At 41.6% G+C, this 72,089-nt stretch overlaps 1 protein-coding gene across 1 annotated transcript; it reads left to right on the plus strand.

The window, feature by feature from the left end:
• The first annotated feature begins 2,189 nt into the window (after positions 1-2,189).
• prox1a (prospero homeobox 1a) lies at positions 2,190-39,543 on the plus strand. The gene is made up of 7 exons (XM_020642183.3): positions 2,190-2,600; positions 5,965-6,380; positions 6,524-7,156; positions 7,477-8,679; positions 14,054-14,161; positions 22,578-22,772; positions 36,983-39,543. Exons 2-7 carry the CDS (start codon positions 6,030-6,032, stop codon positions 37,166-37,168), a joined length of 2,676 nt encoding a protein of 891 aa, XP_020497839.1. The 5' UTR covers positions 2,190-2,600; positions 5,965-6,029; the 3' UTR covers positions 37,169-39,543.
• Positions 39,544-72,089: the final 32,546 nt, after the last annotated feature.

Below are 72,089 nucleotides of genomic sequence, written 5' to 3' on the forward strand. Positions count from 1 at the left end.
CTTTTTTTTGGCCTTAAAGGCAGGAAACTTGGATTTTTTTTTTTTTTAGCCCATTTACAGTTTTTCCCATAAACCCCATTCCGTTTGAGTTGTATTTTCTCCTCCACAGGTATGCACACTGTCCTGCACGCATATAAGTTACCAACCTACAAAATGGCAACACCCAGGGCGCCACAGCACAAATAGGTCACAGCATTTAAATCGCGTTTTAAGTGGGGAAATAAAGTTTGCCTTCAGTGGCAATGTCTATGCCAAATAATTGGCAAGGGATCGTTAGAAAAACGGGGCCCGTTTGCTTCTCCGTGAGACGTCTTTTGCACGGAACACACATCTGCCTCCTCAGGGAGAAATATTATATTTCTCTGTTAATATTTATCTCTAATAGATGTGTGGTAGCATGCCACGGCTGCAGAGTGCTTAAAATAATTGTGTAACTTCGTGCAAATGCCGATAATTCTCGTGCGTAATTAAGGTAAGAGGAGGGATGCTGGATAAGTGGCGCTGAGATACTGCAGCTCTCAAACTGAGTGTCCGCTGATATTGAATACGGATTAAAACAGGAGAAATTCCGTATCAGCTTTGAATGACCTCGTTTGAAAGATGAGGAACGCGAAGAAATAAGAAACTGACTTTGAGCTTTAGAAGCGCTTTTATTTATCGTTTTAAAATCGCGTTTTTCATCAAATGGCCCGCACAGACATGCACACATTCCTCTGCATCAACCCTGCAGGTTTGGCATATTCTCTTCTATCCATCAAGTCCACAACCAATTCGCTTCAAACTGATAAACAATATATAAAAAGGTAGAAAATGATATAGTTCCACTTTATCTCGGTATTTCCCCTTTTACTTTCGTGAGATTTCCTCCTGCCTCCAACACTTCTCTCAGTAACACTTTCATATTATTACCCTCCCAAAAAAAAAAAGTGTTTTATAGAAATGAACAGTATTACATATTTTTTTATCGATCAATCTACTACCTTCAATTTAATTTTGATCATCTGTTGAGCGCGTGAGGCACACAGGATGCGCCATTGAGCGGACAAGTGTGTGTAATAAGTCTGCCTTTTATTGTACCTGCGCACTCATTATGGAGAGAGCGCTGAATCAGAGTCATTAGTGAGTCCTGATACTAAAGGAACGTGCGCCTTCATTCTGCATTACAATGCAACAAACTAACAACACCTATCCTTTACAATTTGGTTAGATTTTTTATTTTTTTATATATCTGTGATATAAATAATTTCATTTAAACCGTGACAAGAAATCTGTGTTTTTAAGCAATACATCGAAATTCGGTGCAGGATTTAGGACTGACTCATCAAACAGCCATCTCCACTAAAAGGCCTCAGTGTGTAGTTTTTAAAATACGCTTTCACATGGAAATTTTGTCTGTCTTATTCCTGCAAAAGGGGTTTGATTTTCATCTTTAAAATGAAACATGAGAGACACCGACATGTCCCCGGTGTGTCCGTGTCCGTGAGTTCCTCGCAGCTCGTTGGGCTGCCTCACTCTGAAGTCCAGAGAAGAGGTGGCTTCTCACCAGGACCGTCATATATTGACATTATTCTTCAGCGCTTTGGGTGACTTTCATTGACATGGTCTGCACAGTTGCGCACGAGTGTTTCCAATTACGCACACGCAATGAGAACAACATAAGCCACAAAAGACGAAGATTTTTATAGTTTCAAAAAAAGAGGAACGAAAGGAAACAGATAAAGTTTAAACCTGCTTTTATTATAACACTAAATAGTCATAAAGCTGTTACAGTAACACAGGTTAAAAACATGCAAACAGTTAAATAATTCCTATTTCAACCATTGAAGTTGTTTTGATTTCATCATAAATTAAGAAGGTACGAAATTAACTATTTTATCCTTTACATTGAACATGTTTTTGAATGACAAATGGTGTTTCATAAATAAATCCTAATAAACACTTAAATTAGACTGTTAAATTTAAACTATAATTTTGGTCCACAAAGTTGTTGTTTTTTTTGCAGCTTCTCCGCTTATGAGAAAGAGCAGATTTTCAGTTTACCCTCCGCTTCATCCTCTGCTCCTCTCTCCTCCCTCTCCCACTCCGCTCTGCCCGTGCGCTGATTTCGGGGAGCTCCTTATAAATAAAATCCAGCGTCCCCGGCTCCTCTTCCTTATTGGTCAGGTGGAGCCGTTACCTCACTCCGGGGCGCGTCACGCAGCGTCTTCACGTATCCTTCACGCGTGTCTCTTCTTGTTTCTTATTGAGAGTCTTGCCGTCGGTCGGAGGGAGAAAAGCGGGATTGTCAGCGAGCCGAAGAGAGTGCAGGGAACGGACCGGGGTGCGCTTGATACTCAACACTTCCCATCCCGGGAGGAGAGCGGCGCACAAGAGCAGTCTCTCTCTCTCACTCGCTTTCTCTCTCGCTCTCACGCACACTTTCTCTATGTGTCTCTCTCCCGCACCCATACACACTCACGGACGCCCGCGCGCACGCACGCTCTTCATACGTCTCCACTTCGCCGGAGTAAATTACGGCATTGATCTTAACGGCGAGTGCGGATCTGTCTCTTGTGTTCGTGCTTTCTTCGACGGAGCGACTTGGAGAAACGGACAGAGAAGTGAGTAGATCACCTCTTATTTATAAACTTGATTATTATTATTATGACTCGTGGGCTTTTACAGGCTGTATGAGTGTGTTTGAGTGTGTGTGATCGTGCTCGCTCTAACTTTACTTCCACTGTTAGTTCATGGAGCGGGTTTATCCTCGTCGCATATCGCGGATCCGGATGCTTAAGTTGGATTTTGGAGTGCTTTTCGAGACCTTTTTCTGCTATTACTAACTTTCTGCGGTGTGATCTCGGGCTGCTTCAGTGTTTTACCGACAAAAAGATGTGGGGACTAATCCACCCAAAAGTCTGTTTGAAATGAAAACGAGGTTTGGTTGTTATCTGCTGTGCTTTACTTGCTTTTTGCTTTTTGCCAGAGTCCAACTCGCGTTGATTTACGCACCTGTCATTACTTTTGGGTTTTGTGTTAGCTTTTTAAAACGGCTGACAAGTCATTCAGTAGTGGCGAATTTAGAAATCTTAACTTTATTTTGCCATCTGTTAAAAAAAACAACAACCATGATTTAGATGAAAATGTCCTCCTGTTTCAACATGAGGTTCATCTTCAAACATAATTTACGATCTGTAGTCAAGTGCATTCAGCCTTGTTCCCAAAGAAGCTAATGACACTTCACACATCAATCTACCTTTAACATTTGTCTCTGTCCATGACCAAAACTCTCCACTGCTTAAAGACAACTCCATACGAGAAATAAAGGATGGAACTGTATGCAGTGTGTGTTACCCCATTGACTTTAGTGTCCTAAACATGGGACTAATTCTCGTTTAGACTCTGACAAACATCGTCTGCCGTTCGAAACTCCGTGCGTAAAAGTCTCCGGTCAGCAGTGTTCTCCGCTCAGAGCGCACAAGAGGAGGAAAGATCCAGCTCTCACTGAAGCAGTCAATAATAAAGTCGTTTTTAAAGTTCCTCTTATAGATGGACGAGGTAAAGGGTGGGCTAACTTAGCCCTCTTCATATAAGTAAAAGTTATAGATGCTTATTTTTAATATGAGACTGAATTAAAAGTGACTTCAAGATATACTCAACATCATTTTTCAGACTAACATAATTAAATGAGCGTCAGCAAACAAACACTAGTGAATAGAAAGGTGTCATTTACGGCTACTCATCTGTGACTTCCTATTTCACTTCTCAATTGTAGTGAAATTGTGTTATTTGTGATGTCCACATTCACATTAAAACACTACTTTCTGTTTGAATACAGTGACCACAAACGCTCACATACACGCACTCTCACATCTTCTTTCAATGCACACCTTTCTCAAACATCTTTAAACACACGAGTGGTGAAGGTTTTTGAACTCTGAACTTGTTGATTTAAATCTCTTGTATCCTCTGTGATTTTTTAGTTTGTGGTGTGTTCCCCTCCCGTCCGAAGATAAGGTGATGAAGGTGTTTCATCGTAGGTTGTCGTTTTATTTTATTAACTACGATGGAAAGCTGTTGTTTTTATTCCACCGCTGTACTCTCAATTTGACCTCACACACACACACACGTTTCAAAACAAGCCCGTTTTGGAGTTCTTTGGACTCCCTAATCTAAACTGTTTGTCCTTCACTTTTTGAGTCTGTGTGTGTGTGTGGGAGAGAGAGAGGGAGAAAGAGAGAGAGGAACCAATAATGCAAACACAGAGTAATGTGTGTATGCATGTACCGTATGTGTGAGAGTGTGTATCTGGGTCAGTGCCGGGCTCTGTGCTGAGGGCCGGGTGTTTTTTTCTTCGTCTACAGCGTTTCGACTGACCCCTCTCCTCTGCTTAGAAAGTATTTCATTAGGTAATGGCCGAGCAGGAACACAACAGTCTGCTTTGTGGGCTTAAAGAAAAGTATCTAGTTTGTGCCGCTGATTCAATCAGTTAGTGCATTTGTACATTTTCTGTATCTCTTGAGAATCTGACTGTCCTATTAGTTGTTTTTTTTTTAATGAATTGTAATGCTGAACTCTTGTGATCAAAGGCAGAGCTCAAACAAACTGTTGTAGGAAGCAGCTTTAATTTGTGAAATATTTCCATAGTCTTGACCCTGAAATCCCTTGCAAAGCAGATGCAAACATGTAACATGGAAAACGCTGCCTGTACACACGTGTAATAGGGCACAAGTGCAAACAAATATTCCACTGTTCATCCATCTAGAACTGGCCTACTGTATACTCTTTTTGGGGTTTTATTTGTGTCTTTTGGATTTGAAAACTAAGTGATTGAGAAAAATAACAGAAAATGATTGCAATGACTTGTGCAGTAAATTCATCACTGGCCTGAGCTTTGTGTTTCTTAAAGAAATACGTGATGAATGTTTTGTTTTCTTGCAGTTTCAGTATTTATGTGCAGTAGGTATCAGTGAATGCTGTTTGGTTATTTGGATGGGTATGATGCTGACACTTTGACAGCCCACTCTGCTCATATCATTTTCTGTTTCCAGAGAATCAAGAGAGTAAAGTTGAACCTTTTTACGGTGCTTTCACCACCACCACAGGTGTCCCTCTCTTCACTCAGACTGGATAAAATATATTAATATCTTAAAATAAGAAAAACCAAGCCTTGAATATGCAGCAATCTGAAAGGAAACAGCTTCAATCCCAGTGGCCGCATTTATAGAAATTTCATAAATAGAGAAGAAAGAAAGAAGTTCTAATACCTTGATATGTGGTTCTTTTATAAATGTAAGATAAGTACTTATTTCATTCAAATTATGAAAAGTAGTACAAAAGCATGCAAAAAATAATAATACACCCATATGAAAGATATTTCAGCTTTTTATCCTTTAGAGTTGATGAAATCCCTCTGACAAGAAGAGAGAACCTGTCTATTCTTCACAACTCGGCACAAGATGCAGAAATCAAGGTTACTGCTCAGGGGACAAAGAGGAAATGGGAAATTATTTTAGTTATAACACGTAACTGTTACTTCTCTGTGGGAATAGCTCCTTGAACTATTTCAAGAGAGTGTTTTTTTTTACTCACTAGTTTCCTTAGCTTTTTGTCAAGAGATCTACAAAAAGTTATTATTTGAGTTTGGTTCAGAGAGGTTTATGAATGTGGCTACACTTATTTCACTGTGTAAGAGTCTGATGTATTACAAGCCACTGAACACTGATGATCAGGTAAACTAACAGTTTTTAATTATTTTGATATCACTCTATGACTTTTAATACGGTACAGAGCAACTTTATCAAAAATATGGAAAATAAAGCCGACCTTTTCAATGGTTTGGTTTCTCTTGAACAGAAAAAAGGGGAAATCATGCTTTGCAAAATTCTGCTCTAATTTTGGGAAAGAAAACTGTCAAAATGCCATTTCTAGGTAATGTTTAATAAAATTATGTTGTGCTTTTTCTGTGTTTTTTTTTTTGTCTAGGTAACTCCTCTTATACTGAATGTCTGTGAGGACCCTTTGTCATGTTCGCTTAGCTCCCCTGCGTGATGCCTGATCATGACAGCACCTCACTCTTAACCAGACAAACCAAGCGCAGACGTGTGGACATCGGGGTGAAAAGGACTGTGGGTAGCACGATATTCGGCCGCTCCAGGGAGACCCTGCTCGACAGCATGAACCAATCGCACTGCATCGACCAGGACGGAGACTGCTCTTTGGTCGCTCACGGCCATGGGAGCACCAACGTTGACGGGGAGAAGTCAAATGTTCTCAGGAAGTTGCTGAAGAGGGCAAACTCGTACGAAGACGCCATGATGCCTTTCCCTGGGGCCACCATTATCTCTCAGCTACTGAAGAATAACATCGGAAAGAATGGAGGGAGTGACTCGGGCTTTCAGGTAAACACACATGTACACATGCAGTTACTCATTAAGTCACTTTTTAGTTGCCATTCCATTGAACCTTTGTTTTCCTCAGCCCATTAACCAATCAACCAATCAATAACTGATATTTAATTCAGTATTCTTGTCCTCAATCACAGGGGAGTGGAGCTTTGTCCAGTGGAGGTTCAGAGATCCAGGCGGAGGATGCTTGCAGCAACTCCTCTCATGACCGGGACAGCCCCTCTGACTGCCTCTCTCCTGGGCCTCCTCACGCCCCGCCGTCGTCGTCCTCCTCCTTTGGGCGTCCGCCGCCTGCTTCTAGTCTCAACACCCACGCTCCCTCTCAGCAGCCCCTCGCTCTCTCCTCCTTCGACCTGGACAGGCTATCAGACGAGCACCTTCGCGCAAAGCGGGCTCGTGTTGAGAACATCATCCGCGGTATGAGCCACTCCCCGCTGGTCAGGCCCAACGCCGGCGACCACAACCAAGAAAGCAACCGGGAGAATGAGAACAGCAGCAACAACAGCAGCAGCAGCAATGACCACCGAGGAGATGTCAACAGCCACAACACCAGCAGCCACAACCACAGCCGGAGCGACAGGCCTTCTTCCCTGCTGAGCTCTCCAGGTTTGCGAGGCGGCGTGGTCAGCGTTGGCGAAGTCTACAGGGAGAATAAGAGAAAGCAGCGGCTGCCGCAGCAGCAACACAGCTTCACCCAGCTGGTGTGTTCCAGGCAGGAGCAAAGGCAGGAGGAGAGACGGCAGCTCAAACTGCAACTGGAGGACATGCAGGTTGGTAGTGAATAGCATAAATAGCTACTTGAAAAACACTGAGTTTCAAGGACTATGACGCAAAGTCAAACCTATTGAAGAAATATATACCTGCTGTCCTACTCCCTGCCTAGACCGAGACTAAATCTGTTGTAGAAATTCATTCATCTTGTCTCTGTGGTATTAATTCAAAACAGGACAAGAGTTGAGATACAACTCAACAATATTTGACAAGTAGGGTACATTTGATCTTAGAAAAACTGCTAAAATGTATATCCTCTTTCGTGAATTTATGGTAAAAGCTAACCTTGACTATTTAAACGTTCTCCTCTGTTGATCAGAAACAGCTGCGCCAACTCCAGGAGAAGTTCTACCAGATCTACGACTCAGAGACCGAGGAAGAGGAAGACAACGGCGAGCCCGACCGAGGAAGAGAAAGAGAGGAGGATGGCAATTTGTCAGAGGACAGTATACGCTCTGACGGCCTGGAAGAGAGGCACCGAGACAGAGGGCGGCATAGCCATGACGACCTATCAGAGCTCGACCCGGGCCTGTTCCTGGATCGGGCCAGAGCCCTCCTCCGAGAGCAGGCCCTGATAGATGGAGAGTTGGAGGAAGATGTGGATGGCAGGGAGCAGGAGGAGAGGAATGGAGCAAAGGTGGTGAAGAGGAGAGGAGCAGGAGGACGGCAGCTAGCAGAGACGCTGAAACAGGAGCTTAACTGTGCCGTGTCGCAGGTGGTCGATACGGTCGTCAAGGGCTTCTCCTCGCCAAAGCAAGCCGTCAGCAACCACCGTGGCTGCCACAGTAGCACACCAGCTGCGCCCTCCTCGTCCTCCAACTCATCCTCATCATGTCCTCCACCCTTTGGTCCCCTCCCCTCTCTTACTCCAGACTCACGCTTTGGTGGCGGCGCCCTGACCCTAAGTCTGAACGGCGACGGCAGTCCTACCCCAAACTACCATTCCTCTAACCAGAGGCTGCACTGCTTCGGCGATGTGATCGTCCCGAGCCCCCTGGATTCATTTGGTGGTTTAAGTGGCAGACTGAGCGGTATTCCAACGCCCAACGACCAAACTGAGGCACTGCCGCTGGTGGTGCGAAAGAGTAGCGGAGGTGGAGGAGAGAACACCAACCCCTCTCTTCCTCCTCCTCCTCACCACCCCTCCCTCCACCCTTCTCCTCTCACAGCCTCGCTCGGGTTCAGCCCGCCATCATTTCGCCACCCGTTCCCTCTTCCTCTTATGGGTTACCCATTTCAGAGCCCCCTGGGGCCGCACGGCGGACACGGGTATCCACCAGGGCCCAAGGACCATCATCGGTCCTCCCCTGATTCCATGGACATGACCCGGGAATCCATCAGCCTCAGAACCAAAATGGCGTCCCTTGGAGGAGGCCATCTCAGTCACCACCACCATCACCACCACCACAGGCAGAGCTCGCCGAACCAACATGGGCCAGAGGGTCTGTCCCTGTCCCTCATCAAGTCTGAGTGTGGGGACCTGCAAGACATGTCCGACATATCGCCCTACTCAGGCAACACCGTATCCTTACACCTGTGAAGTTTTGTGTGTGTGTGAGTGTGACTTCTCTTGAATTTAAAAGTACCTAAAACCTCCAGATTGGAGGTCATCATCACCATTTTAAGAATATATTTACGCCATGTTTAGGTATAAGTCTCACTACATTAACAAGATATGCATGAGACATACTAATTAAAAACTGGTCCAAGGATTCAGTCTATAAAAATAACATGATTTCGGGTACTTGACGCGATAGAAATGCACTTTCTTAGTGTGCTTGAGTGCGGATATCAAATGTAATGTCTCAAACTGCCGTGCACAAAAGGAAATCACAGCTGCTCTGAAGTGGAACGCAAAATAACATTGTTTGTGCAAAAATCTAATCAAAGAGATCAAATATATAAAATATCTGAATACCTAGTTTTAAATTGTCACCGATCTTCTGCTACTACACAAAGCATTAAAATGAATGTTCACTGCATGAACAGAAAACATTTGTTTAGTTAATGTTATCATGTTTTAAGCCGGTATAAAAACTTAAATGTAGAGTATAATTAGGACAGTTTGTCACTTTTGGGATACTTTTTTATTTAAATCCAACATCTCAAATGTCCTTCCTTTTCTTTAATTGAGTCGATTCAATTCATAAATATTATGTTGATTATTAAGTAAGTAGTGTCTCAAATACTAAAATTAAAAGAAATGTAAAATTCATAAAAAGGAACAGCCATATTTTTACAATCCTGTTTGACATGAATTATATTTCCTTGCTCCACAAGAGTCACATTTCAAATGCGGTCAAACGCACTGAGACCGCTTAGAGACAGCAGCAGCGGGCAGTCGCCAAAGAAAGTCTTTAATATCAATTAATCTGCATTAATTGCTTCCTCTTTTTTCCTCGCTGAGTGGGGAAGATGAAAAGGGGCGCGATGGGTCTTGCAAGATGGGGAAGATTAAACAGGTCGCACGCTGCTCTCTCAAGCTCTTTTAAGTCTGTGCAGCAGGTTGCGGTGTTTAAAGGTGCTGAGAAAGGCTCGTGAGTCTCCTCTTCCATCACACACACACACACACTCTCTCACTGTCTGAGACACTCTTGTGCCCTTAGGTTCTCTTTCATCACAAAGACTTTGTACATAAACGCTCAAAGCAAATCATATTTCACTGTGTCTGTGTGCGTTTGTGTGTGTGGGTGTGGGTGTGGGTGTGGGCTAAGACCTTGTACATAGGAGCTCAAAGCTAATCATATTTCAAAGAGCGAGGGAGAGGCACAGGTGAATGCTTGGCTTTATTGATGGAAGCGTTCTAAATGTGAGCGTTTAGAGGGTTTGTGCGCACGTGTGGGTACACATCACATAAGACCTAAAATACACACTTGCATTATCTTTTCGAGGTTTGAGCTACTTTTCTCCCCTCCCTCTCCTTGTGGAGCTCTCCTGCTCACTTTCCTTTGCTGGCCTTCGCTTGCTGTTGCTCGGCAGCTGTGTGTGTCCTCCGTTCCCGATGCACAAACACACACGTGTACACAAGACACGCGCTCCTTTTTTTCAAGGCGTGTTCACATGGACAGGTGTTTGCAGGTAGCGGTTTATCTTTTTTCCCCCCCTAACCTTTCATATGAAGAGGGATTCTCCCCGGGCCAATACGGAAGCACACACTTTGACTCACATGTTCATACAAACAGGCACACACACACACACACACACACACACACACACACACAGGCACAAACACACACACACACGCTTGAAGAACAAAGTGAAAAGAAAAACAAGACTTTGAACCTGACAAATAGGAACTCCTTGCAGCTGTGATGTGGGATGTGATCACAGTGTCGTCTTCAAAGCCAATTTAGATGTTGCTTTAATTAAAAAAAAAAAAAGAAGACATATTTGACACGTCTCTTGATCCAGCTGAGCCGTTTCATTCCAAAATGCTTTTCAATTCATTTGAAGAAGAAACAAAGTCTTTGAAACGGGACATTAGTATTTCAAAGATGTTGACCACCCTTCAAACCTCCCTTCTTTTATTTCACAGGTTGAAACAATACAAAATTGTTTTCATTTCATTTTAATAACTGCAATGCTTAAAAATTAAGTCAATTCACTTCAATGAAGAAAATACCTTTCTTATTATGAATTCAGTCCATTTATTCGCTTATTTTATTGCGCGATAACTTTTGAAGAAATTGTTCAAATACAGCTTGTACTGAAATATTAACCATTACAGTGGGTTGACAAAAATAAGTTATTCAGGGAGATAAAAGCTTCCCCAATGTGAACATTTGCTGCTTTTCTCCCATTTATCTCAATTGAAATGGGAGATTCTTGGCCAAATTTGGTTCATGAAAATTGTGGATTATATTTTTATTTGACAATTCTCGGATAACTTCTTGACTAAATGATTACTCGATTAATTTACCCACTGCTTTGATATGATTCCAGTGTATTTGTAAGCGGTTTGCATAAGGAATGAAACCTTATTATGAGGTCACGATAATCATTGAACAGTAAGTTTGACTGCGAGCTGAAGACACACTTATGGGGAACATTTGCTAAAATAATCAGTTTGATCCATCCAGATGTTAGGATAAGATCTTGGCTCAAATGTGGTTATATAAGGACGCTTTGAAGAACGTTAAAATAACAAGAGATAAGTCTAATGTGCCCCTAGTCTTCAGACGATGAAACACACTGACTGTTTTAACGTCGAGCCGTCTTCAGTGAGTGTCATATCAAATGTAATAATTTAAAAAGAGAGCACCATTATGTTTTTGTTGTATTGTCTGAAATAATTTCTTCATTTATATACAATAATTAATCCAACATGTGCACTTCAAATATGTAGCTTTAACCACGTTTCCTGTGAGGTCTCCTCCTTCGACTGTTCTTCGGTTTGATTGTGTTTGTTTTCTTGTTCTGTCTCGTTTGATTTACATAGTAGGAGCTAAATGGTGATGGTGCCGGTTGATTTAAGGCTTCAAGAAAGCCTGGCAGTTAGGTTAAAGTGTTTTGCATCGATCACACACACAAAAAACAGTCACACCCCCCCCCCCCCCCCCCTCTCTCAGGTCTGTGTATCTTTAATCCTTTGTACAGAGCTGAGCAGATGTCCCCCATTCATTTATGAATCTATCCCCCCTCCCCATCCACTCACAAACACACACACACACACACACACACACACCTGGCAGCAAGGTCAAGTTACAGCTGATACAGTGAGCCCTGCACAAAACACACACGCATACACACACAAACACAGATGAACATCAGGTTGATCACACACACCAATAGGAACATCAGCGGTAGCTTTGTTTATTCACTGACTCCCTTTAGCTACTATTATACACACACACACACACACACACACACACACACACACACACACAGGCATTTTTCTTTTTTTCATTATGTTGGCTTCACACTGTTTACTCTGAGTCATGTTTGTGAGGTTGAGTGTGTCAGTGTGCTCCTGTGTGTGTGTGTGTGTGTGTGTGTGTGTGTGTGTGTGTGTGTTCAGAGCAGGTAAGACACTCTGTTCTGTTTCTGCAGACGGTTTTCTCCTGACGTACACACACACACACACACACACACACACACACACTGACAGGTTGGTATGAATGTTAACTAGGTGATGGTGTTGTTATTGGGTGAGTTGACGTATCTGCAGCTGAATGAATGATGGATGACAATGAGAACACAAAGTGAACATTGTTGATATCATGGCATCACGCTCATTATCAACATGTAGTCAGACTACTTTTGTGTTAATGTTGGTTAGTCTTTATTAAAGTTTATTTTTGTCTTTAAATTATAGTCTAGGAGTCACTATTGTCAAAAGTGTTACATTTTCATTAAAATGAGGGCTGGTGTGTTCGTCCATTAGATAGTGTTTTATCTCTGTCCACCACACCTGACTAATAATATTTAGCTTTTTAAAGTTGATAATGAAAGCAGCTTTGTATCTTTTAGCTGCTGCTGTCTTGAGTAGCTTGCGGTGTTTTTGTTGTTAAAGACTTTCCAGCGTGCAGTGATTTTGCTTGAAAACGCAAACACATCAAGACGAGTGAAGAAACTTATCGGGGGATAAATTCCTCACTTTTTTTTTTAAGTACAAAAACACATCGCAATGTTGACTTCTTGTTCTGTGTCTGAAGACAATTCTGAGTTGTGGACTGTAGTGGCAGGGTGACGCAAAAGTGGCTCTGTACTGTAATTAATCAGTTTTTTATTTTAAAGTAGGGTTGTTTAACCTTCGATGTGAGACAAGTCAAAATGAATAGTTTTGATACTTCATGCCTCGGCAAAAACATGTACCTGCTGGGCAATCCAAACTTCCTTTGTTTTGATTGTTCAACTTGAAACAAACAACGTAAAGAAAAATGTACTATGGCAGGAAAAAGTCCTTCTGTTTTTCTGTGGTGAAGCTATTCCCTCTCTCTGATGCTCTCCTCTCCCTCTCTAGCCATATCGGGCCCCTGGGGTTTCTGTACGAGTGTGTGTACGTGTGTGTGTTTGTCTGTGTGCTAATTGACCTTGCAGGGGGTTCCATTGATTGCCTCATCTTCTCTGATAGATTATAGGGCTGTTAATGTGGTGGGGAAATGGCAGCGTGGTGGGGCACAGCTGTTGTCACACACACTCTCTCTGCGTCCCTGCGACCGGGGCCTCCTCCGCAATTATTATTTTCCTTGTTGAGACGGTGGGATGCACACTCAGGCTGCAGAGATGCACGAGTAGATGTGGGATTTGATCCAAAGCCAGCAGGCGCTCCGGTTCGCTTTTGCTTTGGGTGTAAAGTGGCACGCCTTCTAAAGAACTGGTTCTCTCTTCTTTTGTTTTCTGTCATTGTGTTAAATATGCGCGCTGTCACCCTCCCGACTTTTACTGGCGGGGTCAGTCCTCGACGCTTCGCTATTTTCTAACACTCAGGCGGCGGGGACGCATCAGAACAACATACTCTTTTTCCAACATGTCTTCTCATTTATTCTAGCTGAAGCTGCTGACCAAACACGTACAAGAAAAACTATTCCTCCTCTCAGAGGATGCATGCCAGAAACCCAATAAATAGACTTGACAATGAAAATGACATTGTTTCAAAAGTATTGACTTTTAGTTAAACATGAATTAATGTCACGTTCATGATCAGTTGGGTGGTGCCTGTTTTTAGGTTGATAGTTGACAGTTTGAAGGTTCGGCGACACTTCACCAGTACGATCGAAATCCAGAATTTAAGAGACAAAGTACTTCATAAAGCCTTTGGCAGCGTATAATGGTGATTGTTGCTTTAGTACAGACAAAAATAAAACAGTAAGATGTTATGAAGGGACATTTTAAGGTGATTAAAAGGTCTTGGTGAAACGAAAGACCCCTGTTATCCTTAACAAGCTGTACTTCAGATTCAGGAGGGCTTATCTCCAAACCACCTGAAGAAGGCCAAGCTGATGTTCTTCTACACCCGCTACCCGTCCTCCAACATGCTCAAAATTTTCTTCTCCGACGTCAAGGTAAGACTTTCACCTGTTTTGTTTTTTAACTGTCCCTACGGTTTCTCTTGTTCTTTTCATGAGCCTCTTGTTCTTTTTGTCTCTCTTCTGTGCCATATCTTGTAACATAAATGATCTCTTTGTTTTGAGCGTGACACGTTTATCAATCCAGAGATTGTAGGAGGTTAAGTTCATGGCAACTCAATAAATGACAAATTAACCTGTGCAGTCACTGAAAAGCAAAACATGAGTGAATATAACACATCTTAGGGTCCAACAAACAGTTAGAAGAAAATGGAGAATTCACCTCCACCTGCTTTAATCTTGCAAGCTCTTGCATTTTCAAAACTACCGAGAGGGAAGGTCGTGTTATTGCATTGTGAGTACCACTTTGAGATTACACCGACAATGAACATTTGAAGAGAGATTTGAAGAAGTGACTCACAGCCCGAGTAGAATAGACGAGCGAGGTGAGTAGAGTTGCTTTGACTGTGAGGGTGAGGATGAAGATGAAAGACTTCAAATGGCATCTTCAGAATCACACCTGAAAAATCCCATCGGGGTATTTTTAGACGACGGATTGGAAAAATTGAGTTGTTGTGAACAGGTGTATGTCTTCGTGCTTTTAGATATGGTTACACTTTGGTTGCAAACTTTCTTATGACTTTTGTGCACTTTAATGTTTGGTTTTATCTAGTTTTGTTGCTTTTGTGTGTTTTCCGTTAGTCGGTATACATGTGTGTCTGTCAGAGGCCGCGCAGCACAGATGGGTGCTCCAGTCTGTCACGTCTTTGCAGCATAATTAGAGTTTCTGGCCTTAATCGGCCCGGGGTTGGAGGGAGGGGTTTTAACGCCCACTTTCCCTCTCTCACACACACATACTGTAACACCCCCTCCCCAACATACACACAGGCAGACGCACACACCAGCCCCTTTCACTCTCACTCTCACCAACATAAAGCACGATATTCAACTTTTATTTCGGCATTGAAAGCAGACAAATAACTTTCGTTTAATTTGACGGATGATGGGATGCGCAGGTAGTGAAGGAAAGTTAGTCAAGAGAAAAAGATGGAGAGTGTGTATGTGTTGGGGGGGGGGGGGGGGGGTGTTTGAGAAAATGACAGAGGGAGTGAAAGGAGGGGAGGACAAACAAATGAAAGAGAAGACAACAGAACAACAGCTTTAAAAACAAAGGCGCTGATTGTTTTGTGTTTACAGGCTGCAAAGTGATTTGCAAAAGGAGCATACGGCTCCTCTACGGATTCAGGACGCTCTATTCAAATGAGCGCACACACACGCACACACACACACACACACACACTCGCACACACACACACACACACACACACACACACACACCAGCTGCCCTTTGGCTCATATCTGTGGTGACCACTTCCTCGTGGTAGTGCCACATCCTCACCCGCTGCCATGGCAACAAGGGACACCAGGTGCTAGGCAAACACAAGGTTGCTAAGCTTACCTGCTCCCAGTAAGAGTGAGTGTGATTAACTGGGAGTCCCTGTAGAGATGAAGAAGGAGCCACAATAAATCAGATACACCTCTGTGTGGTGTAACGGAGCTCATAAAAAACACAAAATGCTTCTGTATAAAATGCAACTTTTAAAAATCTCACAGACAAAAAGCTTCAGACTTCAAAGATCGTACGCGTAGATAAATGATCTTTGTTGTCGTTCTGAAATGCTGCCAATCTTTTAAAATCTGCAACCTTTCATTTCTCGGGGTAAAAGAGGGTATCATTTGAATAGCAAGGCTGAAAGCATGCCAAAATAAAAGACTTAAATAACTTTCAGACAAAATCTTAACGTTCAGCTTGGCAACATGACGACTTAAAATGAGACAGAACTCGACTTTGTTTGCTGCTGTTAATCACCTCCTCCTTTTGGCTTCATTTGGCTTCTTCTTGGTTCCTATACCTCGGCGGTGACGTCCATATTGAGAACATCCGTCTGACACCAGTGATCGGGGGAGCTTTGCCCTCAGAGATTTAAACCACAAAGTAATGCTTCTGTGGTACATTATCAAATCACAGCTGCTCAAGTAAAGTTAGAGAGTGTAAAAAAAACAGCCAATCAGAGCGCGGACAGAAGGAAAACGTGAACATGAACCCCATTAAAAGTCAGTCAACTCTTATAACCATTAAAGATCTTATTTTAGGACAAATAGTCACATCATGTCGCTATACATAGTTTAACTTTAAAGGATAAGGCTGATAAAAAATAAACTTTTCTCATCATAAACAAATTGCTGATTATTGTTTGCTTTTAACCACCTGAACATGTCAATGTGAAAGAGTCGAACACAAATGTAACATTTATTTTGTTTATGCTAAATTAAAAAACAAAACAGCAGATGTTAGTCTACTTCTGCAGGGACTATTTTCACATGTGGAAGAATACACATTTGTCGCTTTAGTGGGAATTTATGGCAGCGTGGTGGTTTTATATGGGATTGACTGAAAATACAGTGCAAGTGTTCATTGTAATGACCAAACATGTCACACAGTGCAACAGTGTGACTCACTGATGTGTTTTTAATAGTTGGTGGACACAATGGAGCTCTATGACACGGAGGAGGACAAACTTATAACCGCAGACAACAACCACAAACTCTTTGTTCTTCTCATTTGTTTTTTAACAAAAAGAAGAAAATCATGTTATTGTTTAAGACATTTCTGGTTTCTTATTATTCACATTTTATGCTAATAAAGGTCTATAGTCAAATTGAGTTTTAATTGAGTTGTAATCTCGGATAATCCAGCGTATCTCTATGTGGGAGGAACTCTTCACATATTACTTTGCTTAATAAAAAAAATGAATCATGAATAATCCTGTTTGTGATGAGCGAGGCTGTTCTTTTCAAGGCATCCCTGTGTGTGTATGGGTGTGTGTGTGTGTGTGTGTGTGTGTGTGTGTGTGTGTGGGTGAGACTGAGTGGGTGAGAGCGCCCTGTTGCTGTCTGCCTGTGTGTATGTGTGTGTCCTGTTTCATTGTCCCATTGCATTCATTACCCTCATTATTACCATATTTCCAAAATCCGGGTCAATGTCTCCGTCTCTCTTTTTCTTTCTCACCCTCTATCTCTTACTCCGTCCCCCCCTCCCCTCCTCCTTCCAAGGGGAACAATAAGTAGCATGTGTTAGGAGGATCAGGCAGATTCACTGTAAGGGAATTAGGGCCCTGAATGGCTCCCCTAATTGGACTTGAATGGACTTTGTCTATGGGAAACTGGTTCTTAAAGATGAGCCTCTTACGCACAATGGCCGCCTCGCTTCGTGTGGGAAGTGGGTTGAGGCGACGATCTTGTTTTACACACATGAGCGAGCACGCGCACACACATAAACACACAGGGGGATCTTAATTATGTAGTGAAAGCTCTTGCCTTCTGACCAGACAATCATATATGTTAGCACGAGACGCTGAGGTGGCTGCCGTCTCGTCTTGAGAGAGTCAGTGAGAGTAATTAAGACCTTGTTAAGACCCGAGGAGTTAGGATTAATTAGACGCTGGCGGACTCGCACACACACACTCTCACTCGCGGGTTCCCTGCCAGCTCACACTCACTCTCTCTGACACACACACACACACACACGCTAAACATGAAGGAGCGACACATTTATCATCGGAGCCCTGAAGACTCTCGCCTTGAGAGGCTGAAGTGAGAGCTCGATGCCGCCTCCTCAGCAGGAATCAATTAGTCCAACCCGCCTCTCAGCCGTCTTGTCAATTAGAGCTACACCGCCAATTTGGAAACGCCAAGATATGAACGCGCAACAGCTCCAGTAACTGAATGACACTAAAATGATTAATGACAAAGTGTTTGATTCTGCTGGATGACAGAGCCTTTAAATATTATTCACAGACACTGAGCAGGCAGGACATGCGTTCAGGTGAAGGTAGAGATAGTACACATTATACAGCGCCAATCTTTTAATTAAAAATGTATAAACATAACTGACATATGGTTGTTTGCAGGCTCTTTGACTGATATTTTAGAGCTTCCTAAATCACTAATCACTACACTATGGGGCAAATAACGTCTCATCCTGTAGTTTAAAAAACATCTCAAAGTTTTGTTTTCCACATCAATGATGCACAAGACATACATGTTTGAATGTTGTCACTTTTGCTGTGACCAAAAGGCCAACACTTACCTCTACTACTCAATCATTCGACTGAGATCAGGCGAGGAAGCAGAGAACTATTCCTCTCAATTCACTGAATGCTGAGTTACAACAGGCGACACTGATTGTATCAGAGATAAGTGTGAGCACATACACGCAAGGCTGGCTCAAAGTAGCCCTACTTTTGGACAAATTGCTAAATTGAGCCAACAACCGCTGCCGAAAACTGATCCTCAACAAGCTCATACTTAACTCCCACAACTGGCAAAAGACATCCCCGGACAAAATGTAACACCTGCAGCTATAGATACTTGACCAGCAGACAACACCAATGCAAGGTGTAAACAACCTTAAAAGCTGCTGTTGTACTATTTCTAATGATTGGTTATAAAAAGGATTGCATACTATTTGTGATGCTGAATCACAACCAATTCAACCAAATCTCTCGAAAATTGTCGGACTTTAAATGACTTTTTGGATGGTTACAGTTACGTACATAAGGTTAGAGGGCAAGCGTGCATTTTGTTTTCCATTGGCTTTTAGGTAAAATGATTATTCCTTTAGTTTGAGGATTCAACACTTTGCGGTTATGAGGAACAACATTACTATTGAAAAGCTTTACAAAATCCCAATCAAATTTTTAAACAATCGACTGAAAACTCAATTTAACCAATGGTGTTATGGCGACCTATAATAAGTTAGATTCTATTTCTGGTTCATGTCACAAAAAAAAAAGTTGCTGCTTCAAAAATGAGTCTTCTTAAATAACTAGAACCTATACAGACACTGCTGACAGAATACCTGTGTGTACGTGATTTTATTATCTATGCATGACATTGCCAAATGACCTGACAAAAACAACAACTCTCCCGCAGTGTAAAGTGTCACAGAAAGCAGAAATGTGCCCAAACACAATTTGAAAAAGTTCCTGCAGCAGCTATTCTTACAGGAAACCTTCAGTGTTACAACTCGTACGTTTATGTCGATTGTGCACATTCACACTGTCCTCTCCAAAATCTGCCGAGCTACGAGGAATCTGGTTGAAGCGGGCAGATTCTTAAAGGATGTGTGTGTTTGCCCTTCCAATGCTGCCCGAGGGCGCTGACAACAGTCGCCATCAAGGGAAGGAGAGAGGGGGTGAGGCTCTCTGACACTTTCTCTGACACTCTCTCTTTCCCCCCTTTTGGTTGTAAACAGAAAATGGCATTCCTCAAGCTCAGCATTTTGGACCCCCTACCATTCTCTTTCTGTCTTTTGTCTCTTGCCTCTCTTGTTTTCTTTTTTGGTTTGTGCTGATTGTGATGAGCGGGACGAGACAGACGGTGGGTGGGTGGGAGGGCAGGTGGTCTGATGGCTGCATGTTTGCATGTGCGTTTGTGTCCTGTCCACATGTGAATCACGCATTTGAAATATGCTCAGTGGAGTTGAATTGTGAGGTTAGAGAACGCTCAAAAGTTAAAGACTGAAAATGTCACCATGTGCAGCTTGTCCAGCTGTGGTTTGTCCATAATGAGCACCGGAGGAACAAAATATTTTAACATAATTTCAAACGAGCCAGAGATGGAAAAGTTCTGTGCAGTTTGCATCAAACGCTCGAGAGACAAATCTAGTCATGTCACAGACAGTCTGATACATGCAAATCCATTTGTGCTGCTGATATCTATTTCCTCATTTGCAAAATCATTTATCATAAGTTATGAAGAATCATGTTGCAATTTGAGTCTCTGAAAGACACATTAGACTTTACAGTGTGGTAAAGTCTTCTTTGTGGCCAACAGAAGAACTGCAGGATTTACCTGCAATACACCACTGAAAAATGCAGTGTGTAACAACTGATAGGACTGCAGATATTTATTTTTAGCATAAAAATAGAAATGCCCTAAAATATTGGAAATCTCAGGAGGCAGGATAGCATAGCGGTTATGTCGCACACTCTACATACGGAGGCTATCGTCCTTTGAGGGGGGCCGGCTGGACTCAACCTGCATCTCCCTTCACGCGTCTCATACCCCACTCTTTCATCCCTCATCTCTAAACACTGTCCTATCCATAAAGGCTTAAAGCCCAAACATAAACTTAAAAAAAAAACATAGGACATTTGTTATGGTGATGGTGCACTGATTACTCCGTAGGTTTATATTATAAAATACCAGAAAGTCATGCAAAAAAGGTCCAACATGACATCTTTTAAAGTATTTTATGTTATTCAGAGCAGCCGTCTTAAACGTAAAGATTCAATAACTTGTGTAAAAAAAAAAGTATTCACAATATCTGAGACTTTGAAACCAAAGATTTGTGTTATATTCACTTTAAAAATGTACTGACAAAATGTGGTCTTCTATGCTGTCCTCTGTTTTTCTTATCTTTCCAACAGGAATGATAAATCTAAAACAATGTGTAAAAGTATTTCTTATTTGTTTAGACATCTTTAGAGCCTGATCTACACATATATTGGTATAAAGCCTTATCATTTTCTTTCTTTATATAAAGGGCTGATGTCACGTAAAGTGTTTTGAGATCATTTCATTTTTTGCTATCTGCTGTGTGAGTTTTTTTACATTTTGTATAAGCTGTTGTGTGGTTTTAGATGGACAGATGACATTTTGTTGTGTGTGTGTGTGTGTGTGTGTGTGTGTGTGTGTGTGTAGCTGTTAATTGCTGAGTTATCACGTTCATTTGTGCATTTTTTTTGTGGGTCAAACTCCCCCAACCATAAGTACACACGCACATATTTTCCCTCCTGTCACTATGCTCTGTAAAACATACTCTCTGTCTCTGTTGCAACACACACACGCACACACACACACACACACACACACACACACACACACACCCTCCCAATTATGCTCCATTATGTCACCCCTCTGACAGTTCCTGAAAAAATATCCCGTTCCCCCTCTGTCACCCTCGACTCGTCTCTCTCCCTGCATTCCTTTTTTTATTTAACCTCCCTCCATTCATCTCCCTCTCCCTCTCTCTCTCTCTCTCGCTCATCCCTTGTTCCTGTGAGACAATGTCTTGCAACAATACCGAGCTTAATCTCCGTATCAAAGCCGTTTTTCCCCTTCACTGAACACACACACATACACACACATACATGCACTTTCACTGGGCTGTCACATGTGTTCTGTTTCTGCATGTTTTGTTTCTTACCAGGAAGAGTTGAAAAGTAGGCACCATCACACATCAATACAGAGCTGCTTAGTTACAGACTTCACAAAACCTAATAAAAGGCCCTTTACTCCAACCTGCAGCCCTGACATGCTGAAAATAAACACTTTCATTTGCTTGATTTGGTGTTCTGACTAATTTACTCAATACATTTTCAGTTTTTCAACAAAGCACATCCACCAGCATCTCTACGATTCACTGACTGAATTTTACCACAAACGTCTCCCCTGATTAACCTTCTCTTTTAATATCTGTTTCTTCTTTCCACTCTGTATGTTGATGCTACTCAAACAAGTCAAATATTCTTGAAATTCAGTAAAAAAAACAGTTCTGTAGGTTTAAATACAGTAAAGGTTTATTATTTTCTGCAGACACTGTTTTGTCTATGTCCTGTGCTATAAAGCCTGCAGGGCAGGAGTAGTGTTTAAAGGGAGATGCTTTAATGTTGCTTTAGCTTGGGCTCAACGCACATGATGGCACACTAATAAGATCATATTTGGGTCATTCTTGTTTGATTAGGGAGGTTTCCTAATCAATCTGATAAAGACCTCAAGTGTAGACAGTATTTCAGTGACACATGAGAAACTGAAATAATTGAGAAAAAATAACATCTTTATGTGTGCGTGTCTTTGCAGAAACAAATTTTACAAGATGATGAGATGATTTAAGAGGAGCTACAAATGCACAGACTTTGCACGATGTGAAAAGAAATGTCTCTATGCATACAGTAGTTTTTGTGCCATATTTGAAGAACTCACACTGAGGCTAAGCTCAAGTCAAATGCGATGACATATCGTCATGCAAGTAAGCATCAAAGCAAACACGAGGCTACACTTCAAGAGAGTTACAGCACCGTATAACGGAAAGCAACATTCAGAACTAGAACTTAATCTCTGAGAATCTGTTGGACGCGCGCCGTCAGAAATACGTTTTTCTTTCTCTTCCTACATGCACGAAAAGTTTCACAATTGCAAAGGCTTCTGAATCCTGCAGAAAATCCCAACTATAAGCAAAACTTCCAACGTTGAAGTACAAAATAATTCCTTCAATACAGTACTATTTTTCTATGTGATGCTATTTTAGTCAGAATACATTGTAATAAAGAAATTCTCTTTGCGACAGTTCAACCGCTGCATCACCTCCCAGCTGATCAAGTGGTTCAGCAACTTCAGGGAGTTCTACTACATCCAGATGGAGAAGTTCGCCCGGCAGGCCATCAATGAGGGTGTGACGGCTTCAGAGGAGATGTCGGTGGGCCGTGATGCCGAGCTCTTCAGGGCGCTCAACATGCACTACAACAAGGCCAACGACTTTGAGGTAAGACGAGCCACATGGCCGCTTTAAAAATGAGTTTAAGTGATGGTAACATCGAGAAACTCGTGTAAAGTTTAGAGAAATTGCATCTGATGGACAGCTCAAGTTTTGGATAAAGAGTTCAGTCAGTATGTAACTGATCTGAACATTTTTCTTTGGCTAAAAGGATTTCGTCATGGTCACAAATTTCTATCTAAATCGCTCATAGTGTAATTTTAAAACTTCCAACATTAACAGTTTCTCAGACCACACAAGTCTCACACACTCACACAAACGTCCTCTACCAAGTCAGCTGTTCAGAGCGCAACAGTCACCTCAGGATTCTGCTGAGGTGTGGATGTCGCAGTGTGTGTGTGTTTTTGTGTGTGTGTGTGTGTGTGTGTGTGTGTGTTCGATGAGGCGAAAGAGGACGCCGCTCGAGGCGCGGGTGTCCTTGTCAAAGCGATTTGCAGAAGTCACATTCTCCCCCTCACTTTTTCTCTCCCAATATTGGTCTGAGGGGACCTGAGGGCCCTTAAACTATTCAACGTAACATCAGCAGCATTTAGATGTCCATTAGCACACACCTCGACGCTGACACACACACACACACACACACACACACACACACACTTTTCTTTTTTGCTTAGGGAGAGAAATGTTGACGCTTAGTTGGAGCTTAAATGCACAAAGAGTAGAGATTTGCAGACACAACACAAACACAAACGCACACACACACAGACTTTAAGGTATCTGCTTTGGAAGAATGAATAGCGACGCTTTGCATCTTTTGCATAACAAGAGTCAGATAGCTTTTCACAGGTGTGTATGTAAAGAACCTGCACAGGAAACACACACAAACATGCAAATCTTCTGTGTGTTTATTCTTGCTGTACTTTAGTGGGGTTATTTTAGAGTCTTCAGGCTAAGGGTCAAACTGGGGTCAGGATTTTGAGAACGATGCTTGCGGCTTTGAACGTCTTTACCCTTAAAGTAAAAATCTATTATTTTAAAACAGAGAGATAACCGTTCTTCAACCTGTAATAAACCTTAATCTCTCCTCTCTCCCTGCATCCATTAGTCTCAGTTCACTTCAGTCCAATATGAAAATCAACTTCAAGACATCAGACACCAGAAACTGAGATAGGCAAAAATGTACAGTGAATAAGATACCTGTATAGTTTGAATAATGACGTGGAGACTTGCAAACAATCACTGTTTGGACAACTTTTCCATGATGCTGCATTCACTCGTAACTCAAAAATCTGGGATGCATTCAATGTTAGAGAGCAAGCTACTATAATGCACACAGCTATCATAAGCCCAAGTTAATGTCTTCAGATTGTTTTGTTAAAAACTCAAGGGATAAAGCAACATAAGAAGAAGAAAAGTGTTCAAATGTTGCACATGAGGGTAAAACCAAGGAGTCTTTAATGTGCTTTCTTTAAAGTAGTTGGTTCGGCTTTTGCCGCCAGTTTTTTGCACGAGCCTTGCTATTGGCTTCATTTTTGGAAACAATTAAACCCCCGCCTGCAACAAGATCGGACTCACAGAAAACTACATTCTGCAAGCGTCCTGAGAGTATTGCTGCCCCACAATAAAACATATCCTGTTGAAAATGGTCTGTACATGAAGTCCAAGGGCTAATTTGCGGCACAAAACGTAGATTTCTTAGAATTAGACGATGCTGATTAAGGCTCGGGTTGAAGTACGTGTGTGTCCTTTGTTCAATGAAGCAATGATGTTTGCAAAGGTAGCTATACATTTTCTTCCTGTACTTTGTCCTCTTCTGTCCCTTCACCTCCCTCCTTCCACCCCCGCCATCCTTTCGTCCGTCTGCCCTGAGGGAACATTACCGGCTAGGGACCCTCTCTCTCTCTCTCTCTCTCTCTCTCTCTCTCTCTCTCTCTCTCTCTCTCTCTCTTCCTCCCTCTCTCCGTCTCTCCCCCCTCTGTCAAACTCAGAGGCGTGAAACTGGAACCGCGGCCGAATCAGCAAGTCTCCCGACACACACACACACACACACACACACACACACACGCACGCACACACACACACACACACACACACACACACACACACACACACACACACACACACACACACGCAGAAGTCTTCTCCTTTAGCCAAATTTAGAATCATCAGAGTTCCACCTTGGTTTGTCCCCCATCACACACCTCCACTCCTCCCTTCCTCCCTCCTTTCCTTTCTTCCTCTCCTCTCTGCTGAATCTGTCCTCTGTTTCTTTGTCTTCTTTTCTCCTTCTCCTCCTCTTCTTTGGGACCTGTCTCTCTCCCTTTTCTCTTCTCGCCCTAACAGCTTTTGTTTCTTCATAAAAATCTGCCTTTTGTCAAATTAGCGGTTTAAAAAGGCCTGTCAAGGTTAAATCATTTGCATATATTATGTGTTTCTTGTTAATCTTAGTCAACACTGTGTTCTTGGGTTTGACGACTGAAAAAAAAATAAATGCTTGCATCATTAGTCAACGAACACGGTCAGCATTTTAAATAGTCTTTGTCAATTACTGCTGTGGAAAGGTGAGTGTAATTTGTCCGGAGTTTTCTGTGTGTTGTCTCTACTATAGTTGGCGTAAACAGGCTTCAGTAATTACAGCAGCTTCATTAATTACCGCCTCCTCTCTCCACCCATTCTTTCAACTTTTCTTTCTTGTTTGCCTCTCTCTCCGTCCTCACCTTCCTCCCCGTTCCCTCGTCTCTGAAACTATTTTGTCCTAATTGCAGCTCTGCCCACAAACTAATGAGCAAGAAAAAGAAAGGAGGCTGGAGAAAAGGGAGCGGAAACAGGGAATAGTCTTCAAATGAAGAGAGAAAGAGAGGGAAAACAAAAAGAGGCACGGAGGGGTTTTTTTTGTTTTTTTTTGCCAGGACACTCGGGGAAAAGGTGTCAGCTTCTACCTTCTGCCAAGAGGAAGAGAAACGTTTTCTCTTCTTTTATATGAAGAACAGATTGAGGAGTTGTTGGTGAAGGCTGCCAGTATAATGGGCATGGGACTCTTCACTTGGGTGGGTGTGTGTGTGTGTGTGTGTGTGTGTGTGTGTGTGCAGGGTTTGGCGTTATGGCTAAAATATGATCAGGATCGTTTTTTCCTGTGTTGATCAGTTTTAGTAATGATTGAAAATACTGCCAGTTTGAAAAGAATCCTGATACGAAAGAAAACATCAAGATAAGGGGATTCTTCAGTGAAACAATGGTTTATAATCTATCACATATTAAGCAGTGTTCCTCTTTTTAATTGGTAAAAACATTGATAAAAGCAGTTTCATTTTGTAATGTGTGTGTCTCTTTAAGGGGGCTGGGAGCTGAGCTGTCGCTTAAGTTTGCACAGCTTGGTCCATGGAGCTTTTTTCATGGTTTGGTGTCACCTGCAGCTCAAACAGGATAAGTGGGTGTGTATTTTACCTGCAAAAAAACTGTAAAATCAACTGCTATTGGTTAAAGTACCTGCAGTGGGATAGGCTGATAGCTCCATAAGAGGTAACACCGTCTTCAGTTTATTATCGCTAAACTGTATTTCTTCTCTTTTTAAATCGCCAAGGCTTGTGTTTGTGTGAAAGTTTTCCGGCAATATTTTGGTGACTTCAGCATGTCAGAGCACACACACACACACTCTGCCAAAGACTAACTGTGACCTGGAGGAGTTGTCATATTTAGGTGTGTGCGTGTGGCTTGTTTGCGTGTCGGCTGAAGAGGGACAATGAGACGTTTTAGCGAAGCCTTCTAGAGGACGTTCTCATCTTTCCAGTTCAAGGATCCTCGCTGCCTCTGTCAGCACCAAACCCCCGGCACAGCTGCGCCTCACACACACACACACACACACACACATGTTCACGACGACATACACACAGATCCTCATTTGTGTTCGTCTGAAAGGGCAGCGATAGTCTCTCTCTCTCTCTCTTGAAGGGTGGGTGTGGCCGGCACCCAAATGTGCCCTTTGACTTTGACGCACACATACACACCTGGAGGCCACAGAGTGGTCACACACTCACATTTCAGGGCTCTCTGGTTTCATAAGCTGTGCACTTTGTGAAAGGCTCAACTTCTCATGTCTTTCTCCGCCGTTTTAGATTCTTTGTCAGCCTTTGTCTCTCTTATTCATCTGTTCACTCATCTTTTTCCGCTTCCTCTTCATCTTCAGACGAGACGGGAAAAAAAAAAAAGAGGGCCAAGCTCGACTCTCAGGAATGGATTCTCAGAGAGGGCTCTCTCTTGCAGATTTAAAAAAAAAGAAAAGAAATGTGAGCTTCATTTTTACAATCATTCACAACAAACAAAAACGCTCATGATTTGTCTGGCTCAATCAGTTTTCTCCTCTTGTCTCGTCCATCTTTCTGTCCTCACCTTCTTCTTTTTGTAACCTACCCAGAAGGCGCGCACACACACACACACACACACACATTTCAAAGACTACACCTGCCTTGCTTCTTTTCCTCTCCTCCCTCTTTCTCCAACTCGGATCCCTCCCTCATGCATCGTGTAGCGCTTAAGGCAGTCTACATACACACCAGGGTTTATGTGATGCAGTTTTTGAAGTCTTTTAGTAACAGAGAGATTTTAATATCTTTTATTTTACTAGTTTACTGTCAAGTGTTAAATACTCCCCTCTGATATTTCTTTTTAAAAAAAAAGTGCAGAAGCATCTTAAACTGAGTTTCTGACTATCATGGGACACCACAACTCCTTCATTTAAATAAAACATCATTCTGTTGTCTCGTGAGAATCAGTTCAGAAAAAGAGATTCTCATTGATAACAAAGAGAACATATTTCTTCTACCTCCATTATGCATTAAAAACAGCTCCCACACCACTTGAATGCAACCTAATATGTGCATATGCATCTGATTTGCTTTGCCAAATGCATTTCTGAGCAGGTCAGGGTGAGAGGATGGGCGTACAGAGCTAAGGACTTTGACACTTGAGACTGAGATTTGCATCCGGCAACATCGTATTAGCTGTAGGCTACTTTAACTCTTGGTTGAGATTAAGAAAAGATCAAGATCTGCAGAAACATAAGAGTCAAACCATCATATGTTATACTTAAAGTCAGCTTTAGATTCTTCAATATTTAACAGATATGTTGATCTTTGCATAACCTTTAACAAGAGCTTGGATGGCAAACAGAAACAGACCAGTTATGCATGTTTTAGTCTACACGAGTAGATAAAAAGGGGAGAACATCTTTTAAGAAGTAGCATCTAAACTTAATGTTTGCGGATAGATGAGGTGCAGAGTATTGCTGATTAAGTTGTGGAAAAAAAGTCATCTTTACTGATGTGGTTCAATTTCCAACAAAAGTTTCGATCACGGAAATATGATTCATTGCCGATAAAGAGAATATTGCAAAAGCGCCAAGTGCCAATTAGATTTAACGGAAAAGTAAGAAAAACTATGAAAAAGAGTATGAACTACTACACACAACGTTAACATTAACAATCCATGTGCGCACACTTATTGTCGTTGTAATTCTGTGTCATTAAGCGAGTATGAGCACCAACTAAGTCCTCCTCTCTGTCGCCTTCTCCGTTTCTGCTTGACAGAGAGCGGTGTGCTGCAGACAATGCCACCTGCCAGTTTCTGTCACTATAATTATAGCTATCTGCTTGCAGTGTGTGTGTATGAAATGTGTGTGTGTGTATGTGTGTGTGTGTGTCTTGGTATTCTAGTGGAGAAGAAGGAGGCATCATCTTTGTCACTGAGCCTGATTGGAGTCACGAGGAGGCAGCGGTGTATGTGTGTGTGTGTGCATATGCTCTTCCTGTATGTGTGTGTGTGTGATTATGAGTGTGTGTGTGTGTGTGTGTGTGTGTGTGTGTGTGCAGTGATTCCCTTCCCCTGCCCCAGCTGTCTCCTTAGCTTTAACAATAGGCCTGCTAACAAAGACGTGGCCTTCAGCCTCCGTCATGTGATACTAGTGGTCTGCAGCCTCTCAGTCAGATGACCCGCGCTATTGTCCTCTATGGGTGACACACACTTGCACACACACCAAGAATACAACACGCACACACACAGTCCGTCAAGGAAGCACAGCACATGTATAAAAGGACACACACAAACTGAAGACACACATAAAGCAGACACACACACACACACACACACACACACACACAAACACTCATGAGATAGTGAGCGCAAGACACACACTCGCGTAGACGCAATCTCAGGACGCAGACCCTTCCTCTGGGTCACATGCAGCCGAACAAAGACAAACTTTATTGTCATTGTCCCGGTGACAGTGAGATCAGTGACTGATTGACAAAAGAGCAGCAGAGAAAGGAAACATATTGCTGATGTCCTGGAGGAGCCCTCAACTTCTTTATTACTTCTAATTTAGGAAAAAAAAAAACTCTGGGAGGTGATTGATTTATTCGCTGTTTACTTCTTCTGAAGTACAAGATGTTTTTTGGGGGGTTTTTTTTCCTGTAAAATGTGTCAGCAACGTGTGATCACACTTGGCCATGGTTGCCATCTGCACAGCAGGTTGAAGTCTGTGCTATAAATGTGATCTGTGTGCAGCAGGAACATAGAACAAAACTGAATCCTCTAACTGGAGATTTCAACCTAAAAGAAACAAACCCAGCGTTAAGTCGACCTTGACCACTTTTAGGGCGATTATTAGTCAAGTTTGACTTGAAAGTCCTTATAGGTCCAACTTGCAAGATATCCTATTTCAACAGAAGAAGAAAATCTACCAGCTTGTAAAACGGGCATCACGTGTTAGAATGTGTAGAAACCAATGCAGAAACATAGGAGAAGACAAAAGTCTTCTAACATGTGGCTTTGAAACACATGTGGGTTACTTCTGGGCACTGACTACTACAGCAGCTTATTGTTTCAAACAAAACCATAGTGTCAAGTCAAATAGAAGCAACTCATGTTGATGCTGAAACGTCATTTAAACACATTAGGTGCCACCTGCATGTTATACAGTAACACCATGTTGTTGTCGTCTCTGTTTTTCTGACAGATCGGGTTGCACAATATTTTCTAAATACTTCAAAAAGGATGCAGCATTTCAATATTTTCTCTTCAAACTTGACACCAAGTACTTTAATAAAACATTTAAGGTTGTGTGCTGTGTAAGGAGAACACAAGGCCTGCTGTCACTCTCTTGTTTATTTTTATGTCCCATTCAAAATCTCTGACTTGAATGTTTTTGTTTTTTAGCGTCAAATCTCATCTTTTCTTCTTTACTCTATGACCTGTTTTCAGTTTTTTAAAGGTTCTGGGAGAGCCACATAGTAAATAGTCTTTCAACACTTTGGCATTAAACGATCCTCTATGACGACAGTTACAGTCGGTGTTTGTGGCAGCAGGAGGGAAACAGAAGCCGAAGCTCGAGGAGCTCACAGATGGAAAGAGGAGAACACATATGCATGCAGGCGGGGGTGTGTGCGTATTTGGGAGTTTGCAACCAAAACAACAAATGTTTCGGTCACAAATGAGGAGCGTCCCTTTAATGTATGAATCAGTTTTGGTGTGATGTAATCAGAAAATCCGGAGCATGCTCAGAAAAAGAAGCAATGGGGGCAGCTTCGACTGAGAATTAAGAAAGAAAAGCTACAATAATGCACAATGTTGAGGTATACATTTCCATTTCCGAGGAAAGGAAAAAGGATGAGAGAACATTTTGAAGGAAGAATCTGTAATCTGGATGTGTGTGTGTTCGTATTTTCCTGCCAGAGTGTGTGTGACTAAAGCCAGGCCTGATAGCGAGGGAGAGAGCGAGAGGGAGAGTGAGGGAGAAGAGGAGGAAAAAGGAAGCAGATGCTTGTGTGTTGGCACTGAAATGATATGTCCACTCAGACACACACTCACATTTTTAGACACACACACACACACACACACACACACACACACACACACACACACACACACACACATGCATATAGTATTTGCTTGGTCTACAGACAGAGCAAAACCTGAAAGAGTTCCAGTATTGTCTCAAAGATAGAAAAGTACCCGACTGACCAAGAGAAAAGTGGCCCTCAATGCCTCGGAGTGAATAAACAGCTACAAAAACATGTGTGTGTGTGTGTGTGTGTGTGTGTGTGTGTGTGTGTGTGTGTGTGTGTGTGTGTGTGTGTCTGTTCTTGTAAAGAGTGCATCTCATATTGAAAGAGTAAAAACGTGAATAAAATGTAATAAAAGAGAAGGGTAAGTTAAAAACGGATCAATAACCAAGTAACACAAGTCAAGCTGAAATTCAAAAAAAGACTTTACAACATGCTAAACAAACGACACGTGTGTGTACACACACTTGAGTAAACATTGTCCGTCTCCTGCGTTAATGGAGGGAGGTAGACAGACTTCAAGAAACACACACATGCATGTGTCTCCTGTTTGCACTCCTCGATAATCCAGCATATGGTGTTTGAACAGTGATTTCTTAAGAGCCTGGTGTGTGTGTGTTTTTCTCCTTTTTGTGCAAGATGGTGTGTAAGTGAGGATGGAAAGAAAGCAGGTGGGAATAGGAACAGAGAGGTGAACGTGTAGAGTCAACTGAGGACACACATACACACACACACATACACACACACACACAGGCCTGACATCTTCATCAGTCTCATGGTTACAGAGAGGAAGGAGAGAAAATGGATTAAACCTTTTTGAGACACAGGGGGGATTGGTTTATATTCAGAGGTGGGGGGGGGGAGGCAGGAAAAGAAATGAAAGATAAAGAGAAGAAGTGTGTCTGATAGGAGGCGTGTAAAGATGAGGGAGAGGCAGAAAGCAGAAGTGAAGGAAGAGAGAGGTTTTAAGGGTGAAAAAAAGAGACACAAAGAAAGGGAAATAAAAGGATAGAATGAGACAAATGCGATAAAAGTCATGAAGAATTTACACAACTAGAGAGCAAAAGTCTAATTAAGTAGCTTATTTCACAAAAGTAGGTATGCACCGATATTGGCCTTGTTGACAGACTTTGAAAAAAGCAAAAGAACATCCCCACCCCTCCTTTACCGAGTCAGGCGAATTAAAGAACTTATTTGAAGGTTTTTTACGTCACTAACTTCAATCAGTGATTTGCTCTCCTTTGTTTTATCTTTAAGACAGAAACTTTTTCATGTAAAAGAAGCCGCGTTAAAACGTTCAAATTAACGAGCAGCAAGGCGGTGTTACACAAAGATACACTTCTGGAATAAAAAAAGCACCAAACACATCAGGGGAGGATTTGCATAACTTCAGAATAACAAAAAATAACATTTGCAAGATTCGACAGAGACCCTTTAGTTTAGTTTTCTGGGTTTGATAATTTAGTATCTCAATCAGATTGTGCAGCAGTGACATGATGAGCAAAGTGGTCACAGTGTTTAGAAAAAATGTGCTGACGTGCAAAGAGATGATCGATGTTCCACGTTTTGTTGGACTTTAGTCTATGTGTTTGGATAAGGCAGTGTATGCATGAAGAAAATAACCTACTTTTTAAAGTCTCCCCTTTATTCTAAAAATAATTTTAGTGCAACACTGCCCTTTTGTGATCGTAGAGACTGAATTAGCTTAGCGGACGTCACTGTTGCTAAGTGCTCATTGCTGTGCACTTCAGGTGTTCCAGTGATGGGTTGAGCTGCTTCGGCTCCTCTTGTGTTTTCACTAATAAAAACGTCACACTCGCTCTAAGATATCAGACAACCAGACAACTTGCTTTTAACGTGACATTGTGGAATAATATCAATATTGATTTAGTAATAGATGTTTGGGTGACTTGCAGAAAAGAACCCAGTTGAGATAAATGTGACTTTGTTTTAGTCCTTCATATATTTTCATAAAACAAGCAACCTTGCCCCACAAAGGAACATTTAAAAAAAAAGGCCTCATCATGGCTTCGATGCAAATGACCGTGAGACAGAGATCAGACAGAGTCAAAAATAGATACATCAGCGAATGCAAATACTGACAGCATGCAACACAGTGGAAACATTTGAGGAAAAGCAGTAAACGCATCAGAGAAATGTAAAAAAAAAAATGTAAAGATGCTGTGATGCTGATGGCTTCTGTCAAAGCAGCAAAGGGACTTTTTTTTTATACAAATATCTTGAAATGAGTGTAATTAGTCGGTTTGTAAACTTGTGATTTCTCCAAAGACTAATATACCAAGAGGAGCACAAGAGAGGAAACTGATGAGGAGAGACAAAAAAAGAGGGAGTGAGGGCGTCCCTGAAGGCCTCTTTGTCGGGCAGCGATTTAGAGATTTACAGGCTCTTGTCCTTCTGTGTGTGTGTGTGTGTGTGTGTGTGTGTGTGTGTGTGTGTGTGTGTGTGTGTGTGTGTGTGTGTGAAGAGAGAGTAATTGAGCCTCCCTTCATCCAATATTTACCCAGCAAACCGGAGCAATCATGCGAATTATGTTTACTGGGAACCAAGTGTCTTTCTTCCTCTTTATCTTTCTCTCTCTTCCCACTTTTTTCCTCGTTCCTCGCTCGCCCTCTCTCTCCTGGCAACTAGACACCATATCAAGGACCAAGCCGGGGACAAATCACACACACACACAAACACACACACACACACACACACACACTGGGGAAACAGGCCCATCTGTATTGATGATGGCCTAATTTAGATCTCTTTATTGGACTGATTTACGATGGCAAGACAAATCTAGGCATCTGGACATAAGTGTGTGCGTCTGTGTGTGAGTTTGTGTGTCTGTCCAGTTGAGCACATACCCAACCTGACACACAATATCCTCTCCTGCTTCATTTCATTCTCCCAGCTTGTGTTTTCCTACCTCTCTGTGAATTAGCGCTGTCCTTTTCTCCCCCCCCCCGTCGTAGCCTCTTCTCAGTGTTTTGAAGTTGACGCACATCATCCTGAAACATTTAAAAAAAAATACACAAATCATTGAATCGTTGAATGGGCTGTGCAAGTGCTGCAACACAAAACCCGAGGTTAAAGCAACTGAATTGCTTTTTGACCTTCTGCACGTCGCATTTCTTGTTTCTTAGATCTTTGAAATTGAGATATTAATGAGTGCGAGCACACAGGAGGAGGCAATGAGCAGAATGTATTCAGACTTTCAGCTACATCCCTGCACATTAGGCACCTAACTAAAGGAAAACTGACGAGAAGAAGCTTCAATTTGAAAACCAAGAGGTCAAAGGTCATGAGCAAACACGTCAAAACAGAAGAAACATTAAGAAAAATCATTTTAAGTTGCTGTTCAAAGGAGTGGATTTGTCTTATTCTTAAGATAAAAGCACAGTTGAACAAAAAGGATGAAGGGATGTAATGCAGGAGGGAGGAGACGCCTCAAAGGCACGCTCATCTTCAAGATCAAGCTCAGGTTTCAACTTTTATTTGTCCCTGTGGGCAGATTCACAGCAGCTTGACTTTGGGGACGTCTGTATTTAGCCTAAAACAACTCAATCTCGAGGAACCTCATGTTTTAGATTTTTCTCTTTATAGAGCGATTCCCCCCAGGATTAATAAAGTATTTCTGATTCTGATAGTTGTAATTTAGTTTTCCTGTTACACTGACGTCAAGGGCACTTGGACCCTCGGTTTGGCATGTGGCTGACTTGACAATAAAGGTGGTACAGTGTGAACATTTTTCTGTGTTTATTAACCATCACCAGAAGGGTTTCATGTCGTAACTTTCCCTTTAAACTGTACAGATGTCTCTATCTAAGTACAAGTCACATGTGTTTGTTTATTTTTGTTGTGTGTGTGTTTATATGTGTAAGGATAGGGTGTGTGTGTGTGTGTGTGTGTGTGTCTACAGTCTAGTCTATAGTGAGACAGTGACAGAGGGCCTCATTGAAATAACCGCCGTCTCAGGGGTCCAGCTAAAAAGAGAGAGAGGGCAGTGAGAGTAGACGGAGTATACGAGAGTCCAGGGAATCATTTAGAGTGTGTGTGTATTAGTGTGTGTGTGTGTGTGTGTTGGGTGATTCATTCGTTCTGGTGGCGGCTAACCTTGGCATGTCCTGCCACGCGTGACGGGGTTACACCCAGACCGCACTCGTCCTCTATGGGGTGTGCGTGTGTGTGTGTGTGTGTGTGTGAGTTTGTTGGGGTGAATGGGAGCATGTACCTCGTCTGGAGGAGTCAGCCTTCTGCGTGTGAGTGTGTAACAGAGTGTGTTAATGTGTGTGTGTGTGTCTGCATGCAAGAACATCAGACAAAGAAGAAGAAGAAGAAGAAGAAAAAAAGAGAAAGGGGAGGGGGGGGTTACACTCGTCAGGTTGTTTTGTGTCTTTGAATGATCTTGCCCCCGGGAGAAAGGGCAGAAAAAAGAATGAAAAATGTGTGCGCGCCATTGTTCTGCTGTCGCACACACACACACACACACACACACACACACACACACACACACACACACACACACACACACACACACACACACACACACACACACACACACACACACACACACACACACACACACACACACACACACACACACACACACACACACACACACACACACCTAAACGCTGTGTGTTGACAGTATATTTATGCTTGCACGTGGAAAGGACAATTGGATCCCTGCAATGCTTTCCCTCTTGTTTAAACTCACACACACACATGAACACACACTGTGACAGATCACAGACAACTGTTCACCTGCCATTGTCAAGGCCTGCGTGTGTCATCCGTCATGACTGTTCATAAGGAACTCTGACACCACACACACACACACACACACACAGACAGAGGCTGTTAAGAAAGGAGAAGTATATTTAGAGGAAGTCGAGAGCTGAAGAAGAACTCTTGGTAAGAACAGTCAAGTATGGACACCTGAAACACACGCACACCTAACCTACTTCTTCATCCTTATCAGCCACAGCGCTGTTTCTCTGAATAGTGAACTCAAATTCAATTTGAAGACGCCCTTCATTTCTCGTTTGTATGTAGATTTAAGAAAGCAGATGTCCCTTTTGTGGACTCTGTCTTTAATGGCTGTTGATTTTGTAGTAGTAGCAGTGTCACATTGTCCAGCAAGACTTCTCAGGGAGCATGGGGTCATCAACTTTACTTTATTGACACGATCTGCAAATACCGCAATGTCAATGCACTACTCTAAACCGTAGTCACCTGCAGCACACCTGCCTCGCAGTCTTCTTTGTATTGTGGAGGTTGTTTGATTTGTTATGTGCACTATTTACTTAATTAGTTCATTTTCTTTCTTGTATGCGGATGATTGACAATAAAAGATGATGTGATTTTGTATGGAAGCCTTCAGTGGACACACACACATACATTATTATTAACATAGTTTTCCAGCTATAACCAGAGACGTCAGCTTGTTTTATTGTGGTCTCCTCTTTAACCTCTTATCCGCAGCATTAGTACACAAAACAAACCCTGAAATAGGCCTAACTTACCTCTTCACTTTGGCCAATGGCAGCAGGTTGTGGTCTGGCCTGTCACAGCCAATTGTTTTGTTTTTTCTTGGTTGATAGATGCGTCCCTGTTATCACAAGAAGACATGAAAAATAATGTTAAACCCAGCTTTGCGATGCAAGATAAGAAGAAAAATCAGTGAAGATCTTGAGAAAACAACCGGAAATGACGAGATAATTGAGTATAAAGATGTGTGTCCTCTTCAGGCTGCTGTTACTTCTGATTCCTATTTTAATGTCCTTATCTGTATTCTCCCTCTGCAGGCCTCGCCTTGTTTAAGTATACTACTACTACTTTCATCTGTATATAATCTCTGGTAATCTGTTGACTGTCTGCCTAAAAGTGAATGAACAAGTGCTTCAACCTTACAGGTGTTTCTTAACTTTCTTTACAATCAGAAACACACAGGTTTATAACCTGGAGCACTTTGATGTTCTTTCAGCGTGATGTTAATGCCCTTTGCACAATGAGGTTTGGAGGCATTTTCTTCTTATCCATTAGGATGGAAATGTTTCACATTGTGTCCCTAACCTTGACAGCAACATGCACCCCACAGCATGAAAAGGCTACTTGATCTCCTCACTGTAGGAGTCAAGCATTCACTATTGATGTGTCAGCCGTCTGTGGGTGTGCTCAAGTGTTTGCACATTTTAGATTTTATGAGTATGTGTTAAGGTACCTTCTTCTGAAGCAACGGCTCTGTATTTCAAGCTTATCATAAATCATATTTTTACTCATTTTCAGGACAAGGGGAAGTTGGTTGAATAAAGTTCCTCTTCAGTTTGAACAATCAAAGCAGGCACTCATCATTTCCCTTTTCTCTCCTTTTGCCCTCCTCCTTCCCCTACTTCCCTTTCCATTATTTACTTCCAGGTTCCTGAGCGATTCCTGGAGGTGGCCCAGGTGACCCTTCGCGAGTTCTTCAACGCCATCGTGGCGGGAAAGGACGCAGACCCGTCCTGGAAAAAGGCCATCTACAAGGTGATCTGCAAACTGGACAGCGAGGTTCCTGAGGTTTTTAAATCCCCAAACTGTCTACAAGAGCTCCTCCACGACTGACTGGGGCGGGGGAGCAGATCCCGCACGCAAGACAAGCCTCAGAGGACATTAGAAGACTTTTAAGAAAACGTAGATTAGACTTTATCGACGTTTGACCTACATGATGCGATGCTGAGACTTGAAGTGATTATCTCGGATATTTGTTGTTTTCGGTCATCTTTTAAGGACAGAACTGCCTTTGAAATGTTTTATAAAACAAGAAAATATTCCTCCTCAAGACTCGGACTCATGAGTCGTTCAGACTAACAAATTATGTCCAGACTTTTATAAAAGGCAAAACAGTGAAAACGAACGTCCTTGCACTTACAGAAGAGCTCCTTCTTGTTAAAACAGCCCGTCTCCAGTCTCGTCCCTCTCTGGAGAAACAACAGGATGAAGAAGATGAAGGATCCTTCTTCATCCTGTGATCATCCGGAGCCAACTAAAAATAAAGAAGATAATATATACAAATCTTTTTATTGTGGATGTTTTTAAGTTTCATGGACATTTTTTGAGACAAAAAAAGTGATGTTTCTGTATTTTTCCTTCTTTGTATAAGCTTCTCTTCTATGATCCCTCAGTCACTCACATAGATACACGTGCACACACAACCACAAACACACAATCTTCTTGAATAGAAAAGCACAGTAGCATTCCCAAATCCTCACCCAAACCCAGACAAGCTGGGTGTCAACGAGCTTAGTTGTTGTTTATTTCCCTTCTTTTCCCCCCTCTTCTTACTGTACTGAGACGTACTGCGTGTTTTCTTTTTTTTTTTTTTTTGACTGTGTGGCTCTCCCTGCCCCATCCCTTCCTTGGTCGCCCCTCTCGGACCATGTTGCATTCAGGTACCCAGAGCGACAGGAAAAATAAGGAGTTCACGATTTAAAATCTTCAGATATGAGAAAATCAGTTCATCCAAACCCCTTTAAATAGTATGGGAAGTGAGTTTTAACTGTGATGAATCAGAAAGTCTCGTTAAAAAGCTTAAACACGCTACATTTTCTGCATCAAAATGTTCAAAAGGTGTTCGAACTTGGTTATATGTTTTATATGGTTGCGTAATAAGGTTGTCAACAATGTTCAAACCAAGAGAAATAGACGTTTTATGCACGGTTATGGGAGGTAAATGGAATACATTTGGCTTGTCTTCTAGGGAAACCACGGGACAATAAACAGATTATAGGTCAGAGATTAAGGACAGAATCCAGCACCCATGATCCCACGCTACTTAACAACATCATCACATTATGTCTGTTATTGTTGTTGTGACTGACAGAAATGACATACTGTGTGTTTAACCTCAGCTTTCTTTAACATTTACTTTCATATTTATTCAACATTTGCAACAAAGTGATGAACGTCTAGAAGACATTTCATTGGTACAAAACGCACTTCAGCGTCGTCAGAACTGACAGCGGCACTTCTTGGTATTTCTTCACTTTAAATTCTGGTGGAGAAATGAATCAAATTTGAGAAATATACGAGGTCAGACTACCATTGGGTTTTTTTTCTGTGTATTGCACTGGTGCTAATGACACTTCCTGTCATTACCTGTAGTTTTCAGGGTGAACTGCAATACGACTACATTTTTCACCTTGACTTTATCTGGATTTTTTTCTACACAGTCCCAAATAAAAATGATCCCAAGAAGTCAGGGAGAGAGAGAGGGCGATATTTAGGAACGTTCACAGGAGCAAGTGGAAGGCGGTGATGAGGTTTCTTATCCTGCAGCTTGTGCAAAGTTGTGAAGCTACGTCACAGTCTTTGATGCTCCTCAGCATGTTCTTTTCCATCCATTCATTGAAACTATGACTAAGTCCAATTACGCAAAACATTGATAATAAAGGCAGAATCTGTTATCACAGCTTCAAACTCTGTGACTTCCTCAGCGTCCTATTTACATCACGTCTTGCCTCCTTACCCGCTGTTAGGAACATGTGTGAACGAGTAACTCAGGATTTTGACCCCATACCTCGAGTCCATTTCGTCCCTCTCTTCATGCTAATTACCTGGAGGCAACTTCCCAAACCTGATTTTAGAATAAGATGATTTTATTGAGAATAAGATGAGTTGTGTAAGCTCTGGGGGTCCCAGAGGGGCGGCCTCACCGACCGGGTCATGTGTGAAGTGTTTGAGGTTTTAACAGCAGAAAAAAAAAAGAACATACGAGAAAATGCTGATATTTGTAGCTTGTATAGATGTAATAATGACTCTGATCACTCTGATATTGTTATTATTTATAATTGAAATAATTATTCCTATTAATGTTATTCTGATGATGATAATGATTATTATTAATGCTTGCTACAGATTTGACCAGTGGTTTACTCATTGTTTCTCCATCACACTGCAACATGAAATAAATTATTCTTTGACAAAAAAGGAGAAGAAGACGGAGGCTTGTTTCTACTTTTTTGCGCTCAGAAGAGGTGCAGAGGGCGTTGACCGTTGCACACAAAAAAAAAAAAATCAGCATCAACTCAGGCAGTAACTAGGCAACATGATGATGGCCACTCCGGCCCTCTCTCTCTCTCTCTCTCTCTCTCTCTCTCTCTCTCTCTCTCTCTCTGGATTCTGTACGGGGGACATGTGATCCCTTGTTGTTGTTGCTGATGAATTGAAAAGAGGAGCGCTGTGTGATTATTGTCAGCACAAAAGCCTCAAAAAGCTGCTGACGCCTAGATTAGCCAGTACAAAGACACAGGGACACACACACACACACACACACACACACACAAAAAGACATAGGTACAGACTCACACTCACAGACACACAAAGGCACAGGGACAAGGCCTGTCTGCCCTCGATGCCCTACCATACTCCCTGCTCCGCTGTTCTTCTTCTTTTGGCTTCCTTTCTCAGAAGTATTATTTCGATCCTCCTCTTCTGCCTCACACTCACAAAACACACGCCATGCCCTCTGTGTGTGACCGGCCAATGTTAACAGGCCTCACATAATGACAGGCAGCATCACCGACTTGAGGGAAAGTGACAATATTCAGGATGGCTAAACTTTTGTCCTCTTACTCTTTTTTTTAACAGCAAAAATAAAAATTAAACGACAAATCCAAACAATGAAATTGTCGTATTAATGTGCAATTATAGAAATTGATTGAAGTCTAATTACAACAATGACCCAATAAACAGAATAACGGTTTCTGTAAAGTGACTGCCCCATGATAATCCAAATTCAATTCCTTTTTTTTGTATTTAATTAATGAATCTTAACAGAAAAAAAATAAATAAATAACACTACAAGGTTGTTATTCATGAAGTAGAATTAAAAAGCAACTAACAACATATCAGCAGCTCTGAGATGCTGCACTGTACCTGCAGTATGTGTCGTAATGCTTTGGGTTAAATATTACTGTCTCCAAAGCTCACGTTAGCACGAAGGTAAGATTCTGACTTGATATATATTGACCTAAACCAAAACCTTTTCCTAACCTTACTGAGCACTTTTGGTCCCTAAACCTATCAGCGGTAGCTCAAGTTGTTAAGCAGTTGCAGTCTGCTAAGGTGTAGGAACCAATGCATTTTGGGTAAAGGAAAAGATCATGGTTTGGGATTAAACAAATTGTGGAGGAAGACACTAAGATTTGGCCAATCACAGCACAGAAAATATACAGAAGATACAGAAGAGTTTAAAGAGTGCATGATGACTGACAAGGGCAAAGATTGTGAGCTCATAAACTAAAGTTGGAGTGATTTAAATGAATAAATCCATCGACAGTCCAGTATTTCAACGGTTCTCAAGTGGGGGGGGGGGAAATGATCCGATTTGTCAGATCTAGCGATGTTCCTCGCGGACTAATTTTCTCTTCGGTGAAACAAAAATTGGTAAAAGAGCTGGACTTGATATTAGACAATAGCCTGAGATGAGGTAACACAGGTCGTATTGGGAGAGAAGTTGGATCTGTTTGTAATCCACAGATTTGAATGCTTGGCTTTGTAATCCTTTTGTGGAGAAATTAGATATAAAATGGCTTTATATGCATCTCCAAGTAATTGAGGAAACACAAAAAGAGTTGTTAAATTAACATTCTGCACATTAAAACTACAAGAAAGGGGAAGCTTTTCTTCTGAGATGAATATTTTAGAAAGACGTGGCTTTAAGAACAACAAAACAAAGAAATGCAGACGGGCAGAGATCACAGCTTACACTGCCAAAGCTTTTCATTCGAACAGGAGGAGCTGAACAGGAGGTGGGGTCACTCTCTGAACTATATCATCACACACACACACACACACACACACACACACACACACACACACACACACACACACACTCACACACAGCGTCTGCCTGTGAAAGCACATCTGAGCAGCGCAACAATAAAACAGCTGTGTTTGTGTTGGCCTGCTGATTGTTTCATTTCTCGATCAGCGCGTCAAACACACTTACGCAGACACAAACACGCCCGCTGTCCGCAGAGATGGCATGACAGTGATGCATCTTGGGTAATGGGCGCTATTATTATGGAGTAGGGAGAGAGTTTATTATGGAGGAAAATGTCTTCTCGACATTATTCTAACAGCTGAAACGGTCATCTCTGCGCTAACTGCTGTCAGAGTGGCGTGTGGTGGGTGGAAGAGCGGGGAAGTGAGTTGGTCTGGGGCAGAGAAGAAGCACAAGTGGAGGTGCGTCCTTTAAAAACTGAATATCTAACCTCCAGAGTAATCAGAAAACGACCCAGCTTCCCTGATTTTTATTGCAACGGCAGAATTCCTCAAAGAAATGTTCATGCTCTCCGTGCCTTTTTGTGGGTTCTGAATGAAAGAGGCACCAACTTAACAAGCCTGGTGTTGATGAGGACGACAGCTCTGTTTGCAACGCCTCGTGTACCATGGTTCTGATCGTGCAGTTGTGTGAAATGTGTGCATGATAACAGTGCAGCGAGCATGCAGCAGCGTGCAATCGTGCAGATGGTGATGACAGTGTAGATACAGTTTATCAGAATGTGTATGCCAACAGATGTTAAGTCCTAATGAAGCACTTCATTGATCTATAACGCAATTATCTATAAAAGGTGAAGTGCACCTGCAGGATAATTGCAGGATAAAGTTGTGCAGTTTGCAGCTAAAATGTTTAAGATGTTGAATGTAAACCAGCAAAAGCACATTTCATCATTCACAAGGTAAGGCACATGTCATGTCAAAGAGGTCTTTTAAAGAGGAAGGCGGGTTAACATAAACTGTGGGATGACTTTATGAGAATGTCACGTTCAAGGGACTAAGAAAAGTTAGAACAAATGGATGGGACGCGATACAATATGATGCAAGATTTTAAGTAAATTGTGATGGCACTCCTTGAGTGAAAATAATGACTATAACCTGAAATTGTAGAATAATTTAAGAAATAAAAACAATTTAACTATTTGAAACAAAAAAACTTTTTAAATGCAATATGTAATGAGCAAATAAGCTTCAGAAAGCTGAAAGATTATATGAAAACTATTCTTGATTTGGTGTGATCGCTTTAGAACAAAAGAAACAATCTTTATTTCAGTTTGCATGCATGATGTATTCACTGATGTACTGTTATAAGCTTTATGGTGTTCCTCATGTCATTTTTTTTAAACTGTTGAACTTTTAGCATTTTGTAAATTAAGCTGATGAAGTTGTAGAGTCCATTGAACATGTGTGTTTCCTTGTCTAGACTATTGAAAAGTCGCACACTGACCATTTTCATATCTCTGCTTGCTCTTTGATGCCGTGTTCATGGTGCTTTCATGCTGTTTAAGATGAACCTCAGAGATGTTTTTAGCTCTCTGACAGGTCAGCCTGAGGTCAGGTGCTGCTCTAATGATCATTCACTCATTCGAACACATCATCTCTGTAACATCGCTCAACTAAACGGCTGATTGAATTGGACCATCGCTGGCTGCTACAACCACTGTTAGCTTGTTGAACAGACTTTAATCAGCCAGCGCTGCAGGTTTACTTGCATCAGTTCTTTAAGATGGCACCCAGGTGAACGACGCTAATTGTTGTTTGGAGCAGCTGCCCCGACAGCTTTTTCGCTTTCTCCTCCCAGCATGCTCTGCTTCCCTCCGTTTCTACCATCAGGTCAGACTCCTTTTAACCCTGAATTCAATGTCTAATTAATCCTAAATAGTTTACATTTCCCCGTCTTTGTTTCTGTCTGTAATAAAGTTTATATCTTAGGATATTTGTCCATTCACTTGTGATTGAGCAATTATCTCTCCATGGTATGAGTCTGACTCTTTATGTGATTTGTAAGCCACTTATCCCTCCTTAAGTCAAAGAACGCATCCATCCATCCAATTCCATCTTCTTTCTCCTCCATCCTAACGCATAACCATTTCCTCCTCCCTTCATCCCTCCTTCCATCAGCGGTCTGTTCGCTAATCAAACACCATCTGTCCTTCCATCCCCAACCTGTCAGGAACAGCTGCCAGCCGCTCTCTTAACAACACTTTTAACAACCCCGCCGCATCTTCCACGGCCCGCCGCACGCCGCCCACCGCCGGGGCCGGCGTCGCCTTCGAGGACGGCCTCCTCCTTTACCAACCCGACAGACACACGTGGCGTACAAAAGCATGCAAGTGTCGCCTATTAGAGGGGAATAACTGATCAGGGAAGGAGTTAAAAAGGAGAACTAGTGGAAAGAAAGAGGGACAGAAACTTGTTCTGGCCTCTCTCTGAACCTCAGAAGCACCGTTAGTAAACACAAGCAAAGTAAATAAAATCATTCCAGAGAAAGACGAGTAACGAGCTAGCAGAAGGTATAAACGGAGAGATAAAACAAAGGAGAAATGGCGCTCGGTAAATGAGTGGAAGTCTAAATAGTAATCAAGGGAAGAATCAGCCGCCTGCTCAAAAAAAAAAAAAAAAAGCGCTGGAGCTAATGGTGGGAAGTAACAGCTCCCAACACATACACATGCAAGGAGACAATTTCCAATCACACACACAAACAGAAGAATACAATCATCTTAAACTCGCTCGCACATAATAGTTTCCTCACACATTTAATACAATCATCCCTCACAGACACGCAGAGCAAATATAATCACGCTCACACACACACACACGCTCACACACACACACACACACGCACACACACGCACACACACACGCACGCACGCACGCACCACGCTGGCTGCACAAACCGCACTGCTGTTGTCGCGAACATGCCAAGACATTTTCAAGTGTTATATCCTGAGGAACTTCCCCAACCAATCATTGGCACATAGGCCAGATGTTCACTGGTGCTTCAATGCAATGTTCTGCTGGCACACACACACACACACACACACACACACACAATATATATATATATAACACTATCTGGCATCTTTCGTTTCCCTTTACGCATATGAGCATTTGATATGAGACTGAAACGCCAAGACTGCACTTTTTCATGGCACAAAAGGGGAGGAAACAGGGGTGAGGAGGGGGAGAAAGAAATAAAGGAGGGAAAAAGGAATGAATGAAGGAGAAAAAGTTCAATAAAAAAAAAACTGGAGTCAAGAGGGTAAAGGGAGAGGAAGACACGGGAAAGAGAGTTGGAGGTGAATGCGTCAACCTGGCGGCATTACAGCAGCATGGTGGAGCATTCAGGTGCATCAGGTAAATGATAACGCCGCACTATGCCACCGAATGGAAACGCCATTGTGCTTACATACAGGTTGAGGTTTGCTTATGGCTGTTGTGCAACTATGTTGGTCAGAATCTGCATGCTCAGGAGGCTCCTGTCTAAAAACTTGAGAGGCTTGCAGAATCAGAAAATCACAAAGATTCATTGTTTCCCCCTGAAAAGTTGTTGTAAAGTACCTTTAAGGGGGGAAACGGAGCAGTGAACGCCCCGACATCACCGGGAGTCCTTGGTAAGCTTTCAAACTAACTTCTCTATGTTTTCTAACCAAGCACCTCACACTGATTTAATGCCGGTTGCAAAAAGAAAAAAAAAGTTGAGGTGTGGATTTATTCAAAGCTTCATAATTATCTTCAAAGAATAGGGGGAATTAATCTATTAAAAATGAAGTTTCCAGAAAACCTGCATGTTTTGTTATGGTTCAATGTCTTTCCATTAATGCTGCCTGATGAGCTTAGGTCAGTGGGTGGGTAAAATCATTAAAACAGTGTCATATTGTCCAAAGCTCCAAAGACCAAAGCTGTAGGAAAAAGCTCAAGAATGACAGGTATTTTGGCAGGAGACCACTACAAAGGTGCAATCAAAGGTAGAATTTAGAGGTTATTTGGTATTGTAAAAGTTTGGATAGCCATGCATTAGCAGGCTAAAGTCAAAGCTTTTAAACTTTCTTCATCAGAGGATTTTTTTTCTTTTTTTTTTTTTCCTCCTGTTGCGTGTTATCAGACATGTAGAAGGCAGCGATCCGACACCCTGCGATGGTAAAAATTCAACCAGCAGCGAGAGGAGACTTCTAGATCAATACACACTCACACCGCGCAGATACGGGGGGGGCTCACACACACACTCATACATGCTTATAGATACACACACTTTCACTATTTGCTTGAACACGCATACACTTGAGGGGAGTGTGTCGGACACGTGTCTCATGTCCAATAAGGGCATTAAGTCCAGTCAATAAAGGCCTTTCAAGAATACCAGGGGTTCTGTCAATGACATACACACACGAGGATGGATAAAACAGCATCATCTGAGCACACACACACACACACACACACACACACACACACACACACACACACAGACTGACTTCCCCTCTCACTTTGTCCTTTAAGCAGACAAAAGTGGAGTGAGGCCCGGGGCCGTTCCATTTTAATCCACATCAGCCCCCTCTCCTGACACCTTCCTCATTATGTCTCTTACCTTTCTTACAGTTTTGCTCCTTTTACCTTTCGCCGTGTTGCTCTCTTTTGTTTTGTTTTGGAGCCCAGTTGTGAAATATAAGGAAGTTAGTTTATTGAGTTTTACCGACGGGTATAATGCCAGATGTTCCAGTACGACAAAGGCTGTCTCGTAAGGAAGCTGAAACTGCTAGTGAAAGCTGAAGGAAGCGCTGTCCCATCCATGTGAACACAGATCTGACAACAACAAATCCAAAAGAGATTATAAAATGACAAAGTTGGATTAAATTGTAATTTTTCAATTTCCTGGAGAACAGGGTGAATCTTCAGACCGCATGTTTTGTCTCAGAAACAAACAGAGGAAAAGCATTTTAATTAATTGCTAAACAGGCTTCATTATTATTCTCTTAAATGGTCGACAATGAATTCTTGACGTTTGGAAGTACACGTTTCTCTTGCAGACTCACAGAGAGATGAATGTGCTCTTTGGATTCAGACGGGGTCTTCGCTCCCTGGCTGAGTCTGTTTGTGTCCTTGGGTGGAGAGTTTCTCCCACACGTCACTTTGACTGAGAGCAACCTTTAGCGGCGAGGAAATCTTTAGACTGCTTGTGGATAAAATATGTGAGCGAAGACAAAAACTTGACATGTGGAGCAGGTGCGTGTGTTTAGATCTTCTGAGTCTCTTAAGCTGGGTGTCTGTGTTGTCCTTTTGTTAAGACCCTGCAGCAGGCTGAAGAATTTCATTTATCAAGACATGGATAGGGCTCCTACAAGGGCCCTCTTCAGACACACACACACACACACACTATAAATAACTAAGTGACACAGTGAAGGAGAAACTAGTAGGTGGAACAGAGGGAGAGTAGGGAGACTTGTTGGTTTGTAAGTGCGGAGAAAAGTTATGAAAATGAGACAAAAAGAGGGAAGAATAAATGAAGAGTAGATCAATTAGTGCTGGATAAAGTGACATGAAAAAGAAGCAGCAGAGGGGAAGAATCTCAGTCCTCCCGTGCTCGTCTCTCCACACACAAGCGGACTACAAATAAGCTTGTGCGGCTTCTTTGAACGCGCGGTGGTCAAGGTTCACTGGCAGGTCAGCTGGGGGACTGGCTGAACACAACATGGAAAATATAACGCACACATGCACATGCGGCACACACACACGGACACAAAGACACTTGTGGACAGCTGTCAGTTGGCAGCTAAGCAGGTCTGAGATGAAACAATGGGGCTGAAGGAGAACGGCAAAGAGTTTTATTGGGGTTAAAACAAGGTTAAGCTCTCAGATTGGCATGTGTCGGGGTAAATCAGACTCAGACATGCCAGGAATCTTATGTCTGTTTATGATACACAAACATCCGAGAGCAACAAGGCTTTTTACAGTTGCTGCTAACATGATGAGACTCGGAGGAATTCTGTCTCTAAGTTTTCTGCAGGCGGCTTTAACAGTGTATTATATACAGCGATCAGAGGAATTACCATTAAAAAAGTGAACAGCAGGGCTGCAAGTGTACCTGCTGTATCTTCCTGACTTATTCTGAAATAGTGTAATAATGATAACTATACATTTTGTAAGGTTCTCTAAAGCCCAATGTTTGGGATGCAAGTTCTGGCTGAAGAATAAAAGTCTCCTGTTGTTTTAACCGCAGTTGATTTGGATTTAAATCCATGTGATGCTCCTGATGTTAGTTACTTTTTAGCTAGAAACCGGCCTAACTTACCTCATTAGTTTAAACATTTGCAGCATGGCATGATGTGGTCTGGCCTATAAAATGTACCACTATTCAGTTTTATGTTTTTCTATCCTCAGAAATATACAGTGTGCTGCCATGACAAGAAGAAAAGCTTCACTTTCTTGAGATAATGAGATAAATTTCATCTGGTAAAATAGGAAAACCAGCTTTGTTAGCCTGGAGGTCGACTCTACTCTCTCTTCCCAATGTCTGTCCACTGTCCCTCTAACAAAGGCATAAACAAGCCCACAAAGAAATCCTCAAAATATGCTTCATCTCCAAGCTGTTTTTCAAAGTGTAACCAATCCAAAACTCTACAATACTGAGTTCACTTTTACTAAAGCCAATGAAAAGCCGCAGTAGCAGTAGGGTAGTGGTTAGAGTGCACGCCCCATGTACGAAGGCTGTAGTCCTCCAGGCAGCCTGGGTTCAAATCCAACCTGTGGTTCTTTTTCCGCATGTCATTCCCCTCTCTCACTCTCTTTCTACAAACTGTCCTGTCTCTAAACTAAAAGGCATAAAAAGCCCAAAAATAAAAGTGTATTAAATCGCATTTTCAGAATAAAATCATCTGCCCTGGCTTTGAGTTTTTTCTGATGAAAACTGTATAATCGCCTGAAGTTTAATCTGTTTTATTTCCATGTCTTTATAGAGTCAGACTCTCGAACTGACGCATTGTATAGTCTCTGAACTTGACCATGAAAACCTGAACAATCCTGCCCTTTTCAACTCATTCTACAATTGGATCTGTTTCTTTTACATTCGAGCAATTTTGTCAGAAAATCAGAAGAAAAAAAGCAGCAAGATGTAAACTGTGTTTGGAGATGAAAAAATGAAAGAAAAAAAACACACTAATCAATTAGACATTGTTGATCCACAACAATACGCTCCAGGGTTTTTCTATTCAAAGCCTCTTACACTGCCAGGGCATCGCAGCGTATAATACAGCGGGGCACGGAGCTGCATATCATCATGTAATGCTCTTTTACTGCCCCCTGCCTTCTCTCAGACCAGATGAGAGCAAAGAGAAGGAGTCTAAGCCTCTGAGTGAGGATAACAAGGGCAAACATATGATGGTAATGAAATGTTGGGAAAATATTTGGGAGATTGCTTTGGCGTTGAAGATATCTACAGATTACTAAAAAAAAAAAAGAGGAGCGGAATCAAATGTTGAAGGGGGTCAAGTTTAGAGGTTTTAAAGGTTTCCCCAGAAAGCAAAAACTCTTCCTTTTGTGTATCGACGAAGTCTGAATCCAGGGTACCAAATCCAACATAAAGCACTGAATCATACAGATGTTTTTAGTTTCAGCACATAGATGAGTCACTCGGTATGAGCTGATCTATATCACAATCATCTTCATTATGGAGGAATTCAACGTGCACTACTCTCTGTAAACATCTCTTTTGTTTCTTATCATTTATTCTAGAAACACAAATCTTGAACTGTGTCAGGGCTGTTTCTCTTTTCTTGGTTTACAAACTTTACATGCTGCTGCTGCTGCTGCCGGGCTAGTTTGACTAACAAGACGTTTTATTTTGTGTCTTTTTATCATCTTGTCCAAAACAGAGTGATGGAAAACTATTTTGCTGTGAAATCATCTTTGATGTCCCTAAAAGCTGAGTTTGTGCGGTCTAAATTTAACCGATGGTCACTGTGAAAACAGTGTCAAGGTTTCTTTATTATTCCTCCTTTTTATACTGCCCAGTAGATTGCTTACTAGATGCTTTCAATTGAAGTGACTGAGATAAAATCCACTGTCCTTGTTTTTAAAAATATGTGTATCAGAGGTTAGTTAGCTGCCACACAGGCAGCTGTTTTGTTTGGGGTGTTTTTTGTGTTTCTGTGCTGACCTGCAGTAGAGAAAGAGTCATAGAAAACGGGAATTTCATGCAACCAAGTCCAACTTCAAGAGAGAGAGAGAGAGAGAGAGAGAGAGAGAGAGAGAGAGAGAGTATCTTCAGATAAATAACTTCATTAAAATTAGTTATTAAGACGGGAATGCAAAACGGATTTCTTTCCAAAGTATGTTCAGCAGCTGCCCTTACAAGTAAGAACACACTTTGGATCCCTATAACATTTAAAATGAGATTGCCTTGGATAAATGAAACACAGTGCACTAAGCTTTGCGTCACAAAAAAAGTACTGGCTTGCAAACTTTAAAAAAAACACATGGAAATGATTTAACATACAAAAGTACTCTTTTGTTTTTTGCATATAAAATACTTTGAAGTTTGGGTTTCACAATCAGGGTTTTGCGATAAAGCTTGCAAAATGTAACCCTCCCTAAAAAGCTGACACAAAATAACAGACTACTGCAGAAATGTGCAGACTTTACCTACGTATAAATGTTAATATTCTTGCAGGGAAAATATATATTGATATGACATATACAGTCTGAATACACAACTTAAAAGAACAATAACAGTAAACTGTCTCTGATTTGGTGCAAGTGGCAGCCAGACGACACACAAACTGGGTTAAAACCTAATTTTGAAGCTGAAAAAGAGCAATGCACTAAAACTAAGAACACATGGCAGGAATTACAAAAAACATTGTTTCATAAACATAATCTGAGTTGAAGCATTTGGTGACCTGACCTGACGACATAATCTGCCCAAAGATGACGCAGACTTCCTCTACTAATCCAACTCTTTCTCCTCACTCACTCTTCCTCCTCCACCCTCACACCACCGGCCCCAGCTTACACAAACCATGGACTGCTTATTCAAATATTGATTTGGCCATTATTGGCTAATTGAACTAACTACTGTAAAACATGGAAAGTTTTTTCCCCCATCATATTGCAGGGATCTCTTTAAATGCGTTTTATTTTCTGATCAAACTCTCAGCTGCTGGTTAAGTTACATCCTAGAGAGCAGGGAGGCTTTAACAGCACAGCTCAGCTCCCATTTCCTTCTTTCTGTGAAGTAATGCAGATTACATTTTTGACCTATTGGAGTTACTGACTTCACTGCTGCTAGCATTAGGCTAACTCACTTATATAATATAAGTATATAATATTAATCACGCCATTTGATTGAGCTCCCTTTTGCCTCGTCAAGTCGTCTGAGTTCGTGTGCAGCTCTACTTTGCAGCAAGAAAGACTGAAAAAATAAAAACTTCGAAGATGAATGCTTCACGACATCAGGAGTTCCAGCTGGTTTTTCCTCAGAAGGCACCGCAGTTTCTGGTCTGACTCTTGTAATTGCAGGAGAGTCAGTAACAAACCCAAGTTCTCTCACATGACTTCCCTTCTCTGGCTACCTGTAGCACTTCAACTATGATTCAATTCACACTTTTTTTGGAATCATTTTTTTTACTGCGAAGGCCAAGACTTATCCTTCATCCAAGACCTGGATAACAATGCAACCCAGTCTGTCAACTAGGCCTGCGTAATATAAGAAAAGTATGCCAGGTGCATTCATATTATTCAATATTACCATAACAATGTGAAGTGCAACAAAATAAGAAATCCATGAATCGTTTTTTCATCTGTATCTTGGAAAAAGCTGATTTCCCCTTAATAATAGACGATTATCTCGAGACAACAAAGCTTTTTTCTTATAATAATGGGATCATTTATGGCTACCAAACGACAAAAAGAAAATCTAGGAAATAAAAACTGGCTGAAGGCCAGACCAAGGCCTGACCAATGAGAAGAGCTCTTCAGAAAACAGCAGGAAATTAATCCATTACTCATTACCACAGAAAAAAATGCTGTAAGTAAAATGTATGAATGCATGTCCACTTCAAGCTTTCATAGAAATAAAATACATGTCTACATCTGCACACACACACACACACACACACACACACAGCAGAATGGACTATGAGAAAGCTCCTTTGCTCTTCAGATGGTTGAAGGAGGACAATAATAACACAAACTGACAAACAAGATGGCTGCCGGGCGCTCTCCTAAATTGAGTGGATGCAGGTCCCGGTTAAGCCCAGCTGCGTTTTACCAGGGAAAGGTTTTAAAGGGGACACGCTGAGCAGATATACTCTGATTGAATGCAGCAACTTCCCCCCCCACCCTCCTGTCATTATAACACAGCTTCTCCTTGAGAACTAAATCTACTTATGATTGTTTTTAGATTTCTTTTTTTCCTATATTCCTTATCGTTTTCTTTAATTCAAAAGGACAATCTGGACGTCGTAATCCATCATGGATTTAACATTTCCCCATACGCTCCGCTGCCCCCTCCCTGAGCCAAATACTCGTAATGATTTAGGACTCGGGGACTGACTCAAGGGGGATAGAAAAGAAAAAGGGATAAAAAGGAACAGGGAAAAGAAAAGAGGTTGGATTGAACGAGGTGAGAGAACAGCGAAAATGACAAAGAGAAGAAGAGAACGAGGGAGGAACGGGTGCAAAGAAGTCTCTTATTAATCAAGACGAGGAATAAAATGAGGTTATAATATTCACAAATGGTGCCCAAGCTGTGTACACCCACCCTCACCACCCGACCTCATCCCCCCCCCCCCCCCCCCCACCCTCTTCCCCTCTGCCTTGATAGTATTAGAAAAATGAAAACGAAATCTTTAGATTAGAAAGATTGGAAAAATTAAATTACGGCGGTCGCATGGGGGCCGAGTGGATGAGCGAGAGCCAAATCTTCATCTCGGACGGAGCAGGAGGGGGAGGGGGAGGGGGGGGGGGGGGTGGTGAAAATGATGAAAAATGAAAGAGGGTATATCTGGAGGGGGAGTTGTATGGATGAAGGGAGGGAGGGAGGGATGGATGGATGGAGAGATAAGAAGTCGGGGTGACCTGGGTGCTTCGGCCTGCTTTTTCTTAGAAATCCAAATCCAACAATCAGTTTAAGCTTCGAGCAAAGTGTACGACCCCTGAGAGGGAAAGGAGGCATCAGGACGGCCTCAGATCACCTTCACTGTTTGGTTTTTTTCTGAAGAAAGTCACGACACGAAACTCTGCATCAGTCCTGGAAGAAACTTCAAGTATACATTCAAATCAATCAATTTGAGATCTGATATATTTGAAGTGGAAAAGAAGCATTCACTCTCTCAGCCTCGAAAAACTATTTATATACAAATGAGCTGTATTGCGGTTTGGACAGCTGATCATACAATATTAGTTATAGCAAGCCTTTGACTAATGTACTAACCATCACTGGTTAGGAGCAACGCATTGGACACTTAACCAATAAACACATCTGGCATACTGGTGTCATTTTAATGAATGCTTTGTAGAGTTCTTAAGAGTGTCATTCTTTAAGTTTGAGTTTAAGTTTGTTTTGCCTTCAACTGAAGAAACACACTTTTTTGGCTGTCACTTTTAATCAATTTCACCATCAAAAGTTAAAGTTTGAGGCGCTGGTGGCCTTGTGGTAAGTTCACGCGCCCTATGCACAGAGGCTCCTCAAAGAGAGAAGCGCAGGTTTGAATCCGACCTGTGGCTCCTTTGCTGCATGTCATTCCCCACTCTCTCTCTCTCTCTCTAACCCTGATTTCTGACTCTATCCTGTGTGTCTAATAAAGGCATAAAAAGCCCCCAAAAATGAGGCCTGGACAACACAAGAAAAGTGACGCGTGATATGTTCAATTTTGTGATCCCAATACAAAGTGAAATAAATAAAAGTAGAGTCCCTAAAAGCTTTACTCTTAGTTTATGTCTGTCTGCTGTTCTTCATGTTTAACACCATACCCGTGTTTGCAGGATGCTTCTCCTGAATCCAGAATAAATCCAACAAGCAAAACCTAAATGTATTAAAAGACTTTTTTTCTGATGACAAAAACACTTTCTTATGCCTTCGTGTTTAGGACAACAAACTGAGACTCTTCACAGAACGCTTCAGTGAAAACAACACTAATATTTCTAAGTAAAACGCATTAAGACATCTATTCAAAGTGATTCGTCAAAAAAAAGAAGACTTTCAATTCAATAACAAAGATAAGAGGGGGCTGACCCGTATCCCTGACCTCACATGTCCTCCTGCTTCTTTTGAACTCCATCTTTAAGAACAACAGCACCCTCTAGAGGCCGATCAGGGTGATGCATGAAATAGTTTGAAAAAGTCAATTTGGCGAGGTAAATACATGATTCAAACATGGTAAATAATGAAGTTCATGAATAAAAACGAAAAAAATGCAAGTATCGGTTTATGAATATGAAAAGCGGCATTACTGAATGTCTGCAAAGTATGTTATTTAATTTATGGTTAAGTGACGAAGCTGCTTTGTATTATCCTGCAACACTAAATACTTTGACTGAAGTGTAACTATGGAAACACTTCCTCTCCATCATGTTCAGACAAAATGCTCTAAAACTCTTTATTTGATGTCATTATTTCTACATTGATGATTGTCCATCTTTGAGACACAAATTGTTGCCGAGTCTGTCTGAAGAACTGATTTTTTTTAAATGTGCAATTCCCTCTAACCTCCACTAGGTGTCCTTGCAGACTTATTAATAACTGACTGAAAAAGCTCAGTAACAGTGTAGGTTACAATGCTTTTAACTGCATGACATTTCACATTTTTATTAAACAACATGATGAAAGAGTGAACTTTGGACTTCTGCAGATTTTTGAATTTGCTGAATTCTCTGAGATGCTTGTAAAATAAAGACAAACTATTTATTCCAGTTAACGTGAGAATAATTCACACCCTAATCGTTGTTGTCTGATAACAAATGATCTTGTGTGACTTAAATGCTTTGCAGAAACATACAGATAAACGAGTTACTGTTGTTTGTGATCACATGTCCACCTTGTTGTGACATCTTCACCATGCACTGATTGAGAGTGAGGGATTGAAAAAGAGGGGATTAAAAGTATGAACCACCAGGGGCCCTCAGTGATCCGCACTAATCTGTCTTTGGAGCCGCCAGCAAACAGCTCAGTCATTTTATTGACAATCAGCTGTGAGAGGTTGATTCTGGCGTTCTGTCACGCAATCCCAGCAGCCATTTCCAGCGGCTGAATGTGATTTTCTCTTAAGAGCCATCATTCACCTAACAATGATCCCTCTGTATTATTGAGTGACAGGCAAATCAAAGAGAAACATAATCTTTTAATGTATTCAATCGAGCACGACAGCTTCAGTAACAACACAGATTGTGTGTTATTGAGAGCCGTTTGGCTGTCCGGTGCTTTTCATTCATTCTCTTCATTCAGTTTTTCAAGTCATTCACACCAAACACAGAAAAATGCTGCCATCTTTGGATTTTAAGATTCATAGTGGAAAGAGGAAAGAGGGGAAAAAATAAACTACAGAGATAAAGCTGATAGCAGGGGATTGATGTTGGGGTTAGGATTGGGTGACAGATTGAAAAAGCTCAATCCTCCTTCACAAAATAAAAAAAAAGAGAGAGAGAGAAAGATTGGCAGGCGGTCAGACTTAAAGTGTCAACGTCACGAGTGAGAGTGGTTTCTGTCCCATCAGGCGGGCAATACTGAGACCGGCACGCAGGGATTCTGCTGTGAAGAGGTTATGTAATCGACTGTACGAAGCCTCCAGGGGCAAACGGGGGAAAGACACTACTACTCCCTACTACTGCAGGGAAGACGAGTTCACCGCAGACAACCTCTTTCCATTTGTGCTTCTGCCACGGATTTGAACCAGCAACCTCCTGGTGTCTGCTTCTCCGACTTTGCCTTCAGTTACTCCCTGCTGCCACGCTCTCTGATTTAGTACGTTTTGCTTTGTGAGGGGCGCTTAAATGATTTCTCCCCTGCAGGGCGTGGAAATGTAAACCCGGATTAATGGGTCATTAGAAATGTACCAGTTTTTTTTGTTTTTTTTTCATCCTGCAAAATGAATTAAGCGTAGAGTATTTTTTTTTTTCCCCCTCGTCTCCATGCATGTGTGTCAGACTGAGAAAAAGAGATTTTCTCTAAAAATAAAAAAAAAGATTCACAGTCAGATTAATAATGTGTCACACGCTATGTGGGCTCTGTGTTGATGAGTTTAGGGAGAACAGTTATTATCACACTTTACTTCATGAGATCTTTTATCTGCATATTAAAACACTGCTGATTGGCTGGCTGAGTTATTTTATGTAGAATTTCTACAGGGCTGATATCACCACGTATTGCCCTTTTTCATTCTCCTCCTGATTCTCCTCAATATGAATCAATGGTTATAAAGCATCAGGAAAATGGTGAAAGAACTCCTGAGTAACGGGTTGGGAACGGCAGGGTCACTCGTTGTACGATATGACAGAAAATGTGGCCCAAGGTAACGGTGATCTAATAATACAGCCAAAACAAATCCTGTGTGGAAATCACAGGGTTACTCAAAAAAACGACATCATACGATTCAATATGATACGATATGTTTGGATACAATATGTCGGGATGGAAGTCATGATATTATAAAAAGCCCACAGCAACGGATCATATGATAGGGGGGTGTCTTTCCGCTCTCCTACAGTTCATTTCTGTGAATGTTTTCCTCTGTATGTTGTGCACTGACCTCAATACTATCCTCATCATGTATTCAGCTGTGTTGACTTCATGTTGATATTTGAGTTCTGAAATCATCAATTTTGCATGTTTACGTTACCGCGTTTGCTTTGCTCTTGTTTTTCTCTGCTCTATAGATTTGATCTCAGCACAAGCCAAATGGATGACAGATTGATTAAAGTTTGATTATGATGAAAGAAACATGATGTCAGTCATCGAAGTTATGATCTCTCTGGTAGTCGTATTTCAAAAGGGAAACATTCATATGAAAAGTCCAAATAAACGGATGCACTCAAGAGATTGACTTTGATTTCTGAAGTATCCTGTCGTCATGTGTGCTACAATTTGTTTATTTATGTTCCTGACTTAATGTTCATGAGATGATGAATGGTGACAGAGAGGGAGAGTCTGTACTTTAGCACACAGACAGCAGAATGAACAGATCATAAATCTGAAGGGAGCTCTGAGTCCTCTGCGATGATGCCGTTAGCTGCATTTCATGGTCTCACACCGGGCTACTAAACTGACAGCTAACTACAAGATGACAGCACATTGTGCGTTCTGTTACAGGTAGTCAATTTATCGACATGTCAGCTGAAGGAAAATGAGGAGGACTGATTATGTTTTTCAGTGTTTTTTTTCAGGCAAGATGCACAAAAATGTAGGCTCTGAAATAAGACAAGCAGCTGCTCTCCTCTTTTTTTTTATATAACAATGAATTCAATATGTGACGCTTTTGACCTGCTGAGAATACCATGGAGGGGTTAGACATATTCTAAAACAGCAATTCTTTAATGTTTACTGAATTAATATGACTCACTAAATAATGAAAATCAGTGACATATCAAAAGATGGACGACATTGTTAGCCCTTGTTGAATTTAATCTTTGTAAAACAAATATTTTCCCTGAACATTTGATGAGAACAGAATGGACTCAAGTATCCCGGTTAAGGCTCAAACTCAATCACCTGTCTTCACATGTAATCTCTAAATCAATGTGAGAAGACCCGGTATAACTACATTTAATGTCATGTACTTACATTTTGTTTTATCTATTTTAAACCACAGAGGTGATGTTAAAGTGGAGAAGCTTGTAAATCAAACTCAACATGCTGGAAAAAAAAAACTCTACATGCAAGAGTGATTTATTTAGTCAAACCTACGGATTAAGAAGATTTTATGCCTTTCATAAATCATATTCAAATAAATATCATGATTTTCTGGATGGTTGTTTGACAAAATGAGACTTTAAAGACATCATACTGGACTGAAAGAAACTGGGATTCATATCTTTCAGTCATTAATTCAATAAACCATCAAAAATACTGAAATTATCTGTGATTTACTAGACTTCAAGATTATTTCTGTCCCGCCCGCACTGCCCCTTTAAAAGACTCAAACTGCTTTTAAAACAAAATAACTTTTCTTCCGTTGGTAGTACATGGCTCAAACACAAACACAAACACACACACAAGAGAGAGAGAGTGTTAGGTGGGGGTTATTTCTGTAGTAGATGGACAATTATGAAATGGTGAAAGAGACTGTGGATCATCTTAGATTTATTCAGCCATGGTCAGACAACACAGAAACACAACACACATGGCTGACAAAGTGCAAGACCGCCGCTGACCCATGCTGACCAAGATCTCACAATCATTGACAATCATTGGCAAAGTGGCAAAATGGCAAAGTCTTCATCACACAGTGTTGCTTATATTCTGCGAGAAGGTACAGCCCACAAATTCCTTTCCATTTAGGTACATCACTATAAAACAATAAAGACGACATGACACTGATTTGTATACGTATCAGATGTAGACTCTCTGTCTAGCAAACAGTTGCTGACAACATATAGTTGGCTCCTATCCATTTATAGATCTGCTACTACTTAGGTGCTTCACCCATATAAGGTTACAGCTTCACAGATCCAAAAGTAGAATTACTGTGAGATGGTTGACGCAATTTAAAGATATGTCCACAAAATTATCAAGATGAATGAATCCATGAAAATACGTATTAACAGAGAGAGAGAGAGAGAGAGAGAGAAAAGCACTTTGTATTTCCCTCACGTTTCTCTCGTCAGTAGTCGGTTTTAGAGAGTGTGAGAAAGAGTGAAGAGGAGAGAGACTGTGTGTGTTTGTGTGTGTGTGTGTGTGTGTGTGTGTGTGTGTTGGGTGGTCAGTGGGAGATTGCATAACGCGATTAGACTGCAGGAATCTGAGAGAGAAGTCCTATTGTTCACATCCATGTGAGGCAGAAAGTGTGTGTGTGTGAGAGAGAATTGGAGTGACAGAGAGAGAAGGAGAGAGAGAGAGAGAGAGAGAGAGAGAAGCCGTTGTTCATGACCATGTGTCACAAGGTCAGACGTCAAAGACAAAAGAGCGACAACATGAGGCACAGAGTCTGTCAGGCATCATACCGGCCTCCTTAAAATCAATACACTGAGTTGCCTTACTGTCCTTGTTTCCTCATTATTTCTGCAGAATTGATTTATTGTCACAACATTTTGCAGAAGTGTGACTTACACACAGGGAACAGGCAGAGAAGTGGAGCTCTTTCCCTCCTGGCAACGAAGGTCGAGGGATCGATTGGTTGACCAACGATTCAATCAAATCGATGGAAAGTCAAAACAGTATTTTTGTCAACCTTTAAATGCTAAAATGTGAGTATAAAGCAAAATTGCATTTTGTGACGACTTTAAAGAAGTCCTAAATGTTTACAGACATGATTACAGCCTTTTCTTTTCTTTTTTTTTTAACAAAAAAAACAAAGTTGAAAGGTCAGTTGATGCTCACTGAGGAATTGTTTTTTTTCTCATTAACACACTCAAGTGTTCAAATATTCCCCTGCTGTCAGTTACTTACCCTTTAAACCTTCAAAAACCAGGCTCAAAGATATCATACATGGACCTGACGAGCGAAAAGAACAAGAAACAAGGCTGACACTGAAGCTAAAGACGGCCATGCTATCACTGCTTTCCCCATGAGGTGGAGTATAATGATTTCTTTTAAGGAGTGTGTGTGTGTGTTGGGGGACGTGTGTGTGCATGTGTAGCCCTGGGTTAAGAGCAGCAGGATCAGCCCTCCTCCATCTATTAATAATTAAACTGTAATGGTCTATATACCCTCAGAGGCTGAGAGCTGTGCAGGATACAGCGGGAGATTTACACAGCCCTGCAGAAAGAAAGGTGGAGGAGAAGGAAGGGAGGAGGTGAAGGGTTCGACACACTGGAGTGAAAATACGTTATATAAAAAATACGTCAAATAAAAATGTAAAAGCAAAAATACTACAAATTCTTCGCTCTTTCTCGGCATCAAGTCCAGAAAAACTTTTATGTCCTATAAAACACCTGTAGCTTCTTTACAACGCTGAAGTCACGCAGTACAGATTTACACTTGGTGTGTGCAGCACATGATGCCAAAAACTAACCAATTATGAAATAAAAACAAAGACAGCTTTTGAATCAGGCTCCAGCATCGTGTTGGGTTGTGAATATTTGCTGTCACGCTCTGGCTCCTCAACAATGAACCTTTTTCTCACAGTGACAGCAGAGAACTGTCAAATCAGTCACTGGATTCAACTTTTAAGAAGAAGCGAGAGAGGCATCGTCTCTTCTCCGACAATAACCTGTAAATAATGCAGACAAGAGCTGGATGACAGCGTGATGAAAAATGTTACTGATAATGTCACTCAGCTTCGTTTCAGTGACTTCATCTGTGTGTACAAGAAATCTGAAAAGGCTCAGCGCACAATAGGGGACAAAGAAGTAGTTTTGACAATATGGCTCAATGCAAATGTCACTTTAAACTTGAGCTACTTGGTAGAAAGGGCAATCACTAAAATAGGGTTTGATCTTTTCAGAAAGGACAAAAGAGACTGAGAGTTGTCAAGAGCCATCAGAGAACGCTCGAGTCTGCAATATCTGTTTCATGTTGAAGCCTCAGATGATAACCTGAAGAGGGATGGAAGATCCAGAGAACATGGACCAACGGAAAGGAAAGTGTCAATTGCAGTGTCATCTCTTGTTCCTTGCAGACTTTCTGCATATATAAAACACATTAGCATCGTGCTTGATAGTGTCATACAAGTGAAAAGGGTCCCTGTTGTGAATCTCTAAATCGCTACAGCAATCAAAAATGTCTTCATGTTGAACAGCGATGACATAAAAAGGTGCTCAAGTACATCTTTGTGGTGCAAATATTGTCATACGAGGCAGCACAATCTGCACCTGGAGCCTCAAACTAGCAGCACTAGGTTCAACCCAACTAAGACATTCAATGAATATAAAAATCTGACACTTTTAACAGCAAACATGAAAAGGCTGCAAACAAATCGGTTAGTTTGACTTATTTGTGTCACACCACTAAAACACACATTTAGCAGAGGGTGGGCGAAATCAAATATGCTTAATTCCCTTCATAGATGAACATATGAAAAGCTAATTTCTGTCACTAATTTAACCAAATGTGGAAAGAGGAAGCAGCAGAAAAAAGGCTTAAGGCCAGTTTTCACCCAAATGATGCATAGTTCTGTTTGATGTTTGTGAAATGAGTAAACAATAATGCAAATGACTCCATGTTTTCATCCACTACTGGTATATTGAATTGCCAAGTAGCCAGTACAGTGATGATGAGTAACAGTCGCAGAAAAAGAGGACACAGTGAGACGACAAAGCAAAAAGAGAATCCTCAGCAAAGTTTTGTAAAAGCATGTAGTAGTTGTCTTGCTTTATTGTTGGTTGCAGAACAAACAAAGAGGTTAGAATACTATGCACTTTAGTCAATAAAGTGAAATGCTGTTCAGTATAAAAGTAACTGCGTCTTGATTTCAGAGAAGCACAGGCCCATTACAACTACTTCCTGTGATGCATAAACACATTTTCTTCTACACATGTTGCCCATTAACTGGCATTGTTTTCCCTTTTTCGGTCAGTCTGCTTTAATAACTATTCAACTAACTCAGGTTTTGTTTGTCACCGTTAGCCTCTTCTGTGCGCCTCGGCATTGGCTGCCCTGTGTGTTTTACTGCAGCCATAAAGCCTGACAGGGCGAGGCAGGGCTCTAATTTATGATTTCATCAATCTACTCGGGCTAAAGCAGCCTGAAAGAAGAAGAGTTCCCTTGCAGCAAAGCAACATTATCTTCTATATATCTTTGCTTTCACGCGGCCTTACAAATCCCCCTGTTAAGGAAGATACACTGCTGAAGAAGAGAGGGGGAAAAAAAAAGCATCTGAAGTCCCACTCTTGAAGAGAAAGTTTTGCATGTTTTCCTGCATAAATGAAAGTGGTCTTTTGAGACAGGCAGATAGTTTGCAGTGCAGACTGTGACTTCTGAATTATTGATAAAGGCCAATTCTCAGGATAGCATGAAGTATCCACACCTTGGCTCTCAGCGAACAAAAAAAAAAAAAAAAGCAAAAGCTGCTGCCTTTTCTCTGCTGTTGCAATCACACTTAAAAGGCTCTCTAAAGACAGGCATTGGTCGCATGGGAGAGATAACTGGACATGGCTAGATTTAGCAAAAAACATTACGTTCGAAAGAACTGAGATTTTTGTTGAAATGACTCCACGATCAAATAGAAAGCCTCTAGAAAGACATGTACACTCAACCCTCCCATTTAGGTGTGACACAGTAAATGTTCAGAGTGAATGCTTGGGGGGGGGGTGGGTGGTGGAGGGGGGGGGGGGGGGGGGGGGGGGGGGTTTCTAATGGTGGATATCTTGTGTTGAAAGGAAACTAACGCGACCATTTGCAGCAGGACACCAGCCATCAGTTAAGTGATTCCATTTGGAAAGCAAACTTCCCCGACCAGACAGCTAGACAGGCAGGGCTCCCCAGTGCAGCACTTCTCACACACACACACACACACACACACACACACACACACACACACACACACACACACACAATCAGACAAGCACTGCAGCAACAAAGTAATCGGCAGTCTGGGAGGTTTCTTGCTGATGATGTACTTTTTCTTCTTTTTCTAATCAACTGTTCCTCTCCTCCGTCCCTCAGTCGTTCCTCCTCCTCCTCCCTCTGCTGTCAGTAATGGTCTGACCTCAGCGACACACCCACGCATACACCCACAACACAGTAATATAGACCCGTACACACTTGAATGGACGTACAGCACCCACTCTCGCTTTACCGTCTTGCCCCCGCTTTCCATCAACTCAAAGTACTGTTGATACAAACACTTGAAACCTTCTTCAACTCAATGCAATGTTTGGTCAAAAAAAACCATGGCCTATGATTGATTGCAAAACTAACTTCAGCCGCCAACTGACCTGCAGTGCAGAAAGAGTTTTATTTCCACACATCAGCACCAGATTGTGACTGATTTGTCTCCACTTTCTTTCTCTTGCGACATGCTGCGTTCTTTAATTGCTGCAAAGAGAACGCTCGGAGAGATTAATCAATCAATCACCTGCTGGGCTCAATCTGACACACATTGAAGGGGGTCTCATTATCGTCATCAAAAATTCAGACCTTATACTTTCTGAACCAGGCAATGCATGGAGCTGTCACTTTAAATCACTGCAGCAGACCTCAGAGTTCAACATGATGCTTCAAGACTGAATCAAGAATCTTAAATACTTGAGAAACAATAAGACAAACTGTGGATGTTACTTTTATCTACTTTTGAGCTATATGAGCAGGCTAAATGTCCAAATTTTAATTAAATCTTTGCCAAACTTTGAGTGAGTGCAGATTTTAGGAGTTTTCCTGCTGCCTAATTTGGTCTCAGTACGCCGCCTGTTGCTGCTGAGAGCATTCCTCATTAAAACGGCCAGAAGAACTCGCCTAATGGATGATTACCTCACAGCTATCGCATCGCACTTCTCCACAGTCTGTCTTTGCATCTGAAAGCCTCGCGGGAAGTTTCCTCCACTGCAGACAGGCGCTGGGAGAGGCGCACCCATACGACACAATACCCAACAGTACAGAGGGAGAGACATAGTCTGCACGAGAGAGATAGAGAGAGAGAGAGAGAGAGAGAGAGAGAGAGCAACTGAAAGTAAAAAGTGCATGACTTGGCAAAAGAAGGAGTGATAGTGAATATTAAAAAGAGAACCATGAGTGGCTGCAGAAGGAGATGAAGGATTGGAGATTATAAACTGCGGGTTAAACTGTTGCTGCAGTGTCTTTGTGTCACGTTTGTATTTGTTTTGTTTGTGTGCTATGCTGGAACAGTAAAGAGAATTTATGTAAATAGAAACCATCAATTCACCGACCTAAACTGCTGAATGGTGCAGTTTAACAGCCCTCGCCCTGATGGATGTTGGAGTTTTATTTCCTCTGTTGCGATTAATAGCTGTAGTCCTTCAGTAGGAAACGCTCCAGCCTGCTCAGTTCCTCATAAAGAAGTCTGCAAAAGTTCACTGTGAGTGAGTTTAAGGTGTGAGTTAAGTGAAAATCCATGAGGCACATTTTATCCATTTGGCATCAATTTTCCTTTCCTTTCCTTTCCTTTCCTTTCCTCTAACTGGCACGACTGTACTGTACTTTATAAGTTTTGGGCTCCTCGGGTGATTGCACAAACAACTGATACATGCATTTGTTTTCTTCATTAGTGCCAACACAGCACTCGTCATAAGAAAAGACGAGTACTTCACTTGAACTTTCAAAATCTTTGGAAGCATCACAAAGGCAGAGATTTAAATGAATCATTATACTGATAGCATTAGTGTTAACAAAGCAGCTTTTTTAACAACTGAGGGCCAATTTCATGTAACACATAAACCATTGGAAAGCACTAGATTCTTCTCAAAGTTGACTTTTTCAAAGTGCAGGTGTAACATTACACGGGTACTCCAGAGATTGAGCACAGCACTTACATAAAGCTGAAGGACTCAAAAGAGGCTGTTAAAAAAGTAAAGGTGAGACATCATACAGAAGAGGCCTGCCCTGTAGTCCTTTGGTTTTTTTAAGTTTCAAAAACACTGGATAACCTTTTCCACATTTGACACATTAACCGCAATTTCAACATGCAGTGGGCTGTGCGCCCCCGCGTTCCGTCAGCGCCACTGTTCTGCTCCCTCCGATGGCAAGCGCCCTGTCCCGCTGGGTCGGTTTCTGGAGCCATGAGCAGCTGTCTGAAGTTCACGAGATCACAGGAGAACTACAAGATCACGCGGGAATAAAGAGAACACTGTGTAAACAACATGTTGCTTTGTCTCTCCGTGGCTGATTTGCTCTTTGTTTGGCGCCTACAGTGATGATATATATGATCAGAATCTGTATATGGTGTTTTTGAATAGAAATTCTTAATGCGTCTGTGCGTTTGTAAACGTCAAACATTTGCATCTCTGCTTGGTTCGAACTGTTTCTATTATTTTGTGAGTGAGCGTTTTTTGTGCACGTTTGTGATCGATAAGCGCTGAACTACGGCGGCAGGTGATCAAAGTGATCTATCTGTCAGAGAATCAATCTGCAGCCTGTTGATCAACTCTTTAAAAAGCCTCACGCATAAAAGAACACAAACACACAAAACTTGCAGAAACTCAGTTGTGTATGTATTAATTCTGTTTCTGCGTGCCTGCATTTGAATGAAAAATATGCCCCATGTGTATGCAGCCATGTGAGTGTGACTCAGCTGCATCCTTCACTTTCCATCAGATTTCTCATGCATCTATAATGCAGCACACATGCATCCAGAAAGCTCTTCTGCAGGGGGGAGGGAAAGCACGTCTACTCCCGTTCATTCAGAGTGCAACATCAGCAGGAATTCAGACCAATGTGGAAGAACATACAAGCGTTACAAGTGCGGAAATGCAATACAGAAGAATTTGAGGCTCATCAGATCACATATTGACATGAACCCTGGGAAAACAGCCAATGCAAACAGACCAAAAAAATGCCACCGTGTCGCAAGGGAAGGTCGTGAAACTGACAGGGAAAAGAAAATAAACGGAATAATTGCAGATTTCTCAGTTAACTACAAGACAGTACTCAGACAAGGCTTCATGTACAGAAGACTCTGCACCCTGCCACATGCAAGTTCTTTCTCAGATTCAGTCATTTGTTTCATTTGAAGCAGAAATCTGTCACAAAATATTCAGACGCACCGATTTCTGTTCTTCACCAGCATTACCTTGGCATCCAAATTAACACATCATCTCCGAAAAACCTCCGACTTAAAAAGGTCAGCCAATTAATGCACCTGCTGCTCCTGTTTGGTGCCGCTTCTGTGCATTTTTCTTGCATTCACACCTTCACTTTGAGCTTTCGGGGTCAGAGGAATGGCAGGCTAACGATACGATATGTGGCTAAGCTCACAATATCTGCTGTAAAATGAAGGGTCTGGAGTGGGTTTGAATTTGTACTGCGGTCCAACCTTTTGCAAATTGCAAATAGAGCTCCATCTGTGACTCTTCTTATTTCCCATCCCTCTGGAATATAAATATTCACACTGTTTTCTATTTTTGCTGCTCATCAGCATTGCATACAGCCAACCCGGCAGGTGTAAGATAGATTTGCATGGCTGTGTGGGTGTATGTACGGTAATTTTAATATAAAATACAACAGAGGGGGAAGACAGGTTAACGGAGAAAGAAGGAGAGCAGAGAAGGAAATGCTTCCAGGGTTAAAAATATTCAAGTCATGAAGAAGTGCATTTTTATGATTGGGTTTTCTGAATACATTTCTTTAGCTTTGGAAAAGAATATTTGAAAATGAGAACGGGGTGAAAACCAGTGTTTTTTTAGTTTTTTTTTAGGTTTGTTACAAGTTTCTGTCTGCATCAGCGCCTCAACTCGAGGGAATGAATTAACATAATCACACTGAAAGTCTTTGATGCTTCTCCAAAATCTGTGCGTGACATAAAGGTGTGTTTTAGGTGTGTGTGTGTGTGTGTGTGTGTGTGTGTGTTTCTGGCTTCCTCTCTTGATAGTTTGAAAGCGTGATATAATCATGGGTGTTGATTGTGAAAGGGATCTAACAGTTGATTGATTGGATTCATTATCTTATTTGTAACAATCTGATATCGTTTCATTGAGAAGGAGAGAAACACATTTTAGCAGTGTGTCCCTTTTGTTCTGTTCTATACCAAAATTGAAGGATCTGCAGCAATGCATCAATCTCCACCTTCCTCTCTACCTCCATTCATACCTTTGAGCTCTCCTGTATTCACCATTGATACATTGATATTGATGATAGGCGCTGTTTCTCCCACTCAACCCCAGTGTCCACAACAATGAGCGGAAAAACACTGCATGTGTGCGAGGGAGAAGCAGAAAGATCTCATTCGCGACCATTAGAGTAAGTGCTAAAGATGCTGCACGGCCCTTCATGTTTCTGCTTCCTCATCCTGCTTTATGCTGGATGTGGTAATGATGGGGGAGAAAAGTGACAGAGAGGAGATAGAGATCGGCGCCGTGCCAGAGAGGAAAAAGCGCCGTCTGCAAAATGGGAAAGAGGATTTCAATTTTTAAGCAGCTATTCTTTCTCAATTTCAGGGCAATTATAGAATCTGTCTGTCGTTACATCACACTCAGATTGAAAAGGCAGGAGACGAATCAGCAAATTATTTTGTTCTTTCCTTGCAAAGAAGTGGAGCTCATCACCCATCGATTTGTTTTCTTCTTCTTCTTCTTCTTCTTCTTCTTCTCCCCCTCTTCCTCATCTCTCTCCATCTTCCTCCCTATCCCCATCCCCCTCACTTCTTCTTCTTCCTTTCTTTCCCCCGGTGCACATTGCTTGTCTTGCTCTTGTTTTCACACCTCGCTTCCTCCACCTCCATCTCTTCGCCTTAATAGCACCGTCTCTCCTTTCCCCAGTGGCCCAGTTTTCCATAGTGTCGCTGACAGTTTTAATGCTACTCTTCCTCTTTTTATGTCCTCTCTCTATCCCTCTGATTCTTCTCTTTCATCCCCTCACTCCCCCTGCTCGCATTCACTTTATCCATCCATCTCTCTATGTTGTTTATTATTCATGAATCTGGTCCAGAGGGAGAAAAAAAAAAGATCCATCTGCAGCTTCAAGAGGACCCCTCTGCCAACATGTGTGCGCGTGTTTGCTGGAGTGTGTCTTTCTGAGCTCTTCATTGGTGAAAAATGAAGCAGCTTCAGACCGATTATAAAGCTTTGTGCTCGGCTGGACGTTAGACAGTATGAATGTGATGAAGATGCTCAACCAATTTCGTACAAAGTTGAGTTATTTGGGATCGTTTGCACAGAGATGTTAAAAAATGAAACCAAACAGTGTGCCAGGATGTTTGGTGAACAACATGAAACAACTTAAAAAAAAAATTGGGGTTTTCTTCTGTCTACCTTCCTTTTTATCTGTTTGTGTCTGATGTCTGACTCAAATATAAACAATGACGGTTATTTTCATGTCTGAGTCTCAGGAGAGTTTGCGCTGACAGCATTTCAGGATGAGTTAACATTTCTCCAGGAGCCAGTGTAGTTTGGATTGAATTTGCAGCAGGTAAATGAAACAAGCGGCAAAAGAAAACGATCCCCACATTTACAAGTTTCAAAACTATCGGTTATTTTTGTTTCAAACACAAAAACTCAGACAGCAGACGGGGAGGATAATTGCAGTCGAAATAGATGGACATCCTGTGAGTCAGACTGAGTTTAAAATATTAAAATAAAAAGGTCAAATTAACTAATATTGTAAGAATTTCCTTTTTTTATTTAAGCATGGTTTTGAAAATTATCTCCAGGTGTTTGATTTTTTACAGCTGTCATTACAAAATGAGATTGAGCTTACTTTTCATTTTAAACGTTTCACAAGGGGGGGGAAAAGTCAACTTTACTTTTACTGAATTAGAAACACCCTCAACATTGTGGTTCATTTAGTACCAAATACTTTGTGAACTTAAACTAGAATTATATTTCTATGCAACAAAAGTGATGACTTCTTTCTGTACGGCGCTTTAGTTCAATAGTCTTGAAATGTTAAACTTTGTCACAGATTGTTTCCATGCAAGATTATTTTCATCCACTGACGTAGAAAGACGTGAATCTGTAGCTCAGATTGACAAAAAAAAGTATGCTATGAAGTTTGCGAATGAGTAAAATTGATAATAAATCAAAAGTATGTATGTTTCTTTTTGACTTTATGCATTTGGCACGTTCTTTACACTGACACTTTTCCTACATGAAGTAGAGGAATTACTGCAATGTACTATATACAATATGCTGGCTTACAATATACAATACATCGCACAACACTTTATGGTAACCCCCCCATCAAGATACATATCGTATTGACAGATGCTTGTCGAGACACAGCTACAGTAAAGATGCTTCATATTTTATATAATCATGTATTTTTTCGAAACATCTTACTTTTTTAAGTAGAGGAGTAAGAAGTCAAACATGTCACGCTAAATCTTAGGAAAGAGTAGCATCAAATCAAACGTTTCATCATGTAAGAACAATAAAAGTACTTGCTCACAGTCTACTAAAATGTCTAAATCATAAAATAAAAGAGCAACTAAGGCTGCCTCGGATCTTTTGTGAGATGTTTAATATTCAATATTGACCCTACGAGTCTATAAATAATCACCACGCTGTTCTGAACACTGCCTCTATCCTGCTTTGCCAAAGGCTGTTCCTGTCTCCTTTAATCTAAACTGACACCCACCTACACACCCGCGCACACACACACACACACACACACACACTAATGAACTTACTAGTCCAAATACTTTAAGTTCTCTCTCTTCATTAAACAACAAAGCAACAATGATTGGATTAAAGACCTTTTAAGGAAACTGACTGAGGAGTGCTCCTTCTGCAGATTAAGCACCAACTACTGTATTTTGCAGGAACACTCCTTTTTCAAAAGTTTCTACATCAAAGATTTGCACAGTCAGCGACATTCAGCAACATGCCTAAAAGCCTTATTGTGTTAATGTAACCTTAATTTGAAAAACGTTCATTTTGCCCATTGGATCGATTTTCCCAGCTCCATTCACCGTGTCCTTTTCCACCAGAGCAGCAGCTGCCTTATCATATCTTTTAAGCATTGTGTCCACTCTCCGGCGTGTTTGAAGCTGCTTCAAAAGGACTCCAATCATTCTGTATTCAGTCCATTCAAAGTGCCGCATGAAGCTGCTTTTCAGGGGCTCAAAATAGTGACCAGTCTAAATCAGGGTCGGTGATAGAATAAGAGAAACCTTTGAAATAAGTGAATGCAATCTGGTTTTCAATCTCGCCCGATATTGTCTGATTTTAATTATATAATAAGTGGCTGAAATATACATGCCTGACAAGATGTAGAGCTAGTTTGCATAAAAACAAAACATGACAAATGATACTGCAAAGAGAAAATGAAAGACTGTCTCGAGACATAATGAGCAAAAACGAATGATCACGGGGGCTACAATGATCATAAAGGTCCACTTCTACGCCCCACCTTCTGCCCTTCTTCATATTCAGCTGCGTTGTTCCTCAGTATACAGGCTTTCTCCTAATGAGAGCCACGGATGTCTGTCTAAAGCCTGGTTTATACGTCTGTGTTGAATCTTACACCGTAGCGACGCCATAGAGGCCTACGCTGCTGTGAGCGCTGCATACTTGTGCGCCAGTGTGCCTGCGTAGCGCTGCGATCATCTGCCAGTGAGATATTTAGTTAATTGTAGTCTTGTGTTCTCTTTCTCTCTTAAAAAGCACTACGCAAGGGTACTCAGAGGGCTGCTTCTTCAAGAAATAAGTGGATCTAAGGATGTGTCATGCATTGGAAACCAATTCCAGTGTAGACCACTGTCCCCTCAGCTGTCATGCTCGGCGAAAGGTGCTGATAAGATTGTGATCTCACGAGGACAAACTAAGTGATGTCGCCACACTGAAGTCTTTTTTTTCCCCCCCTGCATAACATGTTTCATATAACAAGATTTCACACCAGCCAGTAGTATTTGCCGAGCGCTATACGAGGCGCAGGTATCATTTTCATTTAAAAAGAACCATGAGGTTTTCTGTGAGAAAACAAAAAAAAATGGTTATACCGACGTTACCACGCATGTTAAGATGAGCGGAGCAAAGTTCATCTCCGCAGCCTCTCACCCAACAAAAATCTTTCCCAGGAAAAAAAAATGATTCACTGTCTTTCCGCCCCTGCTAACAAGCTAGCCTGCGAGTGACTGATCAATTTCCAATGCGAGTCCTCTGACAGTCGCCTTCTTCTTCATGGTGGCATGATTTCCAATTTGGCAGGAAGCACTCGAGCTGCTGTGGCACCGACTGCAGAGACACTTTAACTGGTTCAAGGCATGTCTGGAGGATTATTCAGATTGATTTTTTTTTTCCTTTCTCCTGCACAGACTGAGGAGGAATAGAGCAAGAAAAAGGGGGAGGAAGGTGAGATGAGCTGAGAGGGAGGGCTTGTCTGCTGGGACTCCCATGATGCCTCTGTGTTTCCTCGTAAACACGCCGCTAACAGCTAGGTGAGGCAGCAGCTATAAATAGCTCTTTCTGTGCACACCACACCCACCCACCATGCTGCAAACACACACGTCCATGCATTAATGTATGCAGAGGCACATGCATGCAGGCAGCAGCACTCATACATAAACAAACACAGATACACAGTCGCTACAACGCTGATATGCTTTTCCCTTCATCTTCTTCTCCCTCCCCCCCCTCTGGATGTCTCTCCTTTTCTCTCCCTCCATCTTCTCTTGGCAGCTCTGCTTCTTCTCCTACTTATCATATGCTCTGGAGCAGATGGTGGATATGATAATTACCAAACAGGCTAAACACAGTAAGCAAAAGAAAAATCCTCAGCGTGCCCATCACATTCTCTCTCTCTCTCTCCCTCTAACATGTGATTTTACCGCCTCTGACAGTCTGACAACTCTATCCAGGAGAGAAATCTCACACGTCGTTTCCGCATTTTCTTGCAAGTAATGAAAAAGTCCGAGCATAAGATAAAGAAAATTATCCCTCCGTAATCACAGCTGCAGAATCGTTCTGCCCAGAGCATCCAAACCAATTCCAGCCCCCCCTTTTTTCCTTTCCATCCTCCCTCCTCTATCCTCATCTGCTCCTTTCCTCTGTTTCCCCTACTGTAAAAAAAAAAAAAAAAAAATGCCCTATTTTTGTCACGCCATTGCAGCAACACCAAGAGGGTTAAAGGTATTACAGATAACAGTGATAAACAGGTGCAAACTGCAGGCATATCTCTAGGGATTAGTGTAGGTATTCTAATCCAGCCCACACTATCTGGGGTCATCATTACTAAATCATGATGTTCCACAAATGATTTCACTTTAATTCATTTGCTGTTGATGTTTAACTAAACTGTCAGGCTGAATGAAGAAAACATTATCTGATGTGTTGTCTAAAATGACCTCAATGGAATGAAATGAGCAACAAATAAAAACCTTTAAAACAGCAATACTTCTTGTAATTATTATAGTGTGTTTTTGTTGTTGTTGTTGTTGTTTGTAACAATGCTGGAAGAAAATGTGATCCTATCATCTCAAATATGATGTTCATGGTGGCTTTTTTAGTCTGACAGTGAGGTGAAGACATTTGATGTTTGGCCCTACAAAACAAGCTTGGTACTTGGTTCATGGGAAACTGTGATTGGTTTTTAACCCATACAGTATATATAATATAATAGATTAAGATAATAATTACAGACAGATTAAACCTTTGTGAAAATAAACGTCAGTGGCAGCAAAACAGCTGAAACTTAAGTCATAAAACAAAGATGTGCCCTAGAAGAAGGTTTTCAGCATGCATACAGAAGCAAAAGCTCCAGACCCTGAGAAAGTGTACACAAACTTCTTTGAATATATAGTTATCTCCAAGGTATTGTCTCATTATTAAAACGGTAAAAAGATGAAGACAAATGACAAAACAATGCCCCAGGCTCTCTAAGGACACTTATGATGCTTAGTTAACCACGCCTCATGGGGAACATCGACAGAGGAAATGTGACGACTCTTTTGGAGAGGACACAACAGCCATCTCTAAAGGACTTCCATAAAAACAGTAAAGGCAGAGCGCTTCACAT

This window comes from Labrus bergylta, chromosome 24 (genome assembly GCF_963930695.1).
Source record: "Labrus bergylta chromosome 24, fLabBer1.1, whole genome shotgun sequence".
In the NCBI taxonomy this organism is placed as follows: Eukaryota; Metazoa; Chordata; class Actinopteri; order Labriformes; family Labridae; genus Labrus; species Labrus bergylta.

Bases quoted from the DNA above. Each gene is read 5' to 3' on its own strand.
- prox1a (XM_020642183.3), top strand. From the start codon at position 6,030: ATGCCTGATCATGACAGCACCTCACTCTTAACCAGACAAACCAAGCGC. The intron at 6,381-6,523 runs GTAAACACACAT...CCTCAATCACAG, and splicing joins GGAGTGACTCGGGCTTTCAG to GGGAGTGGAGCTTTGTCCAG. The intron at 22,773-36,982 runs GTAAGACGAGCC...ATTTACTTCCAG, and splicing joins ACAAGGCCAACGACTTTGAG to GTTCCTGAGCGATTCCTGGA.